The sequence below is a fragment of the Nesoenas mayeri genome, assembly GCF_963082525.1.
Source record: "Nesoenas mayeri genome assembly, chromosome: 18".
Lineage (NCBI taxonomy): Eukaryota > Metazoa > Chordata > Aves > Columbiformes > Columbidae > Nesoenas > Nesoenas mayeri.
Window position 1 is genome coordinate 11883391 of NC_137566.1, and position 72089 is coordinate 11955479.

The 72089-nt window shown below is 45.1% G+C and overlaps 1 protein-coding gene across 1 annotated transcript; it reads left to right on the plus strand.

Moving 5' to 3' along the window:
* Positions 1-21191: 21191 nt before the first annotated feature.
* LHX2 (LIM homeobox 2) lies at positions 21192-40588 on the plus strand (the record flags this gene model as incomplete). The annotated part of the gene is made up of 5 exons (XM_080356020.1): positions 21192-21419; positions 24089-24291; positions 25092-25474; positions 33489-33694; positions 40301-40588. 5 exons carry the CDS (start codon positions 21192-21194, stop codon positions 40586-40588), a joined length of 1308 nt encoding a protein of 435 aa, XP_080212146.1.
* Positions 40589-72089: the final 31501 nt, after the last annotated feature.

Here is a 72089-nt window from a genome sequence, read left to right on the forward strand (position 1 = left end):
CTCAGAATCTCTTATGATTAACAGAAAAAGGTTATTTGATTTTATGGGCAAACTAGCAAAATGTCTACCAGAACTGTCTGGTTTTTGTCTTTAACTGTGCAGTCATTTTTCTGTCAGAGTCAGCATCCTTTGTTGGCTGCTACACATACGTTGCAGTCGACACCATTTTTATACTGTCTCCTGTCTGCATCCTCCTCACATTCACTTTTATTCTCACCTGTTCGATCTTTGTGCCTGTATCTTGTAACACACCTCTTTTCTTATTTGAGCAATTCTTTCCATTATGAATCTCTTAAGCTTTTACCTTTACTTTCACCTCAGAGCACTGTCCAGCAGGTTTTGTCTTAAAGACCGATATTTCTGTATCAGCTTCAGCATGGCAGCTTTAAATTTTCTTCATAAGGAGACAATCACCTACCAAAGTAAAATTAAATTAGAACTGTATATGGCAATGCTTTTTCATAAGTGTATTTTTAAAATGAAGACATTTTCTTTATTGATACTTTATCTGACATTTTAAAAGTTTACACTCTTAAGTTTCTAAGCTTTCTATAGGTTGTCAAGTTCTTTTCTTACAGACAATTATTATACTCTATCTGAAAATGTTTGTTACACTCCATTTTAGCAGAAATGCCTCCCTATTTTTAGAGATGCATATTTTTCTTATATAGTTTACATGTCTCCGAGGATCAACATCCATTATTATTCAACTAGGACTGCTGGAACAGAACAGTTTTTTATAAAGAAGTGCTTACTATCAATACCCTAAAACATTACAGAATCACAGAATCACAGTGGGCCTACACTGCCTCTGCTGTTAGTTTTATCTGCCACGTACTGGAAAAAGCTCTTCCTGTTGTCCTTGACCCCTCTCACCAGGTTTAATTCTAAGGAGGCCTTAGCTTTCCTAGTTGCCTCCCTACACCCTCTGACAGCCTTATATTCTCCCCAAGTGGCCAGCCCCTCCTTCCATGATCTAGTTAGATGTGGTGAAGAAAGCTTCTGTGGATTAAATAAGTAACACAAATAAACCCAGAATTTCCAACAGAGGAAAGGCCTGGGGACAGCCCTGGATTTCAATCTCCAGATTTTCACCCAAGTAGCTTTAAAATGACAGTAGGTGGTTACATTAGCTTACCTACTTAGTGGTTTGCTTTACTCTGTGGTTTAGATGTCCCTCCTTGCATCTAGCAAAAACCTCTTGCTATGGCTTCTCAGAATGGCAGTGCCTTCGGAGTGAAAACACACTGCCTAGCTGCTTCTTGCTCTGAAGCTGTTGAAGACACTATTTCATCTGCCAATAATAAAGAAGCAACTGACCTAAGTTACTCTTCTCTGTTCACCTTGCTGTGATGGCAGAGTGCTGACTGTACCATTATTGCTCTATAAAGCGAACTCAGATTTATGAGGCAAAATCTATGATGGTGTGATTCCAGCTAGACAAAAAAAAAAAAGCCCAGTATGAAAATAGTTATTCATATCTGTGATAGCCTTTGTCACAGAAAAGATAACCCGCCTGTGCTGAAAAGAATAAGACCACTGATGTAAATCAGACTGCTACATTCAAGTCCCTCTAAGTTACTAATGAGCCTGGAAGAACAAGGATACTTAGGAGAAATCCAGAACAGCAAGATGTAAGTTGTTGGAGCAGAGGGAAGTACTTACTTCATCTGATAGTAAACTCTTGTACAGCAGACTGCCCAGCTTCAGCTGGTGAACTCAGCAGATAGCGTGAGAGAAAGAGGAGGACGGAAGGATGGAGGGAAGGAGGGAAGGAGGGAAGGAAGGAAGGAAGGAAGGAAGGAAGGAAGGAAGGAAGGAAGGGCTAATGAACAAAAGAATGAACTGACAAACAAATGAACAAGGAATTTACAAAATACAGTATTTCTAACTTGGTAATGTTTGTTATTTAAATCATTATTGTATACTTTGTTGTGCTCATTTTCGAAACAAGGTAACAAAATCTTGGTATGAAGTATTGGTGTAAGCTCTATGATTTTCCTCAGATTTTTCCCATCTCATAGCGTTGATGAGATCCTAATTTTTTTCAGGTTTGTCCATTTTGAGTTTTTAGTGGCAGTTACCACAACTTTTTATATAAAAATAAAACATGTTCTGAAACAGGGTTTAAGTATAATCACTGCAATCGCCATAAACAAAAAGACCACTAGCAGTGTCAGCTTCACTGCCCTTCTAAGGGGGAATCTGTTTATCCTTTCTGCCATAGCATGGGGTAACATGATAACTATTGATGGCCCACTACTTATTAAGATGTAATCAGGAAACGTTGTCATAAGCTATTATTTTTAAATTGTTATTAAGAACACATCAAATAGCACTTCTGTGATATAGGCTGGTTGTTTTAACAATGGGGAAGTATGTGTTTGTATAAAAATTGAACTACATGATGTTAAAATCAAGATTGAATTAATATTGCTATGTTGAAAATGGATCAAATATTCAAATTACTACAATCTTCGACAGCATAACAGTGACTAAATAAAAGGAGCCTGAGTCTTATGTAATTTATACTCATTTTATATTACTGTAATTCCGTATGATTGCTGAAGCATGACATTCTAACTTACCTTTCTGGCAACAGCTAGCGCTAGACAGCAGTAGCTATTCTGAACTTGCATATATAAAATGGAGTTGATGGCCCACACATTTCTTTTACTGATTTTCCTGCACTGATGTTCAGAAGACATCAGTAGTGCTACCCCTGGTTGACACAAGGGCAAGTTCCAGATCTGTCCGTTCTTGTTTGTACTCCCCTTTTGTCTGAGAATTTCACATAAGATGTGCCTCATGGCCAACACCTGGTTGGGGAAGAAGCCTGCTCACTTGATTAAGAATTTAGGGGTTCCTGGCTAACTTAGGGATTGTCTGCTTATTGTCATTGATTAGTAGCGGTTGCTTACCAGCCTCTTCTGTATTCAGTGGGGGAACTTTAAATAGTAAACTGCAGCAAACAGTATTGCAAGCCAGCAAATATGTTCCCTTTTTCTAAAACGGGGATAATGTCCTGCTGGAAATGCTCTTTTGAATCTAGTTCTGAGTCTTTTGTGGTGTTACTTAAAATTATATGATGGGGATATCACTATGCTCCCATACTTCTGCCTCTAAATGGAGCCATCATTAATTGATTTTATTTGTCCTAGTCTTACAGTTAATGAAGACTAGGTGGCATTTCATCAGTGCTAGAGCAATGCTCTTGGTCCTTGTTATTAATTCCCCTGTAAGTACATGCCTTTTTCTAGACTTTCCAGTTCTGCTAGGATGTTAAAAACATGTTTTGATACATATGTTAGTTGTTTTAATCTTAGAGCTGTAAAGAACTAAGTCAAGAAAATACTTTCTTAAGTTATACACAGGAGCTAGTTTATAAAGTAAGTAAAGTTGAACCACTAAGTAATAGTGACCACAATATAATTAACTTCAACATCCTCGGAGGAGAGATTGTACAAAAAAATGAGGAAGCTAGTTAAAAAGACCCTAAAGTCAAAAGCAAGGAAATTAAAATCCTTAGACTCAGCATGGAGGCTACTTGAGCAACCATAACAGTGTAACAGAAGGCACGCATAATCCTAAACAAAAAAGGAAGCTGACAAGCAAAAATGAGCCACAAGGCTACAGGAAGGTTCAAAAGTTAGTGTAGTCAAACATATATTTTTCTGAAGGTAGAATTTTAACTTGTGAAGTCAATAGGGATAAAATACAGTGGCTAAGATGCACAGTGGAGATTAGAAGGATGACAGAGGATTTGAGGAGCAGATAGCCTGACATGAAAACAAGATTTTCTCAAGTATTAAGCAGCAAGCCTGCAAGAGATGTTGTAAGTCCAGTGGGCTATTTGGTAGAAAAGTAAGAAAGCTAATGAGAATACAGAGACACTGAAATGGAGGTAAATGACTTTTTTTTTTGCATTAGCATTTCCACATAGAATTTCGGGAAAATAGATCTACCAAATTTCCTCCTCTTAGGTAATATAGAGGAGGTTTTGTCAAACACAGGAATTAAAAGATGTGTTGTAACAAATTCATAAATTAAATAAAAATGGGCTCCTAGGACCAGAAAGTAAATCAATAAATTCTAAGGAGATTTAAGAAAGAAATTTCTGAACTACCAAAAAGAATATACAATCTGATTAAAATCAGTATGTGTACTAAAGTAGAGAGTATCTATCCTCTAAAAGGTATGAGTGATAGTTCTGGAAATGTCAACACAGAGATCCATATATGTCAGTAATAAGAAACAGTTAAAATAAAATTGTGCATCACTTAGATTAGGATGATATTATAAGAATTAAGAAACCTGGCCTTCTGAAAGAACATGCTTCTCCAGCCCACCAGAATAGTGGCTTCCAACGTATATACAAAACTACTGAAATGTTTTACAATGTACTCTGTTTCCAACTAAAATCTGTCTCACTGACTCATGGTTTCTGGGGACAGGCCACTGGACCAGTTGAGCTGCTGCGGCATTTCCTGGTTTCCTGTGTTGCTGTAGAAGACACTGGTTTTCACAATTAAGAAGATTCCCGTTTAGACGTTAGTCAAATGTTGCCCATCTAGAGTGAAATGTTTTTCCTTCTTGGTTTCCCTGACCTTGTCCTTTCATGGTTCTTCTGTTGCATCTTTCATTATATTTTCACTTACTCTTTGTCCTCACATCACACCTCCAACTTTCTGAGAGTCTTTAGTGGAGTTATTTTTGCTGTCTTCTCCTCCTTGCCTCCCTACACCCTCTGACAACAGCCTTATATTCTCCCCAGCTGGCCAGCCCCTCCTTCCATGATCTAGAAACTCTCCTCTTCCGCTTGAGCATACCCAGCAGTTCCCTGTTGAACCACGCAGGTCTCCTGGCTCCCTTCCTTGACTTCCTGCATGTCGGGATGCTCTGATCTTGTGCCCGGTAGAAACAGTCCCTGAACACCAACCATCTTGGGCCGCTTTACCTTCAAGCAGCCTTGCCCATGGGATTTCCCCCAGCAATTGCCTGAAAAGGCCAAAGTTTGCCTTGCTGAAATCCAGGGTTGCAATTCTGCTTCAGTCTTTCCTCTTCTGCAGGCTGTCCACGCTCTTTTCTTGATCTCTGCATACATACTGCATGTCATTCAGTTTCATAACCATGTGTGATCAGTGCTTCTGTTTTGAACATATATTTTGCCTTAACAAAGTCCAGAACACCTTAAATATATATACACACAAAAAAAAAGGGTAGTTAAAATATTGAGCAAGCATAAAGTGATACATTGAGAAGTCTGAATATTGAAGTATTCTCGCTACAGAAAAGGTAAAGCACAAGTAAAGCAAAAGCAACCTTCTTGTTGGCCCCCCGGTGTGCTTTAGCTGTGACCTCAAGGAGCCACATCTAGATAGGAGAGGGAGTTCCCTTTCCAGGCCCATTCACTCGTAAGCTCCTCTGCAAAGTCTCCCAACATGGGGTCCAATTAGTGCCACTTGTATTGGTGAATTTTTTGAGAGACCTGCTTAAAGCAACTGGAATAAGATTCTCAGATTAACTTTACACAAGACACTATACAGCCCCAGAGCCCTGTATCATTTTCATTCAAGGTAGATTTTGATTGAGGTCAGTAAGAGTTTTTGACCAAGTAATGAAGGATCAGGTCCATCATTTTGTTAATTTTTTACCATTACCTGGCTCCTACCTTGCTAGCCACTTTTCAGTCCGTGTTTTTATTACCTTTTCTATAAATTAGAAATAGTAATATTTACTACTTCTGTTAACTGATTGTAGTTGTATCAGTAGAAAAGAGATAATATTTAATTTCTAGCATTACCCACCTGCCACTGAACTAGCAAAGCCCATATAAATCCTTCCAAATGAGTGCCTTGAGAAACGTTGAGTCTCAGCTTAAGAGCTGGGAAGATGTAGAATAGAAACCCAATATAGGGTCCATCAGCTAGATTTTTTTATTTTAAAAAAAAAAAGGTTAATTATCAATAGAAGTCAAATCACACTTGCATGAGGAAAACAGAAGGGAAAAAAACTTGCCTAGTAGTCATTCAACCCTGAATTCAGGTTGTGAAACCTTGTTGTCCAATTATCATTTTCTTTTGGTGTGACCCAAATCTGAGCTATGCACAGAGGAAGAGAAAGGAAGAAGAAGGCTGAGCTGAAGTTAGCCTTCTCAGGGGCACTGGCTTGTCTTACCTGTTTCTTATCCATAGATAATAAAAAGTAAAATAAAAAGTATGTGTAATTCTCTGATATGCTTGAACTAGAGCATATTAACTGTTACACTATCACTGTATCATTTGGACTGACTGCTGTTTAAAATACAGTAGGAAGCATTAGCATTGTAAAATGTTGCCTGGCTATGTTACGATTCCAAGAGCAAGGCAGACGTCCTTTGTGCCAATCAACATTTTAAGGGGAATTATATTGTTTAGTAAATGGTTAAGACAAAGGACAGATAACACTGTTCAAGAACATAATGATGTAGTTCAGTCTGACTAAACCTAACTAAGGACCACAGAATTGGGTCCACTGCTTGTATTTTATATCTGCGCGTAGCTGCCGTCTCGTATCAGATGAAAAGGTAGCACTCAAAACTATTTTAAGAAAAATTGCTCCTTGCCATGTAAATTCATGCTCACCAACAATTACTCACAAGTGCTCCATTGGGGACACTGAAATAATTGAGTAAACAATTTAAAAGCTGAAGTAGAAAGTGTTGATTGCTCTAGCTTTGCTCACCAGGCTGCTGCGGCACAGGACTCCTTGCCAGCCTAACAACATACCTGAAATAACTGGAGTTCCCATTGCGTCCGCTGTAGTAAGCTGGGAAGGTTGGAAGTGGTGAAGAGTGGAAAGACAATGAGTCTATGAACAGCTTCTACTGCTAATCCACACACTGTCCCCACTCTGTGGCTCTAGCAGAGGACTATAATTGCTACCTTGTACTAGTGTCAAACTTACTATTTGGTATACATTATTCAACACGTATTATTTAACACAATGCCAGCTTCATTGATCTGATATGAATCTAGTACTTCTACCAAATTTTAAAACCACATGCTTCATATCTCTGAATTTCTGGGGTTTATTTCCCTTTCCCCCCTTTTTCTAATCTGTGACCTGCTGGTTGCTGAACAAAACAAATAGTTTGTCACTGTTCCTGGCCTGGTGTTTACAGGAGCCACTCTATACCTGTGGCATTTGCCTCTTTGCTTCCTCAAGCTGCACTGTGTAGCTCCGGTTGGCCCTGGAAGTGGCACCCAGTGTCCTCGGTGTCCCTGGCTGTCCCCGCTCGGGCAGCACCGCGGGCTGCGCGGGGCTGCGTGCGCTGCCTGCAGGACCCTCGCCGACGGGGCTGGATTTAATGAGCGCGTCTTCACTGACAGATTCATTATTTGTGTTCGGTCGCTTCAAGTCAAAACTGATTAGTTACACTTACTGCAGCAAAGATTTAATGATTTTATTGTTTATCTTCAATTTATTTTGATTAACATCTCCGTTCTTTTCATTGCAAGTGCAATTAGGTGTAATATAACAGCGACTACTTTAATTTTGCTGAAATTAAGATGAATAAGTGACGGATTATGGCACTTTGTTTAACAAATAAATCATACTTAAGAGGTCTGTATTAGTAATAAATGAAAAAACAGACAATCTAATTAAAATGCATGGAGCTGATAGTTCAAGTTTCAAGAAATGCAATGAATTTTCATTTTAGAAATCAACTAGATTTAGGTGTAGTACTTGTTTATTGACAATAAGATGACAGAAAGACACATTATTTTGTAAATCATCGTAATTTCTTGTATTATGTTGGTAGAAGGAAGTACAAGCAGTGAAATGAAGGTGCACATTTAAATTTTTTAGGAGCTAGAATTATTTTGTCAGGAAATATTGCAATTAAGGTATGGCTAAAAAAGAGACTGAGGGGCTGAAATGAGGAAAAAACTCATTAGTTCAATTCTCACATGTTCAGACTTCAGCATTTTCTGCAACAGATGAATATTCTCCAAGTCTCAGCCACAATTTTCCTGGAAGTTGATAAGATTCAGTTCACTGCCACACAGCAAAAGCCTCCAGACACGTAAGATGGAAGAAAGAACTAACATGAAGAAAACTGAACTCAACAAACAGTGAGCAAATCAAGATTGCTCTATACAAGCATCCCCAAATCATGGGGCAAGTAGCAGGGCAGCAATCCTGGAGCCAGCGTACTGTGGGGGTCGGATGGGCTTAACTTCTGATTGAGGAAAACCAAGAGGAAAACGAACCCTTCAGAATCAGAAACTTTATCCCTCTGATGTTTAAAAGACCTTGTATTTGACAGGACAGCTTTGAAGATAAAGACCGAAGCACTCTCCAGCTACAGGCTGTTCAACACCCCACACTGCTATCTGCAATGCACTGCACTTCAGTTTTGCAGAGTTCAGTCACATTAGAAAGGAGATGGAGAGACATTTTTTAGTGTATTTTGCTATATTTTTGATACTGCCATATCTTGCCCAAGCTCTCTTTACAGAGCCTTGAAGAGCTTGTCTCCTACACATCTCCAGTGTCTTTCATTCCTTCCCACCACACTAGGTCAGAGCAGCCAGTTGCTCTTGGCTGGCCAACATGTAAATTCATTAATCAAAATGTACACTGACATCTGCGACCACACAGACAAGATCTCTCTAAACTAAGAGGTTGCACTGAAGATGAGAGAGGACGAGGAGGGACTTCTCCCTTTTTCTTAATGTGCAATATTATTTTTCTTGTCTGTGGGAGGATTTTAATTCCGTGGATTAAGGCTAGAGAGGGCTAAGAGAGAGCAATATATGCCCTGTTAAGACCTTATTTTGACTTTTTCCCCCTTTGTATTAGGGATAGGGGAGTGGGCAAGGAGGGAAGAGAGGAAGAAACGGAGAATGCTATTCTTAAGGTCACAAAACCTGCAAGAGAATACTTTGTTCTTCCTAAACTTTTAAGTGCTCTTCTTGTATTATCGCTTCTCTCTGTTTTGAAACATTGTTCAGATATTCAGCTGAAAGTCATTGTTAAAGGAAGTATTTATTATCATTTAGTAGCAATTCTGTGTTTTTCTATCTTAGGACTTTATCACTACACGCTCCTTAAAATACAAGAATTTCAATGGCAATGCAGATTTGTTCCAGCTAAGGATCTGCCTCATAGCTTTAAAAAGGACTTAAAAATTGTATTTTAACAAATGTGCGCAAAAAAAGATAATTGAAAAATAATTCCTGTCCTATGGGTGTAGTGGAAGAAAATTACTGAAGCCAATTTTACTAGTGTAAAATAAATAAAGGGAAGGAGGGAGTGAAGTGAGCAGCTTCTAAGGCCTACTTTCTTTGTCCCTGATTGTATTGATCAGATCTATTAATTACATTAAAACAGGGAGCTCTTCCTACTTGTGTAAATCAAAGAAATAAGTGAACGGAGGTCTTTTTCACCAGGCACTATATAAACTGGTTTACAAGTGCTTCTGTGTGTCACGATCCCCCTTCTAATATTAGTTTTCAGTATTTAATAAATAGATGGTAGGTAAAAGCAGAGCAAGAGGCAGGCAGAGCAGAGATGATGCTAATGACCAGCTGAAGGCTGAGGAGCAGCCCCGCGGAGCAGCCCCAGCATCAGCTGAGCGTCGCGCAGCAGCGGCAGCGGAGCCGGGGGAGGCTGAGCAGGGGCTGGCGAGCCCCAGACTGGCAGCATCATTGGCTTGAGCGGGCCGTGATTGATTTGTCACCAGAGGCCCATTTGACTGGGCGAAAAGCCCTTCTGATCTCAATCCCTCTCTGCTTCCTTACCTCTGCTGTCCCTTTTTCCTTCGCGGCATTTTGAGGCTGGCACAGCAGCTGGGCAAGGGGCTCAAGTTGGGGCTGACACAGAGCACAAGGGTTGAAGGTCACTGCCGCTGAAACTCTGTAAGGACTGCCAAGGGAGATCCAGCTCGTCGTACTTGTCACTTTCTATCTTGCCTTTAGGACTTCAGAGGTTTACAAAGCCCCAGATACACATCCACACAAACACACCAACACACCATTCCCCAAACAGAGACACACAACCAGAGCCTCTCTCTCCTTGCTTTTCCTCTGCCTCTCTCGCACACACTCGCGCACACACACACGCACTCTCTCTCTCCCCACCCCTTCCACCTTCCTGTTATCTGTGGCTGGGAGAAACCTCTAGATCTACAAATATTAATTACAAAGGACAACGAAAGGTAAGAAGGCGTCAATTATCCAAAGGTGTCGTGATGTTATTTCAAGTCAATTGCAAATGTGTGAGGGGGAAGATTTCGCCCCAGTGATTCCTGTCTGCTTGGCTGATGGGGACCGGAGCCGATTCCCTCCCAGAACTGCTGCAGCTATGCCTTAAACCACACACTTTCCAGCAGGAGCCATCAGCATGGGCCTTTCTGAATTCTCTCTTTATTTCATTCATTAAAAGCATTAGGCGAGTTGGAATTTGTATGAAAAGGATCCTATGGGAATACTGTCTCCAGGGTAGGTATTTTCATGACTTTCCACATCCTGGGGCTCTCTCTGTATCTCTTCTCTTTCTCTCTCTCTTCTGTTAGATGGAGCTTTAAAGGAGGCTGCCCTCGTCTTCCAACTGATCTGGGGAAAGGAAATGCTCTGAGCTGCATATATTGAGTGACAAAATATTTTATTTCTTTTATAAAGTGGCAGTTACTAAGAAATTGTGAGATCTTTCCTGCTTAATTTTGTTAATGGGCTTTGTTATTATCATTATTATTCCTAGCTGTTTTCAGGGTTTTCTCACACAAGAGCTTTTAATGACAATTGCCTTCATTATCCAAAAAGAAAGAGATAGCAGACTGGACAACAGCAAAATAATATTAACCAAACAAAGGCAGACTTTAAATTAAATGGGCTGTTGTGTTCCCATAAAAGCAGGACAATCTCAATACTCTAGCTCATTGCACTTGGCAAAAGAACGTGGCATCAGTTTTTTAACTTTAAAATAGTTTAATGAACACGAATGGAGAAATAATTTTTCTGTGTATTTAGCAGTCTATAAAGAAGAGAGAATGCTTTAACTTTGATCGCCACAATTAGTTCCCTGGGTATCTAGAGGGGAACAGGGCAGCCCTGGGAGCCTCAGTTCTTTAGATACAAAAGCATTTAGATCGCTTTAGAGCAGTTAATCCTGAGACTGGCTAGGGTCCCTTTTGTTTTCTAACTCCATTGTGGGTTTTGTTCAGTTTTTTCTATTCGCATGATTGACTGCCCAATGGATGCTAATTATCCAAATGTCGCTTCTGTCCTTTGAGTGACTTTCTATGTATTATGGGCAACTGTCATGCATTCTGTCATTCTATATCATATTACATGTATTATCATATGAAAATGGTACTCTGCATAAAGGAAGGTGTCTGAACCAGCAGATGCTGCAGATATTTAGAGGACTTGCCTAATTTGAATGGATTTTCTATAGAAAAAATGGTCAGAAAGCATATAGGGGAGACTCAGAAACTGGAAGTTTATCAGGTAATTATTTTTGTCCTTTTGCTGTTTACATGAGAGTGTACAAAGAATTAAGTGTCTCTGCTGCTGAAATCTGCAGCCACCTTCCTCCTCCCGAACCAGGCAACTCGTCTGTATTTATTAGAGTATGACAGCTTAAGCTAATTAAACTGATACCTGTCTAAAATAATAAGCCCAGAAAGTTAGAATAAACATTATGATCATAAGCAGAAAAGGCAGCTATACAAATGTAGCATCAATGTTCTAGCTTAATGATAATCTGAAATTCCTGTATGAAAAACATTGGACATGGTATCACAAACAATAATGAAGTTCTGCAGAGACATTTTCCACTGTAAATATTTTTTACTCAGATCTTTATCTCTTTACATGATATTAATAAGGCTGAGAGCTAATACAGCTGTGAACTTGCAGAATTTTTTATTTTATACATACATGAACAAGTATTTAAAAGGATATCAAGGGAAAAGCTTTTACTACAATTTTTCCACTAAAATAAACTTAACACACCTCAGTGTAATGTACATGCCAACACTTAACAGGAATGCAAGATTTATAACGACAGGGCTTTTTAGATTTGCACTCTGGGGTCCACTGGATCCATAGGCACATCCAGAGTTTCCTCTCCTAAATTGTCAGGATAGTGGTTTATATTTGCCATTGGTATGAACTACTGTGGATATATAAGGCTAAAATCCATGATCTCGAGCTTCATGAAATATATGTGCAATAAGTTTCCATTAATGGCAAAGCTAAATCATGGGAAATATGTACTTTATGAAACAACAAAAAGGTACCATAGAAAGACTTGCTCTGCTGCATCAAGGTGCTTTGAAATTTTACAATGATCAAATATACATGATCAAGCTGTTCTTGTTAGGGTACGCGGGGCTCAAAACGGTCAATGAGTATTGATCAGGCTGTTAAGTATTTGTTCAAGATTCTTTATATCCCCAAAGATTCAGGGAAATGAACAGTGAAAAATTGCATCGGAGTTCACCTTTGTTTGAGATTGATGTATCAAAACAGAGCATTCATTTGCCAAATCTATCGGAAAAACCTGTAGTAAATTATGACATAAGGACTCCAAGTATAGAGATTACTATTTCCTTTTTTTGAATTATCTTTGTAAAATTATAAGTTCTAATGAAAAAATAGAGAGAGTCTTTGTAGACCGTGCATAGTGAATTATTGATAAGAGCAGATTTACACAGCAAAAGCAGAGACACAATCATAGCTTATCAGTTGACCTTTACATTTTACCTTACGTTTTGCTCATGCCAAAATTTTTGTACCTGAAGTTGCAGTAACAGCAACGTGAGAGAATCCAGAGGGGAAAATGGAAATTCCTGCTACTCTTACAAAATCAAAAATTTTTCTGAGGTGCAGTTACTGGTTTTTGGTAACTGAATAATTATTACTTATTAATTATCTACTTTACTTGATTTCATTATGCTGTGCATTACATAAATTCACAAAATCTTTCCTGAACACAGAAATCTCTTCAGATAAACTGACTGCACATTAAAGAAAACTCCTGAACACAGAGAATTATTTCTGCAGATATTTGCCTCTAAGAACTGATAACATGTCTGTGTCTGAATCTACAAATAAACACACACACAGATGTTCATTCACACACACACAGCCACATATAGTCATCTATCTTATACATATTTATATAAACAAATTTACATACTGCATCTTTTGCAAATCTTAAAAGCAGCACTCCATATTTTCTGTCTCATTTTCAGATGTCAATTCCCTTACAATTACTGAATATTTTTCCAAATGCGAGTTACATTGAAAATAATCAGCCACACTTACAGAAAAAGTTTGCAAAGTATAAAATTGGAAAAATGTCTCTGATTGGCTGGAAATGCCCTTTCACCTTATTGTGTCTGACCTGCCACTTAATTAATCTGTTCTTGTCTGCGAGCGGACAGTGTTACGGATAAGAGCACAGTGAGCAAAGGCCGCGCTCTTGGAAAGTTGAGAGTGTATTCAGCTTTTTTTTATAAAATAATTTTGCTTAACTACATTTGTAAGATTTCATCACGCCTGTTTCAGTTTGCACCCTGTCCGATTTCTCCCTTTTGCAAACACTTCTGTGGAAGGTTCCGGCGCGTCCCCTGCTCCTGGCTGCCCTGCCCAGGCTGGCACTGCCCTGCCCAGGCTGGCACTGCCCTGCCCGGCTGCCATACCTGCTCTCTGCGCTGCGCATCGTTCCCAGAGCCATGCGCGGGGCATTCAGGTAGTCCAGAGAAGGGTTGAGAGTGACAAAATATTGACTGGATTGGGTATTCACTTATGAAGGATGACGTTAGTGCCACAAAAATCCCTGTGATGTACAGGGAATAGTTAATTAATTAAAGGACCTGCTAATTGCTACTTGAGGTACTGTGCAGAGATGATGAAGAGTGCTCGGTACAAGGTTAGGTTCTCAGTTTGGAGTGAACATTTTCATTTAAAAGATTTCTTTAAAGTACATCCTAATTTTTTTAATGCTTTTTCAGGTTACTGTATCTAGTTCAGACTCAAGTGTTCAATTGAGCTTCAATTAATTATAATATATAGTCAGGGTTCTTTAGCTGGGATAGATTGATGGAGAAGCTTTGTTTCATTTGGTGCAGGTGGCACTGTTTAATAAGCACGGGAGAGAGTGAATAATGTAGTGTTTGCAAAGAGAAATAAATGCAAAATAGAGAGGTGCAATTAGATCAGCCCAGCAAAATAAAGGATAAATATTAAATGGTCAGGTATCTTGCAAATATCAAATAAAATAGTAATAAGCATCTCATTGGAAACTGCCATTTTAATTTATGAATACTTAAAAGCACTGCTTTAAAATAAATCTAGTGAGCAAGCCTTCTGCCTTCGTTAGGCAGGCACGTTTCAACATGGGGAGAATGCCAGACTTCGAATTTTCAGACTCCTCATATTATTTTTCTTATAGTGAAGTATAAATAGGACTCTAAATTTAAAATACAAACACAAGAACTTAAAAAACTAATTTCTAGATTGTATTATAAAATACCTTAACCTTTGGCATTCTTTTCTTAAATTGGAGCTATGTTATATTGGAGAAAAATTACCCCATGGAAAATTAATCTGTGAAGACTTGTAAATCACTATCAATAATTGACTAGCAAGGGGCTGTATGCTTCTCGTGCATGCACTGAAGAGAAAATAAAGTTGCAGAAGACTACTGAAAAGAACAACACAATGGTAGATAAAAAAGCCCATGAGAACTGCACACACACAAAAATATAAACAAGTATGTACTCCTGAAAACAGCAAATAAGGAGAAAAGGAGAAATGTTTTTTAACTTAAGAAGTATCTGTAAGCTACTTAACAAAAGAATGTGAATGCATTAGGCATTTCAGCAACACTTCTGCATCTAAAAATTTCAGCTGTAGACAGATTTTCCACAGACGATTCCCCCCTACTGCTAACCTCTTAAATATACCTATAAAATACAAAATGTTCCCAATCACCTCCAATAAAGGAAGCTTCCTTACATTAAACGCATCTAATATTTGTGTTAGAAATCTGAAGTGCTTTCTGATGTGGTTAAATTCACAAAGAAATGTGGTTGTAGAACAGAAAGGAATGTATTGAGCACATCACTGAATATTTGCAGATGGATACAGAGCTGGGGAAGTTTACTTATAAAACATGGAATTAATCGGATTCTTAGCCTCTGATCATTCCAAAGAGGCACTACTATTGGGCTCTTTCTCTACAAACCTTATTTTTGTTCTGTAGCTGTGTTTACCCACTCCACGATACACCCAATCAGGGCAGGCAAACCTCCAGGATTGGCTGATCCTGAACTTGTAAAACGTTTACGAGGAGCGTTTGCCCGGCCATGCGGCCCCGGCTGCGCTGGCAGCGGAACGCGGACGCGGCTGCGCCCGCAGCGGGCGGCCCAGAGCCGGCCTCGCGCGCCGGCACAAAGGAGCTTCACCAGGAACACCGTTCCCACTCGGGGAAAAATATCTGTCCACTTCCACTACAAACATGTTCCTACAAAGAACCTCATTACGCTTGCTCACGTTCTAACCGTAGAGCAAAAAGATGAGTTGGTAGTAAATGGATTTTTACAATTACTAAGAAGCAACCACACTACTGGATGCAAAGAAAGACATTTTTGCAATCTCTGCCATATTCTGTGCATGAAGTTTACTCCATTGCAAGTAACTACCACTACACAATTCGTAAAAATTATTCTATTTAAATTATTTACTATGGTGGATGCTGAAGTCAACCAATGAGATCTAAACCTACCACCAAAAATCTATATTCCCCAAAAGAAAACTCCGAAGCTAACTTAAATATATAGCTACTGACCTTCAAAATCGTATTTTCTTTACCAAATCACTGTAATAAAAATGAACATTTTGTCATCACTTCAGGAAACTGTGCCAAACACCTTAAAACACATGTCACATGCCAACTTTACTTCATTTTTTCTCCTCAGGGAATAGATACATCTGGAATCATAATCACAGATAAAAACCTTGACAAAATTGCACATGAGCCCAGCCCTTCTCTCCAACACCTACCTTTTCATAACATTTAATACAATATTAATATCGGTTACTAAAAAGGCTTCCAACCTTTACATTTCTGACATAACATGTTCAAACCCATATTTCACACTTCTTGTTCTGTTTTAAGTTCAGTGGATTTAACAGGACTCTGGAGAGAAGATCATGTGGTTGAAGATTTCCCTCCCTCTTTGACACCCGTGGAGGCAGTTTTGGAATTGTTTAAATAGCTGTGGCTGTATAAACTGAAATACGTCGGATCGCGGGCATCTCATGTCTCGCTCACATCTATAGATCCGTGCTTGTATTTTTATCTGAAACCTATTGCTTGTACCAGTGACAATTTCAGCACAACATCTGGGCAAAACATTCTGAATATTTTCCTTTTAAACAGTATTATTTCTCTCTCCTGCGCATTCCTGGTTTACCAGACAAATACAATTAGCTGATATTATATAAGAATATTATTTGGTCTTTTTTATCTATGATTGACAGTTTTTCAAATCAAAGTAAAACACAATCTTAGTCGAGCATCTTCTTGAAAGTGCACTGTTTTAAGCTCGGTTTGCTTCGGAGGCAGCCGGAGATCTTATTCAATCGGGGTAAATGGTGAAATTATAGAGCAACCGATTCTGCACTCTCCCCAAAAAACTCGGCTTAGGTAATATTTAATAGCCAAGTCCTGGACTGATATTTTTACTGCATGCTTTTATAAAACATTCATCAGCTGGTATTGCAAAGAAATGGAATTTGAGAACTTTGCAAATTCTCATTTATTATTGTGTTTGTAATTAATACCATGCTGGAAGTACCTCAGGCAGCTCACTGTATGGCTTTGTTCATGTCAGAATGGTGAGAGCAGCCTCTTTTTGTTACATATTTAACAGCTTTGAAAGACATTTTTTTAAACAGCAAATGTACTAGACAGCTTTAAAGCAGAGGACATTAAATAGGTTGCCAATTATTCATTCAGCAGCTCTATGTGCATCAAAAAAATGCATACCACCAAATTTCCCTGAGACAAACCACTTAAATTTCCTGTGACTCACGCACCATTTTTGCGCTAACTGGCTAAGGATAGCAATCATTCAGGAAAAGAAACAGATACAAGATGCTTCTTGCCCTGGAATACTGAGGAAAAAAATTACAAACATGTTCATTTACAGTTAGGGGACAACGTTTGTGACAAGAAATCTCCTATTTTTAAACTGAGCAGTGTTTCTTAAAAAGATTATTTCATTATTCCCTTTCACTTTAAAATCGCCCACAGTGTCTAACGGGGTATACAAGAAGTGCAAGTGCTGTATGAATGGAGCAATGATTCCCTCGAATCATTTCAAGTCAGCCCATAGAGCAGCTGAACGTGGAGCAGGCGAGTCCGTCTGCGGCAGCGCAGGAGATGCAGAGCTGGGCTGAGCTCCTCTTGCTGACAAGAAGCAAACTGTCTCACGTTTTAGGAGAACAACATCATTGCCTATAAAAATGAAGAAGAGACAAAATAAATAAAACCAGTTAGTGTTGTAGTTAACTTGTAAATCAAGTAAATCTGTTGGTACAGTATTTTAGAAATAAATGATAACAGCATCACACCAAACACACATTTCTGAACATATAAGCGTTGTGATTTTGATTTAATGGTATATCAGCGTCAACTATTGCTTCCTTTGCTGGTACACACTTCCTGATGCCTACTGTGAAGGGTGCCCATATTTACAACTGAGTAAGATGATTAATTACACCTTGTCAATCACGGTGCATGAAGACATAACACCACAGCAGACAATGAAGAAGACGCCTGAAGCTACAATTACATTTTAATTCATAGTTTATTGTATGTTCCCATATATTGCAGTCTAATAACCGTAGGGGCATCGAAAACATATGAGATATCAATCACTATGCCCCCTGGTCTTTCACGTTTAGGTTATTCCACAGCCTTTAAATTACCATAACTAGTTACTTATTTTCTAAGCTTTCTTCTCTTCTCTCTTACCTTTTGCTTCCATGTATCTTTTATTCTTAGTACCTTTATCCAACAGCTCTAAGTATTTGACGGAAGTTTGTAGCTCACTTAAAATCTGTAACAGACAACCTGAAACCCAGCAATTAGCAAAGACAGCTTAGACTTGTGTTCCTTTGTTGAAGGAGGCGTTGAATCTTTTGTTCTGATTTAGTCACGGTAGCTGGGTGGAAGCTGGTACCTCATTATGTGGTTGGTCTGTTTGTCTGGTAGGTAGCAGATGGTACTGGAGATGACGTTACCAAGAGAGGCAGGGTAGAGAAACTCAAGACCTGTGATTTGTTCACCTGTCACCTATAACAAAATACAGGTTAAAAGACTTTATTATTAGCTGCACCATTTTTAAATGAAAAAACTCTTGTTTCAAATGAGTCCGTGTTTGAGTCTGAAGATTATTTTGTGATAGCGATTTTCTGTTGCTCATTATTCAAGAATATCCTGGATTTTATTCTGAACAATGTAAATGTCATTCATGTGTCAGTGTGTACATTAGCAGTTTTGTGTTTACATTCTGTTACTCTCCTTGTGTTTTGGTAGCAAGGGTTGGATGTCTTCTTGTGTTTGTATATCCATTAAGAAGATAATCAGAGATAGCCTGTGAACCAGAGGTCATGCCATACCTTTTTAACATGCTACTGGTGTTATTGGTTCCAACCACTTTGGCAATACTGTTACATAAAATAGTGTGTTTTAATTCCATTAAATACATAAATGTTTAAATAATCAGCAATGTCAGACAGAGTGTACGCATCCATGAGCTTTCTTAACTACAAAATGTACGTAATCAATTATGTGATAGGGAATTAAACTGGTATTAAAGCCTGTAAGGATAGTACAGTATGTAGCTGTAGATAAGGACACACACAGAGAATTGCTTGAGTACAACCCCACAGTGTTCCCCAGTGGGGTACGTGCTGTCCGGTGAGCAGTATTCCACACCTCTGCTACAGGAGGCAAATCTCCCATCGCAGACAGTACCTGAAACGTCTTGCAATTTAACTGAGGAAGGGAAAGTTTATTTCATCGAGACCAATACTATACAGCCCCACTAACCCTATTGCAGAATTCTAATTGAATTAAAACACCAACTGCCATTGTTTCCAAGGTCTGGTTTTAGGACAGTCTTTGGGTAGTTCCCACAGATGACAAATTATCTTGTATTCTGTCCGGCTTCTTGAGGGGTCCTGTGGCCATTTCATATGCATTTCTACCAGAGACACTTGGTTCTCTGTGACGTGCAAATGTCTTTAACTACTCAGAGCGCTCTCAACAGAAAGATTATAAAATCCTAGATTATTTTAAGAAGGGAACACATAAAACCAGCAAAGTTTGACAATCAACGGTGTCATCCCTATTTTAGCGAAGACAGCCCTAACTGTACTACATCCGTAAGAGGCAAATCACTGGGTCAGAAAATGACACCGAACGGTAACATGCGAAGTGATGTAATAATTTAGTCACGGATTAAGCAGCGAGTCTCATGATCTCAGATGTGCGTTCAGATTTACTTTCCATTGTGCTACCTTTTCTAATATAATTAGAAGTGTGATATTTGACATCTTAAATACTAATTAGTCCTTCTTTACTACCCACCTTCTGGATAAATATTTAGACATCACGAACAGTTTCACTTGTGTACAATTTGTCTTTTCCGGAGACTTCCTGAAGCTTCTCCTCAAGTTCAGAGACCTTCCTGGCCTGGGTTTCTTGCAGAGCACTTGGTTATCAGAGGAGCGAGAGGCCTCGCTCAGTGCAAGGCTTCACAGACTTGAGTGACACGGATGATTATACTGGAATGGCGAATATTTTTCATAGCGAGTGTTGTTGGGTGCACTCAATTAGCAATCCATGTTTGGGGTATCATGATCTGGGAGTGTAAACAAACTTTTGACCCCCTTCTCCCGCACTGGAGGCATTTCCCCGAGAGCCTCTGTGTTGCTCCGAGGCCGGGCCCGTCGCTGGCTGTCACCGGGCGCCAAGCGCAAACCCCCAACGGGCGGCGGTGCCGCCCCGGCCTTCAGCGCCCGCCTCAGGCACTCCCGAGGCCACGGAGCGCCCGCGCTGCGCCGGGGCCCAGGCCGCGGCAGCGCTCCGGTGCCCGGCCGGCCGGGGCGCGGGGGCCGGACCGGCGGGCTCGGTGGCGCCGGGCGCGCAGTGCGGGCGGGCAGGCCGGGCCGAGCCCCGCGCCGCCAGCCCCGAGCACATGCCGGCGGGCCCGGGCGCGGCGGCAGCCAATGGCGGCGGGGCAGGACATGATGTCAGAGGGGCTGTAGAAAAGGCGCGGAGCCTCGCGCGGCGCCCGGGCTGCAGTCGCGCCGCTCGCAGCACCGCTCGCAGCGCCGCTCGGCTCCGGGCGGCGGCTCCGGCCCCGCCGCTGCGCGTCCCCCCCGCCGCGCTGCCCCCCCGCCGCGCGGCCGCCCCGCCAGCAGCCGCCCCGGTCCCCGCCGCTTTAAGGAGAGAGGGAGGCCGCTGAGTGCCCGTCCCATCTGGTGCCCATCCAACTCTTCTTCCTTCCCCTTGGCTCTTTCTTTTCCCAATGAGCTCCAGCGGGCTGGGGGAGGAGCGGGGGAAGGAGCAAACTTTGCCCCTGAGCTGCTGCCGGTGCCAGCCCTCTGGACTGTGAGTGCGTACGGTGGGCATCCGCCCCATCCTCCTTGCAGCACCAGCCTTCTCTCCGCCTGCTGCAGCCTCCCTCTCCCTTGCTTTCCTCCTCTAAATTTCGCACAGTACGATGTAAGGGGCTTGTCGTTATTATTTTTTTAAATTTATTTCTCACCGAAGATGGTTTCATTTTTTATATTTCTATTACTTATTAATCCCTCCCAACGGTAAAGCTGCCCAGCCTTCAGCCAGCTGGGCCAGAGCATAACGCCTGGGACTGCACCTGGGGCAATGAGCCCGGCACTGAAGAAGCCTCCTAGAGGGATGTGCTGGGGCCGCGCAGCAGACTAGATCCAAGCCCCGAAGCTTACACCACCAGTTATCCCCTCTCTCTCATCCCTTCCGCCCGCCTTTTCTGCACCCCAGCCCCTCGAAACTTCGGATCAGTGCCTGCGCTGCGCTCCGACGATCTTTGCCGGGGTGAAAAGCCTGGAGCCGAAGGAGAGACGGGGCGGCCGTGCTAGATGCATGGGGGAGGGCTCCGGTTAATGCAAGTTCTGGGCTCCTGCAGGGACCCCAACAACTGTCAGCAGCAGCCGCCGCTCGGGGCATCCTCCTCTGCCTCCTCAGCGATGCTTTTCCACAGCCTGTCCGGCTCGGAGATGCACGGGGTCATCGACGAGATGGATCGAAGAACCAAAAGCGAAGCACCGGCCATCAGCTCGGCTATAGACAGGGGAGAGACCGAAACGGTAGGAGCGAAGGAATGGGGGATTCATTCAATCCCCTGAACATAACAAACCCCTCAAAGATACAGCTTTTCCCTTAAAATAACAGATCGGGGGGAAACGTATGCAAAATGCTAAATCAGAAGAAAATTAAGCATAAAGGCACCCCCAAAGATTAAATAAAACCGTGGGGAAAGGCATGAAACTGTTAATTATTAATAATATGCATAGTAATAGTAATGCTTGGGTGAAACGAACAGTACTGCTCTTGCGAGAAAACGGAAAGATAGACCAGCCTTTTGGTAGCGTCCAACAACTCCTTCCCTTCCCCCAGCCTGTCCGGCCTTCCAAAGTTTTTGGGAAGAGCAAAGTATGCTTTTGTACAGATAACATTGGCACAGCGAATTTTTTGTCTGCAGAATGGATACACAAACACCAAAGAATCCAATTCTGTGTTATTTTTCAGGTAGGATGTCTACAGTCAGGTGGAATTTATAGCATTTATTTTTTTTAAATGTGATTTACAAAAATATTTTTGGTATATGTGAACACTGGGTTTGCAAACATGGCAAACGGAACTAGAAGATACGTTTCAGAGAGGCGGATGGATGCAAATTTTTAGAACTTTCTCACTTTTTATCTTACATCTGCTGATGCGTAGCACTTTTATGTTAATACGTTTAGATAATAAAAAGACGCATCCTTCTAACGGGCGTTAAGCTAGCGAGGTGGAAGAGATTTCTGAAGTGTGCTAACTGACTCAACATTTTGTGTATACCACTTTTTTGTTACAAAATGATAATTCTGAAGTGAAATTATCCCGTACTCGGATTAAATGCTGTCTTGTAAGCTGATACAGGCATAGGCAAGAAACATATCTGTTTTCGGTTTTTAATACTTCATCAGTAAGTGTTATTTCTCTTAATGCTACGTAGAAATTTTCTTAAAGGTGACAGTGAGAGTGTTTAATCCTGAAATAGTGGCTGAAGAACACCCTTTATATTATAAAGCTGGAACGTGATTTCTAATCTAAACGGGTTTAGTTTTCTTTGGAAAAAGTTATTATTTCTCCGTGCAACTAAACAATAACAAATGACCTTTTTCTGGAATAAATATTGTGGCATGATACCTTTATATATCTATATATAATGTATATGCATACACATGTGTATGTAACAAATAGTGGGATAGAATACTGGATGGTTAGGTACCATTTCTGGAACTCAGAATATTTTCGTTACCGGAAAAGCAAAGCAGAAAAATCTTATTTCATTTAAAGTGAATTTACAAGAAACTACTTTGGTTATAAACGGATTCCTGATCGGAGTTCAGTTAGTGCCTGGAAGAAATAAGCTGTCGATGGACTGGTGTGGCAAACATGAAATGCAGTGCCCTCATTTTATTGATCTGTAGTTCTGATAGTGGGGATGGTGGAGCGCGAACAGCTCATGGCGATGGGATTTGGTGATTTCTGCAAGGACTGCATGAAAGCAGCCAGTCCAGCATGTGCTCAGAAAAATAGCTGTAGTTTCTTTCGATTCTTCCCTATTCTCTCTCTTTGCTTTTTGCTTTGCTCAAGGACTTAAGGCTCTAGAGGAGGTAAAAGTAAACAAACAACTTCTCCCCTCCGAATCAAAACGAACTGCGTGTTTGTCACAACTGTACAAAACCAATAATGCTTGTGTTTCCCTTGCACAAGAAGAGCCGTGCGGTGAGCTGCCGTGCGGAGCGGGCCCGGGCAGCGCGGACCCGCGGCGCGCTGCAGGCGCTGCACAACCCGCTCGCTCGGAGCCTCCTGCACCGCGATTTGCAGCTGGGGCTAAAATAAATCCGAGTGCTTCCACAGCTTCCGAGATTTTTCTGTCTTTATTTTTTTGGTAGTAGTTGACAGAATATATATTTATTTGTTTTTTGCAGGATTTCGATTGGATTGCGATTTGACACTAAACTATTAAATTATATAGGGGTTACATTTAGTTTTATTGCTTCCAAGTTTATCCCAGCATAATCTAAAGTGCTCTGTTGTTTTTTCCCCGCTTTCTTTCCGATACATTTCCCACTATTTCGTTTTCCTGATAAAACATTCTGCACGTCGGGTTTAGGAATGTATGTCTCCTCCACAGTTTTCTTTACTGATCCCTTTAGTGCTTTGGGTGGCAGCAGATTTGAATCCGTGTTGTTTGGAACCAGCTTGCAGGGAGAGCTGTGGCTGTAGCGCTGTGACTACTGGGGGGTTTGATCGTAATTCACTCGGAATTTTATAGCTGGGAAAATACACACATAGACACGCTCCACATAGACGCACTCACAGAGCATTAACTGTGCAGGCTCTCGGTATATCCATATTAATAAATCTGAAAATTAGCTATCTGCGATTTCCCTATTCTGTGATTATTGAACAGCATCTTTTCTTGTTCTGGGACTGGAAAGCGCCCCCTGAAAAATCCTGAGTCTTATCCGGACGCCTTCCACATAACCCAGGGTGTTTTTCTTCTTCTCTCGCCCTCCTCCTCCGGGAAGGTGGGATGCGGCGGGACCCCGGGGACCCCCCGCTCCTCTGCCCGCTCCGCTCTGCCGAGCCCGGCAAGGAGGAGGAGAAGGCGGCCCCGGCCGGGCAGGGGGAGGGGGGAGCCCAGCAGTGCACAAGAGTTTCTTCCTCTCGCTAACGGTCTGTAATTGTTTTCTCCCAGCAGACCATGCCTTCCATCAGCAGTGACCGGGCTGCCCTGTGCGCCGGCTGCGGGGGGAAAATCTCCGACCGTTATTACCTCCTGGCTGTGGATAAACAGTGGCATATGCGCTGCCTGAAGTGCTGTGAATGTAAACTCAACCTGGAGTCCGAGCTCACCTGCTTCAGCAAAGACGGCAGCATTTACTGCAAGGAGGATTACTACAGGTACAGCCTGCCTTCAGCCACCAGTCTGGGCTGGGGGGACCTGCTCGCGGCCCCCACGCTAAGCAAACCCCGTCCTGAATGGACTGCGGAGGGAATCCATGAGCACACGGTTCCCGTGGGACAGGCTGTGGGCTCCTGAAACCTCCCACTGGAGAGGGACAGTCCGGGTGGGGATGGGCCGCGTGTTTTCGGGCAGGGAGCATGGCCTGGGCACAGCTCACCCCGAGCCCGCTTGCGGCTGCTGGGGGCTTCAGCAGCCGGCCCCTCCCCAGGCGTCGTAGGCTGCGGAGGGAAATGAAACGGCCAAGGGGAGCTGAGCGTGTTTCCTGCCCTGAACAGATAGGGCACGGCACGGAGCGGCACCCTCACCCTCGGGAGGGGCTTGCCTTCCCCTCCAGTGTCCCTTCGGAGCGCTGAAGGGATGAGACTGAGCCCCGGGCACGCTGTCAGCTCAGCCCGCAGCGGGGCTGGTCCTCGCCCGGCCGCGGTGGCTCCTGCGCGGGCCCGGGCTGTAAATGGGTCCCAGAGCCACCTCCGGGGGCGCGGGGAGGTTTGCGGGACGGGGATCGGTGCGTTTTTCAGGTGGGGCAGGAACTGCGCTGCGAGGCGGGCAGCGCGATGGAGCCCCCGGGCTCCCGGCCCGTGATGCCCTCCGGGCCGGCGGGCAGCGCCCGGGGAGCGGAGCCGTTCCGCAAACATCCTGGCTTTGCGCCGCTGCCCCGGGCCCCGCAGCCGCTCTCCCGATGAAGGGGTGGGGGGATGCACCTCTCACCGTCTCTTCTGGCCATTCTGTTTTGCAGGAGGTTTTCGGTGCAGAGATGTGCGAGATGTCACCTGGGGATTTCTGCCTCCGAGATGGTCATGAGGGCCAGGGATTTGGTATATCACTTAAATTGCTTCACTTGCACCACTTGCAACAAGATGCTGACCACCGGCGATCACTTTGGCATGAAGGACAATCTGGTGTACTGCCGGCTCCATTTCGAGACTCTCATCCAGGGGGAGTACCAGGTGCATTTCAATCACGCGGATGTAGCCGCTGGGAAGGGCCCGGCACTGGGAGCGGGCTCTGCCAGCACTTTGGGACTGCCTTATTACAACGGCGTGGGGACTGTCCAGAAGGGGAGACCCAGGAAAAGGAAGAGCCCAGGGCCTGGGGCAGATCTGGCAGCCTACAACGCAGGTAAGAGACTCCCATCTTCCCCCAGAACGATTCAAAGGGTTTGTTTCTGTTCACTTCCAAAGGGGGATTTCCGTTTATTTTAGCTTAAACCGTTAATAATAGTTTAGCTGCAGCATAATTATTGAGATCAAGTGCTGTCAAACTGCAATTACAGAAGCTAATATGTTAGCATTTTTCACTTCAGCTGGAAATAAAATGTTTTGAAGCAAGGTCATCTGGTTAAGGAGGGGGAGAAGGGGGAGTGTAGCCTGAAATAAAATCTGGAAACCAGAGATTGTAAGTTAGCACTTCAGAGAGCTGTGAATTTTCTTTAGTAGCTACACTCAAGGGCTGCTGATGGGTGAATTATTCTGCCCTTGTCCTGAGCACTTGCACCTCAGAGTTTTGGAAGGAAAGAGAGGGCAAGGAAGTAAGAAAGTGGCTGTTTCCCAAGGAGCTGCTGGGGCTGCAGGGCTGGGGTGCGGGTGCCTGGGCAGGGGCTGCGGGCAGCAGGTGTCTGCAGGCGGCCTCGGCTCCGCTCGTACAGTGACAAGTTCGGCTGTAGTTTTGTTCACCAGATGAGACTCGGAGAAGAGTCGGGAAACTCGCAGCACCCCTGTTTTAACCACTCACCGCCCCGAGCCACAGCCCCTGCCCCTTAACCGACATGGGCAGGGAGAAGAAAGGGCGCAAAGCTGGCAGCAGCCCCCAGCCTGCACTCTGCAGAAATTCTCCCAGGCTCCCTGCATCGAGCGGCAAACTTTCTGATGTGTTTCCTCGTTTAACCTCCCAACCGCAGCACTGTGATTTTCCAGGCAAGGAAATTCCAGCAGTCTCCTGCTCCCCAGTCCCGGTGCTCCCCCTTCCCCTCTTCTTCGTCCATGTAACTGCCCGCCAGAACGGCTGTGATCACTGGGTATTCCAGCACTGCTCCTTGGAGCCAAGAGGAAAAAGTGTTTGAACAAAAGAAAATTCTTAGATCTTGATTTTATTAGAAGAATTCAAGGTGGAGGTGGGGTTTATTTCAGACCCGACTTCCCTAACCTGGGATCTCAGCCCTCCCATTAGACCCTGGAGACCAAAGTCGTTCACCTCTTTCCTTGTGCTGCTTCAGAATTGTCTGCGTTTCTCCACAGTTTCGAGCATGTTTCCCTTTTTAATCTGCGAAGTTTAGATATGTCCCACAGGGCCTATATTTGCCCTTAACATTTTTTGTGTGTTTTTCCGGAGAGGGCGTTAGGTAAAGGCCAAGTTCACTGCGGTTCGTTCCGACCCGCACCTCTGCGCCCGCGACTGTCCCGGCCGCGGCTCCGCGCTGCTGCGCTGGGCTCCGCGCTGCGCTGGGCTCCGCCTGCGCGGGGGAAGAGGCCGGGAAGGGGGAGGCCTGGAGGCAGCGCAGCGGCGGCGAGGGTGCAGCCGGTACTGGGCACCTTCCAGCACCGCCGGCTGCGGGTGCGGGGCAGGCGCTGGAGCCGGGAGGGTGAGTCTGCGGGGGGTTTGCGCCTAAAGACATAGCGACAAAATTGAGAGGTTTGCACTGAAAATGGCAGGGACAAAAGGCGCATCTCTAACTGGCAAACGCAGCTCAGGAACAAGATTCCCAGCGATTATTGGTTTAACTAATTGCTGAATAATTTGGAAATAGTGTAAAAATCAGTGGTTGTCCCAGTGGTGAAGGTCGATGAAAGGTATATGTAGTGTTTGCCCGAGGAACAGCTGAGCTTTAAAACATACATAAAATAAGCATCTTTCACGTTTAAAAACCTCTCATTTTCGGAGGGATTAGATTTTAATTGTCCTTCCGCTATCTCCCTGTGCAGGGCAGATGTTCAGATTCAAAGGACCTGTAAATCGAACCAGCCGCATCTGTCCTGGATGGGAGCACAGCCTGAGAAATCCTGCTGCTCCCTGACTTCCTAAATAAACCGTCTTTAATTCTCCTTTTAAAAATTCGTTTTCAAAATAATTGCCATCTGATTCTTTGGTCTTTTAAATTTTCGTTTAGATTCTGCAGCTGAAGCTTAAGAGATTTTCCTTGAGGAACCTTTAGCTTCTTTGTTCAAAGTATTTATCTACTTAACTATTTACTAAACCAATAATCGATTAATTTATACGATAATAAGTGCCATTGATCTTGGAAATCAGACCAGGTTGCCCGTTGATGTCAAATTTCACAAACTAGCAAATAATTGCACAGCCTTCGATTTTGCGCCTTTGAAGGGGAGACCTTTTAAGAGTGTGATAGTTTCTCTTTTTATTTGTAAGGGAGCTCCTTATTTCCTTCTCAGAAACGCACCAGAAATGCACAATATTGTCCTCTGAGGGGACCGGTTGCTGGTAATTTGTGTAGGATACTTGGTGCAGATAAACCTATACCCAGAGGCGGTGGGAAAAGGGGGACCCATAAACTTAGGGAGAGTTGAGACTGGAATTATTTCGTAAATTGCAGCAAATATTCCTCTGAAACACGAATTGGACTGACTTTTTTTTTTCCGACTTAAAGGAGAGTCTGTTTGCGCGGGGTGATGGGTTTAGATGTGGATGGAGCCTGACAAGTGGAAAGCAGCTTGGAAGGATGCTGAAACTTCAAAAAGCCTTTTTTTTTTTTTTTTAAAGAGTGTTCCTGTGATCATAATTTCTTCTTTCACTTGTTGGAATGGAGTTTGATGGGGTTTTTTTAGGTCAGTAAATCAATGGCTGAAAGCTTGCTGAACACAGAAGCACCTGTAAAGTATTCTGAATACTCCCTTTGTGAATTAGACCCCAAACCTCCCACAGCTTGCTATATTTTATTCAGTCGTATCTAGTCTGTCTTTAATATGAAGACACTAAAACATCCGCGAAAATGACAGAAGTGTTGAGCAAACTTTTGGCAGGACGAGCTGATAAAATACCCATAATCTGCGCAAACAGCGAAGATATTAAGAAATATTTCCCTCCTTTACTAGCAGGAAGATGTGTAGTGTTTCAGTAGGAAGGTGACTGCACACGGCCCGGGGTGGGGCTGGGGTGCTGGGGGTGCGGGGGCCTGTTTGCGGGGTGCGGGGGGCTGTTTGCGGGGTGCGGGAGTCGGCTGAAGCGCGGAGCCGCTCTCGGTCTGGTGCCCCCTCCCCGGCCCCGCTGCCCCGGCCGTGCGGAGCTCACCCGCCCAAAGGGATTTGGCAATGGTGTGGCTTCAACTCCCCCCGGAAAAATGGGAAAAGCCTGGAAAGTTTTGAAGAGCGAATTTCTCTTCCTCTCCTCGTTTCCCCTGGGACTAAAAGCTCAGAATAAGCTTTCCTGGGACTGCAGTTGCAGAACGAGTAAAAAGGAGTCGCAGCTGAAAAACGGATGTCTTGCAGCGATTTCCTAAGAAAAAACAGAGTAACAGAGTTCCCCCCCCCGCCCCGGTTCTCTCCCTCCTCCTCCTGTCCCCCCTCCGCCCTGGTCACCTTTCGGGTTCCCCCGGCCGCGGTGCATCTGGCCCCTCCCCGGGGGCAGGGGCTGGGGTCGGGGCTGGGGCAGGCGGAGGGGCCGGGGTCGGGGCAGGGCCAGGGAGCCGCCACTCTGCTCTTCCCAAAGGGCGAGCGGGTCCCGGGAGCGCTCCGTCCCTTCCCTCCGTCCCCGGGACGCTGCCGTGGCGCAGGGCCGGGGGTCCCTCGGGAAGAGCACGGGGAGGGAACCGATCGCGGCCCGGCCCTGCACCCGGCCCGGCGGGCAGCGAGGAGCCCGGCTGGGCTCGGCCGGGGCTGCCCGGGTTAATCGCGGCGCTCAGGGAATTACCGCACGCTCGCACCGGCTATTCAGCGCCATTCAGTTGGTTTAATTGAGGGGAAAAACCCTCCGCGGCTGGCTCCTCCCGCTCCGGCCCCTTTGTTCTCCCGCCCGCCGCAGCCCCGTTCCGGCCGCTCTCCCCCCGGAGGCACCGCGGCCGCGGGGGTTGCGCCCCGGCCCCGAGCAGCCCCGGGGGCAGCGGGACACGCAGCCCTGTTCTCCCAGGCGGCTGAGGAGGCCGGGGGAAAGAGGCCCCCTAATCCCAGCTCTCCTCTCGCATGGCTTTGTGGTGCTCAGCCTGGAAGACAGTCGCTCCTTAAGACAGGATTTATCTGCCTGTTCCTAGAAACACCTCTTGAAATTTCAAGGTTGAGGCAGTGCTTTTTGTGTCTGTTGCTCCAAAAGCTTGGCAGAAGTTCCCTCCTTTCAGTGCTGCCCGGCGCCTCGGAAGCAGCGAGGGGCACCTTGCCTGCTCCAAGTGCCGCAGCTTTGCCCCTTTTAATCCCAGTTGTGCTAAGGAGTTCAGGCATCTGCCTTCTCCAGGTGTTTTATTCCACCAGGGAGAAAGACTCTGTCTCTGTCCCTGTCCCGAGTGCCGTTCAGAGGGCTCTGTCTCACTTTTGTCCCCTTCAAGGATGTGGGTGCCACAAAGGCCTTTACACACTCCTGCCAAACAAGAGCTATGGCTGCACCCCTGCCTAGTCTAGTTAATCACAAGTTCCCTCTCCAGGCAGCAGAAGGTTAAAACACCCCCTTGACTCTTATTACAGAAAGAAAGGGGTGTATGTTCCTGAGCCACTGAATATGGAGAGCTGATGCATGCACCAAACATGTCTCTTGTTTCATCATTCTTTCAGAATCTGGATTAGTTTGCTTTCTTTTTGGGTAATTTAACATGTCAAACACAAGCTACTAACAAAAGTTCCCCCAATGGAAATTCTTTTTTCCCATCTTCTTCATGTGCCACGTACTTAACGACCTACTAAATACAAAGCACATGATTTGCCCCAAATCCCACTATGTGGGGGGATCTGGCGATCTGAGTGCGAAACAGTGCTCCCAAGTTTTCATCTTTAAATAGTATTTGTCACAAAGATAACAGCACATCCTCCTTTACACTCATGTTGCTGTACTATGCATTATTCTGCAGAGGATATTTTGGTCACCGATATGAAAATACACTGGTTTAATCTGAGTTTCTAGTGATGCTCTCTGTGGACATCACCATCTTGTGGCCAAGTGGCCGTGTGTACCGCGGTGCTCCGGTGGAGGCCGCAGGAGCCGGCCAGCGGTGGCTGGAGGGGGCTGGGGAGAGGCACCAGGGCCTTACAAGTGCTCCAGGCTCAAAAAAGATTGGGCACCACTTCAGAATTTGTTTTATCACAAAATAGGAATGAAACATTTGTTAATTTAAGGCTCCTCTACTTGACTGGAATTTCACCAGTTGTGTTTCTGAACTCCCAGCAGGAGCCCTAGATCCTGCAAGTGAATGGAAATCTTATGCACGGATAGTTCAACGATTCCTTTGGGAGATACACTGGGACACCACAAAGGAGCAGGGAAAACCAGAGGGTTGTGTGAGGAGCATGTACAGTGTTAGTCTTATGCCATGATGCCTTTTGCAGAAACTCCTCAGCTCTTAAAATCCCTACATGCTTACGCCCTTGGCCCATTCTGTGTATCTGGGCTTGCAATGCCCATGGACATTTCAAAGTCTGCGAGAGTTGCATATTATATATATTAGACCTAATATAAGAGAGTTTTGGAGGTGGTGCCAAGCACCACAACCAAATGTGAGAGGGGAATTGGCACTGACTAGCAACATTTGTGTTGTATCGGGTGGTGCCTGGGGGCACCAAAACCGCTTGTGCAAGACAGCGAACAGCAGACACCCCTGTGCACTTTCAAAATCGGTTCTGCAACTGTCTTCATAGAAAAGGACAATAGTTAGGCAGTCTCCAATGGTACATATTTACTGTCATTTTAATATTTTAATTTAGTACATGAGGAGGCAGAATCAGGAGAATCGTAAGTAAATTGTTCCTTGTCCAGTCAGGGCTTGTTGAAAGGCTGATGCCCTCGTTCCATTCTGGGAGGATTTCCTTGGATCCTGAATGTATTTCGTTCTCTATGGAACAGGTTCAAATCCAAGTGCTTGCAGCCCTGGGGTTTGCTTTGTTGCATATTAACACCCACAGCCCTCAGACGTGTTCTGATGCACTTCCTCCTGAGTCTCTGCCTCGTTATTTCGGGTGGGGTTTGAACGCATTTAAGATAACACACAGAGGTCTTTTCCATTACTAATATCTGAAAATCTGCAAGTAGATTTTAAAACCAAGTACTGCTCGGTTTTACATTTCCATAGCAGAATTTGCTATGAGCAATATAGTTTCAGTTATTCATCCCAGTGTTCTTGACATCAGGAGCTGTAGCTGTGAAGGAGACGGGAGCACATGGGATGACTCCAGTTTGGCAACGAGATTTCAGTTCTTAAACCAGAAAAGACGATTTTACTACATTCCATTCAGCTCCGTTAATACTGCGGTTTTACTGTCTCCTTTTATGCATCTTATACCTTCTAAATTCAGGTGCTTCCAGCCTTTCCACACCACAGGAAAACAAGGAAAAATGCTTCTTCATGCTAGAATTTGGCACAAGATGCTTGGATCTGGAAAGGATTTATACAAATGTACACACATGCTCGCACACACGCACACATACACACACGTTTATAACATGCAGTGCCAGTTTTTAAGCTGTTTTTTAGACTATAAGAGTACAGAAACACACAGGAAAGCTTGAGGCTTTGGACACTTTCTATGTATCTGTTACACAAACACTTTTGGTCTCGGATCTGCATTTTCACAGGCCTTGCTCTGTATGGTGCCATATCTTTTTAGAAGTTTTTGAAAAGCTGAAGTTTGCAAAGCAGCTACTGTACGTGCTTCCAAACTGCCATTGATAGCATCTGTATGTGTCTTGACGTATGAGGACGTATATTTTTAAAAAACATTTTTAATGCATGCCTTTCAGAATTTGTATGTTTTCAATAGGGCTGAAAACCTCTGATGGGTGACATGAGTTTAGACTATAAAGATACACATGGCTGTGAGAGGTACTCAGTTCTAATGAACCAGCAATAATGGCCAATTGAAAACAAATCTGTTTATGTCTTTAAGAAATTCACAAATAATTCTCATTTTAAAATACATTTTTCCCCTCGTTTTTGCATGCAACATAGAACAGAGGTACTAGTGATTTGTCATTACTTTTAACATAAACATTATCAGAAATTAAAAGGGACTTGTAGATATTGGAACTGAAAAAGTAAATTAAGTTTGTCGGAGTGAATTTTCAGTTACATCCCTGATTTTTTTAATGAATTTAACCCCAGTTCTTAATGTTATTTTAAAAGTTTTTCTATGGTTTACTGTATGCACAAATAAACCAGAAACTAGTTTTGCTCTATGAGATTATTTTGCTTGGCATTCAACATTTAATAGTACTTGATAATTACTATAATGTTCCTTGCTCCCAGAGCTCCTCCAGAGGCTTGATGGTTGATTTGTGCCAATGTATCAATCAGCGTCATTCAGTGATTTCCAAAGGATCTAACAGAATAGATTGTTCAAACTAGCATTTGCAAATACTTTATAAAAAAAGGAAATATAAACATATAAATAGTGAAAAAGATATTTTTCATTTGGCATGCCAGTGATACATTATATCAACAGTTTTATTTCTTTAACTAGTCCAATTATAGTAATAATTTGCTGTCTGGTACCCACAAACTTTATTTCTTTTATAGAGTTTCATTTAATGGTCTCTCTTGTACTCTATGGGATTTAGTTTGATGGAGGAAATAATTATAATTTTAACCGGTCTGTTCCATTGAGATTTGAGTGGCCTGTATTGTACGGCTCTCTTTGTAGGTTACAATGCAATTTGTAGTGATACAGAGCGCAGCAAAGCACTTTGCGGAGTTGAGGACAGTCCCTGTCCGAGAGCAGAACGTGGGGGGACAGCTGCGTGGAGATGGGGAGAGAAAAGGAAACAGAGCTGACATTTGAAAAGCCATAAAGAGGCAGGTGAGGGTCCTTGCAGGCTGGTTATTGTGAGGGAAAAATAGAAGATGCAGAAATGGAGGGGAAGGCAAGTAGGATTTGTACCAGTACAATACCCGCCATGGTATGTTATTTTAATTGCTGCACTCCGATGAACTGCAAACAATGTTGGTCACAGAGCAATAGATTTACACGCCTTTCCCTCTTGTTGCCTTAAGCTTTAAGCTGCAATGAAAACGATGGTGACCACCTGGATCGAGACCAGCAATACCCCAGCAATCAAAAAACAAAGCGCATGAGGACATCATTCAAACACCACCAGTTGCGGACAATGAAGTCGTACTTTGCTATTAACCACAATCCTGATGCCAAGGACTTGAAACAGCTAGCGCAGAAAACCGGCCTGACCAAAAGGGTTCTGCAGGTAAGAAGAGCAGTCTTTTCCTTGAAAAGTAAAGAAACCATCCATTTGAGATTTGAAATGCTGTGGATTTTGCTGATCTTCAGGCTTTTCTTAATCATTCCTCCCTTCTGTGAGACTTCAGTTACATCCTTGAGAGCATCAGAAAAGTGATTTCTTTTCAGTTTCCCAAAAGTAGATCACTTGGGTTCTCATTTTTTATGACAGTCGTGAAGATTGTGGCCCCGCTTGTTTTCCTGTAGTTAGTTAATTCTGGTGCGTATTTTAGCTTCCAATTTGCTGTAAGAAAAAGTGAATTATTTCAGTTAATGTGTTCACTGCAAATAGAGAGCTCTTAATTTAGAAATTACTGTCAATATTTGCCTTTAAAATAAATTAATCAGCAGTCAGGATGTATTTTGTCAGAACAAAGAGGATATAGTTTCTTTCATAATCGAAGTGGACATACATTTAATTTTTCAAAGATTATGTTTTTATTTGTAGTTTAGTAACTTAGAATGAGAGGAAATTGCATTTTAAAAGCACTTTTTCTCTGAAAGCTGGATTTTTCTTGCTTCGAGGACATGCACCCCATTTGAACTATTATGAGAAGCAAAGGAGAGAATATTAGTGGATTCAGCTACATTTTAATGTATAGTTCTCATTCAATAAGCCAATTTTAATGGGCACTTATCCAAATAAGTATACCTAGAGATACATTTGGGCATATAGGAGCCATAGCATTCCAGGATCTATTGCTGGAATTTTTAAACCAGGTCTTAACTGTAGTAAAATGGGTTTTTCCCTTCAGAGAGGCAGGCGGCACCGGGTCCTGCGGGCGCCTCCCGGGCAGCGCGGGCACATCCGCGGGCAAGGGGCAGGAACAGTGACAAAACCCAGGTTTGCTGGGGAGGTTCTGGACTTCCTAGCGTTCGTACTTAGCCGAAGAGGGAATAAAGGTTTTGTAGGTTTCCCAGTAAAAACTACTAATGAAAACCCGTACGTAATTACTGCTCTTTGCCACGTCCTCCATAGCTGGATTTTTTGGTTTTATGAGGCTGATTTGCAGGGGTGGAACAGATTCCTCCAAGATAACTCGTGCACATCCCAGTGCTTGCCATGGTGTCTCTCGTAGCAGCTCTCCTTTATCCACACACATGGGTGAAATAACTTTCTGCATTTGTCTACCCTTCTTTTGACACTTCTCCTTTATTTTACCCTCAGAGTTTAGACACTGCAGTAATAGCTATTCTGCCTGTTACAGTGTGCTCACACATGAAATACCTGAGAAATTTCACATAGTGCATTAAGAAATGAGTTCAGCATCTAGAAAGTGTCTTTCTCTTGATCATCTGTCTGCTCCCTCTCCTCACTCCAACTTTGTCCTGTGTCTCCTTTCACCGAATGGCTCTTTCCTTCCATTCTTTTCCAAGTTGTTGTCTCTTTTTCCTTCCATTTCAGGATGCATTTCCTTGGCCCCTCTGCGTCTCCATTGCACTTCAGTCCTTTCAGTTTCTCCATTGCTTCTGTTTGTGTCTGGGCTGCACTGCTGCATTGCATCTTGCACTTTTAAGGTGCTTAGTTGTTCCTTTTTTTATTTTTTTTTTTTTTTGGTGGCAGTCCCTTACAATTCCACTGAACTTATTTCATTGGTTTGGTAATTGGTGTTTCACTTGCTTTACTTTCATAGTTAAATACTCCTGCATGTCTGGGCTCCTTCAGCTGCAGAGGGGCGGGAGGTGATGGTGCTGGTGGGGTTTGCGCCCAGCGGATGGTGCTGGTGGAGGCACTTCAGGAAACTGACTCTGAGTGATGCTTTGTCTGGTGTCACCTGAGCTTTCCTGTCTGTTCTGAGCCCTCTCCACTCCCTACTCTTTTGGACTTTTTGTTTGAAAATTAATTTGGGCCATGAAAACGTTTTTAAAAAATATTTTAGAAGCTTTGTGCCCAATTGGTTCATCTCCAACCTGTGAGAAGTGATTTTTCAAGCACTGAAGTTCACCTACATGAGTTTCAGGGTTGCTCTTTGCTGGGGAAAACTCTTCCTGATGTTGGTTACTGAGACGGTGTCACTTGCTAATCCTCTTGAGAGGTTGACGTTCCGTCTGTGTCAGTTATTGAACACGAACTAATTCACTGACACTATTGAACTGAACAGGCATCGTTAGCACGAGTCTGTCGCACACCCGAAGGCGCCTGGGCTCCCACACGTCCCCGCACGCTCCCCATGTTGTTATCAGGCGTGTTTCTAAGTGGTTGTGTTTTCTGTGTGTTCAGATCTCAGTTCAGCTGATGGAGGGTTGTGGCTCTTTATATAGCATTAACAGAATATATTTGAATAGAAAATACCAGGCAGCAGATCAGGAGAATCAGATTCTCTTGTTCTGAAAGCAGAGTAGTTGCTGAACCCACGTAGCAGAGTTCCTAGAGATTCAGGAACAGCCATAGTGCCCGTACTGTATAGACAGTCCTACATAACACGGGATGCGGGTGCTTTCTTTGTAGATGAGCAGAGAATTTGACCATATTTTTAATGATCTGTGATGTTGGATTTGGAAGACCTGACTTTTCTCTTTGCTTTATATACATTTACTCATCAGCTACACATGGCCAGAAGTGGAATGTCATGGAAATGTAACATACTGCTTCATAAATTACATTTCCTTCAGTGGCTTTGTAATGCAGACTGTTCTCTGTAAGTAGCCATGATAGAAGCAGTTAGCCTATTTATATTTTTAACCCCTATTTTTATTATTTTCTTTCCCATTTAGTTTAATATTTGCAACTTAATTCGTATACCTCTTGTACTGCAGCCTGTTATTGTAAACTACCATTCCTAATTAAAGTGACCGACAAATTGTGCACTAACTACTTGGCATAAATGTTCCTCTTTTGAGAACTGATCTTTCTTTTTGTGAGTTTAGAAGGGAAGGTGTAGGCAGACAGCGCTAAGAAGAAGTACTTTGCTAGCTCTAGGTATGTGCCTGTTGTATCCCCAGGAGTCCGGAGCAGTTAATCCATGGCAAAAGCAGTTTAGGAACATAAAGCGGGTGTCCTGTACACTGCTCGTTCTTTCTTGAGCCACTCCCCAGTAAAGCTGCTGTGCAAACCCTACAGAGATCGCTGCGTCCACGCGGACTTGGCTAGCTCGGTTTCCAGCAGTCAGCAAGCGTGAACACTGTCACAGTCACGCGTGGGTACCTGCGCTATCTTTGGGTGAAGATTTGCTTTAGGATATCACACTGCAGACTCTTCACCGAGCCTGCGTTCATAAAATACCCCATAGTTCCCTTTTAACTGTGTGCTTACTAATTACAACAGGGTAATCAGAATGTGTGTGCAATGAGCGAACGTAGTTTGCTTTGTGGTGCAACATCTTTTATATCTTTGTTTCTCGCCAGTTAGTAAAATTCAGTAAACCTCACTGTCTCCAGGTAGCTGTGGGAATGAGCAAAACTGTGTTTAAAAACTTGCTTCTGGCACAAGCTATTCATAAAACTAACATATAACAGTTGTGACAATGGAGGTGTTACAAGCAAGAGTGTGAAGTTATCTAAGGTGATTAGATGATCTCATTCACCGCAGTATCCAAATCCCTTACAATACTTAGCGTATTTATTTTCAGTACCTCCCTGTCATATGGAGATGTTACTTTATTCCTGTTTTACTCAGTGCAGACAAAGAGTTAGCTGAGCAGATCACTGAAGAGCTGCTGTAATACTTGAAGTGCAGTAGCCATGACTCTGGCAGTCGCTGCGCCGTCCGGCACCCGGCCCCGCTAACCCGGCTGTGCCAGCATCCATGGTGGGGCTCGCAGCTGCTTTTCTCTTTCAGTGGGAGGTCTGGTCCATATTTTCATCTTTGATTCGAAATAGCTCAGCCTTACAATGATACAGTTGGACAGAAAAACAGTAAATACTTCCCCATTATTCCGTTTATCCCTCAGTACTGAAGACCAGATCCCTAATTGTGTAATTGATGTGAGAGAAGTCCTTCTGGAACAATTCTTTCGGTTGCATATGTTTGAGTTATTACTTCTGCACTTGGCTGAAGTGCCATTCCAGGTGCAGGGCCTGAGTGCCCTCTGAGCCTGGCCCCGCTGAGCCCAGCCCCGCTGTGGGGCAGCCCCACACACTCACAGGTACCAGCGGGGCGGCGCTGCCCCCCTGCAGCTCACACAACAGGAGCTTTAGTTCCTTCACTGCTCTTCAGCCCGAAATCTCTGCTGCATACTGTCACACCTTCAGTGCATGCCACAGGATCCCTATCGCCATAATTATGTTGTCCCTTTCTATCATCAAACAAGGCATTTTCAGAATTTCAATTAACAAATATTTACATATCTTTTCAGTAATAATAGGAATATTTATCACTGGACAATTTTAAAGCACTTTATAACCATTAACCTTAACAATATAGCAGCAAGGATGGAAGTGAAAGTAGTCATATAAGCTCTATTTTTAAATAATACCTACAAGATCATATAATATTTTCTATGTCTAACATGAATTATCACTACCAAAGAGAGAATGAACCATCTTATAGGTGCGGCTCCTGGAAGCAGCATGAATGGTCATTGGTGAGGGCAGCTGAGCACAGGTTTTCATATTTCATGGAAGATAAGGGCAACACATAAACACCAATAATCGTGCTCACTTGTCTTTACATATGACATGTTTCAAATCACAATCAGAAAAAATACTGAGCGCAGAGCAGAGACGCTGCTACTCAATGTGTCAGGCAAGAAGATCACATTCCTTTTTGCCTGGCTTTGGCCACATCGCTGCCCTTTAACAGGTTTATCACTATAATGGGCTGTGTTATAAAATCATGAGTGTATTTTTGCCGGTGCTAGTTTAGGAGAAGACTTTTGTTTTCTTGTCGTATATGAAACTCATAAATAGCCTTTAAGCTAACCGTTTTAGCAAAGGGAATGCCAGCATAAACTGTTTTAAAATCCTGAGCTTTCAGAAACAAGGGCCCGTAAGTGTGTGGTTTATGTATGGCCCACGAATGCAGCTCCTCTGGCCACTGCTACAGTTTGTGCCTGAGGATTATTTCTTGATGGAGAGAGGGTGAGAGAGAGGGTGCGCAGCCTAGCGACCTTTGGCTGGGGAGCATGCTTTCCAGAGAAGGAGTCAGAGCGTCAGTGCGGGAGCCTGGGGCTGGACCAGCCCCACAGGGGAACAAAACCAGGCAGAGGAAGCTCAGCTGAGACAAACTGATGAGTTCTGGGAGCGCAAAGAGAACGCCCTGCAGGACTGCTCCTGTGTACGGATCGCTCCTGTGATTGAAGCGGATCCTGAGGCAGGGGCCGTGCTGTTTCTGAGGCAGAGCCAGAATTGCTGTGCAGGTTGGTGTGGCCCCGTGAGCTCCACACCCTCGGTTTCCCTGTGCGTGCGATGGACACACTGTGCGGCCACGCAGATCCCTTCACTCGCCTAGTTCCTTTCTCCGGCAGACCCAGAGATGACAAGGCTCATTACATCTGGAATGGAAAGAATCAGCCCTGTTCCTTATAGCAGGTCAGTGTGAGGACTGCAGGGTCAGGATTGAGTCCATTGTAAAGCACGTAACAATGACAGAAGACCTGATAAATAAGCACAGTGAAATTTCAGCTGGTTTGTAGCAGTAGAAATACCTGTTATCAACATACACACATCATATTGGACACAGGATATTTAACGACAGTTTCAAATATAGTCAAAGTCAGATGCTGTACGTAGGTTTCATGCAAGTTTCACAAATACATTTTATTTTATGTAATTTCAAAGAAATCAGAAAAATACTTTATCTTTAAACAACACGTGCAGACAGTGGAGAGCATTATTAACCTGGACCTAAACACTGGCATTTAACTGAGAAGGATGAAGTCATGGCTTTAGCCTTTCACTCATAGGCAATAATCAAATAATGCAAGAAGTAGCAATCTTGGAAAAATTCCTGCATGTGGATATAATTTCTACTGAGATGACAGTTTTGAATGCAATGTAGATCCTTAATACCATCCAAGCCTCTGTTCCCAACATCATTCCAGTACTGAAAACATTTGAAAAAGCAGACTGGCGTAGGCCAAGGGAGCTGAAGCTTTTGAGAAAGAAGAGTGAGAGAAGAGTGAGCAAGAGGGACAATCCTTTAGAAAAGTGCCAGCGCTGCTGACACGGGGACGCGGGCGGCTCCCGGGACAGCACTCGCTCAGGGGGCTGTGGGGTCACCCGCGGCCCCGTGGGAGATGGACTTGAGATACGGGGGTGCTGAAACTCGGTATTTTATATTCGTCAGATGATGTCTGCCTCATCCAGACACGTGCTTCTGGGATTGAGGGCAATCGAGGATTCATGGGGCTGCCAAGTTTCTAAGCATCTTTATAGACAGCCTGCGCAGAAAGACCGAGTCCTTAGTCCCCTCCCATCCCAGGCAGACGGTTCGTACCGGATTGCAGGGGATGGAGACAGGAATGCTTTGCAGATGTGCAGAGGACGCTTCTCATGGCTGGGGCTACTTTTGTAACATGTTAGCGGTAAAAACATCTTCCACAATTCAAGTGTTGGTGAATTTGTGAGTATGCTTTTGCATTTTTGAAACAATGCAGCTGTTTAAATGCTACCCTGTTATATTAAACTATTTCAGGTTTGGTTTCAAAATGCTCGAGCCAAATTCAGACGGAACCTCTTACGTCAAGAAAACACAGGGGTGGATAAGACTTCAGACTCCACACTCCAAGCAGGGACCCCCTCAGGTCCTGCCTCAGAAATATCCAATGCCTCCATGAGCCCATCCAGCACTCCCACTACTTTAACGGACTTGACGAATCCCACCATGCCGACTGTGACGTCCGTCTTGACGGCAGTGCCCGGAAGTCTTGAGGTTCACGAATCTCGAAGTCCTTCACAGACTACTCTCACAAACCTTTTCTGATGACTCTTTCTTAATAATTTCTTTAAAAAAGAAATTATTCTTAGTTGAAATTCCAAGTGTATTTTAATAGAGGCTTTGAGCAACCGACTAACCACAATTAGGATCTCTCCTGAAAAACAGAAGGAAATGTAGTGTTCTGGTATTGCGGAGTATGGACTGAAGAATAACTTGGAAGATCTATTGCAACACAACATTTGTGTAACTGTACAGTTTTGTGGACTGAGCAAGGGAAACAGCAATTAATTTAAGTTGGCTAAAGCTTCTGTATTTTCAAAGACTGCCATGTGCCTTATGTACTGTTTTATCTACATACTTTGGATTCCATGTCCACTTCTCTCTTTTTCTCTCTGTATATTTATGACCAGGGCAAAAATGTTAAGAGTTTGTTACTTTGAATAGTCCTAAGCCTTTCATTGGTTGCTTTGTTGTTTTAGAATTTTAAGGTCAAAGACTGTTCGAATACCAGAATTTGTAAAATCTAACCAGTAATAAAACCACTTATGGAAACTACTTGGTAATGGCTGCAGTTACATTTAACACTAGTGTCACAATCAAGATAGGCTGATTGTATTTAAAGGGATTAGAAAACTGCACTTCGAGCACAGTATCTGCCTGGGATAAACTCTAAATACGATGCATATGTTCCTGCCGTTCCTGAAGTACGTACAGGCGAGAAAACCTTGCGCGGCCCAGCCTTCCCGACGTGGCACTGGCTGATCTCCCCCAGGAAAGACACAGAAGTATTTGGGGTTATTTTACAACACTGGAGGGCAAAATTGAGGCAAAAATATGTTTTATAAAGTCACAGCCTTACATTTTTTGTAATACTTTGAAGGAACCTAAAGCCAAGAAAGACTATAATATTACTGACACTAACAAACGTGGTTATTCCTTTAATGATCCTGGACCTTTCAGTACCATTGGATTCCTCCTCCCCAGAAATCCGTGCAGAATAGAACTCATTTTTTGAGTTTTTTTTCTATTGTTTTTATGATGCTTTTCTGTAATTAAAGAAATACCTCAAGAAAGTTTAAATATGTCTAAGAACAAGTACACACGATGCTGTTTGCCCAGTAGTTTTATAGATTTTGAGTGGTCTGTAAGATGCCTATGGTTGCTCCTTTTCAACCCCGCTCCTGTCAGTTCCTTTCAGTGGTATGTGGCCAGCTCTCTAAAACTAACCCGTCATCCCACTGGATCCAAATTGCTAAAAGATTATTCCAAAGAAACAGCAAGAGAGGTGCCAAGATTCACATCCTTCGCCCTCTCAGTGCATTGCGGATGATCTGGTAGGCCGGGCTCGTTGGGAACATGTTTTGGGTTTAAAAGTGCCACCTTTATGCAGCCTTCTCGGCTGCAAATCTGCCATTCTGTGCAAGCCAAATTCCTCCCGAGATCAGTGAGAGATCTCAGCGCACGAGGGCTGTGGGATAGGAACGCTGACATAATTAGGTCATTTATTAACCTTTTTTACACTTCAGGCTAAAAATCCCCACAGGTGAGTTATCTGAAAAGCAAGGTAGTCCTAAAATGATTGTAACTAGCTAAGGTCTGTGACAGGGATTATGTTCTGGCCACTAAAACCAATAGGCTGGCGTAGCTCACTGAGTTTATGCACAACAATGAAATATTTAAAAAGGTGATTTGGGTTGAATTAATAACTGTTACAGATTTGTCCAAGACATCTTTCCTCATAATATAAATGTCTAATAAGGAAACGGTGCTGGTTAGTGCACCGTGAAGGATGCACGTCCGTCTGTCAGACACCCAGACAGAGGTTCTGCTCTATGGGATGGTTTGTTCGTTGTCAATTACCTTGGAGATCTTTCTTTTACCTGCTTAGCTGGATCTTTTCTTAATTCAAAAGGCAATGTTGGTCCACTGTTAAACGGATACAGCCCGTAATTAAAAACCCTGTGTATTAACCTGTCAACAGTTTTAAAAAACGGAATTCTTAAGTGTTACAGCAAATGTAGCAGATAATAATTCAAATGGTTCTTTGGAATTGCTGTGCTATTATTTGTGACCCTGTATTTTAACTACCTGAATCTACGCGGATGGAAATACCTTTCAAATCGCGTCTCAATATTGCCTTTTCAAATAACTGGCGTTTGTGGTGGGGAAAACTCTCGTGTTAATCTCATCTGAAACCTATCAGAGACAATTAGAGAAATTGTCTGGTTTAACCAAATCAGGGATTTTGCATCTAAATAAGAGACAATATTCTATGTAGGGTCTTTCTGTAGGTGCATTAGGATTCACTCACCGGCTCCAATGGCCCATGTTGTCCCCATGACTGTTTCAATCCTGTGGTATTGTTCGCTTGTTTAGAGCTTGTTGGGTTTGAATGCTGTACATTTTTTTACTACTGCGATCCTAATGTGTCTTCACATAGTTGTACAGTTCCACATTTGATGTATTAGTCTGAAATTCTGTTAAAAACATGAACAAAAATGGAAATGATATTTCTTTGGAAGTGTATTTTTACTGTATATCTAATTTGAACTAGTTGAACATCTTTACATTTTGCATGATAGGTGTGTAGCTCATTTTTTAAATATGAAAGAGAGTTAAGAGCAACTTAGAATGAGAATATAATGAAGCCTATACAAAAATGGAAAATACATACCATGATTTGCTACTTTTCGAGTCAAGAAACTTTTTGAGATACATTTTACCTAGTTTATTTAAGGTAACGCAGATATTTTGAGTTCACACATGATACAGAATACAAAAGGGGATTACATGTGAGAAAACTGCCACGGCACCTTGGCACTCGCCAGCACACTGACTGCTCCTGCCACGCTACCAGGGAGGACGTTTGGTCTCAAGAATGCTGAATGAATAGGTTTTGATCTACGGCAGAGGGGGATGGCATCACCGTGAGTGATGTGTAATGACAACTTCACATTTATCGACACTATTCATAGCTACATTTCATAAAACTTAGTTTTCATTCAAATTATCTAAGTTTGGGAGAGAAGACTAAGGGTCATTATACTAATGAAGAAGCCGAATGCCTGCCTTGGAAGCAAGAGTCAATTTATCAAATATACTGTGCATGGAGAAAGTGCCTCCAGGATATTTTGGTTTCCCAACTATTTTTTCTTCCTAGTTGTTAAAAATCCACATATTTAGAGCACTTTTCTATAACTGATTGTTACTTTTTGGCTGTTGGAAGAGAAAGACTGAAGCTTAGGCATCAATAATAATAATAATAATAATAATAATAATAATAATAATAATAATCTTCATCTAAAGGAAAAGGAGAAAAAAAAAAGGAAATTAAAATATGAATCGGGCTTCACACTTAGGCACAATGACAGCAAAGACATCCACAAAACGGCCATGTGCACCTGCTTATGATCCTCACAGGGACTGTCGCTGGGGAGCAGCGGTTTGACCTGACGGCAGGTGGACGAGGGTTTGGTTGGTTTGCTCTGTGTTCCGTTGGGTTGCTTGATTGGCTTCATTGTGGGGGGCGCGTGTGTTTGTTTTTCCTTCAGAAGGCTGGGACTAACTACACAACTCTGTTGTTGTTTTCAAATGAAATTTGATTTAAGTTGCCGTTAGAAAGAGTCATAACACCAAACCAGGCTGCTTTTACAAGATCTGCATAAAAATATAATCCGTTTTAATCACACAGTTATATTGGAGGTGATGCCAAGTGTTAAAAGCAAGAATGTGCTTCTGGCAGGACTCCAGGTATTTCTGTTCTTTTTCTGCCCGTTGGTTGTGGCAGAGACCAAGGCAGGACTCCTGCCCCTTTCCCACGCCGACACCGCTTTGCCTGCACCCGGCACAGGGTCTGCCCAGAGGTTACTGAACGCTCTTTTGAGAAAGTGCTTTGAAGTCCTTGAGTGAACGGTGCCGAACTAGAGCAAAACGTGTGCGATTGCAAAGTGGAAGTTGTTACATTTCACGTGGGAAGCTGTGAGAAGCGAAGCTGCAGCAGATGACGGTGAGCATGTGTGTGTACCTCTAGTCTCACCTTCCAAGTCCCAGTCGCTGCTTGACAGAGCCACATGGAAGACAGGAGACCCTGATTTACATTACTTTGGAAAATGGAAACCAGAAACTATTGCACATCGATTTAGGGGTTTGCAAGATATGTGAGAACGCACAGATGAATCACATGCAACAAACACAGAGGGATTTATACTGGCTGGTACTGAAGGAAATCTTCCTTTTCCAGGAAGGAGACACTAGATGATGTTATTTGGTAAGTGCAGATGAGAAAGCACAGGCCTGTGAAGTAGGGATGTGGAAAACTAAACACCGTTAAAACAGGTAATGCCGAGAGCATGAGAAGTCTATCCGTTCTCCTTCCCTGAGAGACAGTGAAAGTCCTAGGAGCTTTACAGCAGAAAGAAGGTAAAGGTACATTTCTGTATAAAAATCATTGTCTGGGAAGAGCCCCGGGCCCAGAGGTCAGAGAGCAGGATTGCTGGGATGAGGAGAGGTGATGGTGTTAGAGGTGACGCCATCCCCTGTCACCCATAAGGCTTTTGGTTTGAGGAACAATTTCAGATTTGTGCTGTACGAGTCGGGGAGAAAACAACCTCCAGTGTGTGCAACAATGCTGAAACGTTCAATACTTAGCAACTGCGCAGCGTCCCAGCCCTTGCTGTTAATAGACGGTAAGAGATGCAAGAGCATGTTGGAGGGCTTACCGTTCTCTTTCCTGCTTCCAAGCTTTCTGTCAGAAATCTGAAGGAGCCAAAGCCAAGCACATGCTGCTTTTGTACGCAAATCTGCTCTTTGCTCCTGTAGGCTGGCTCTCTTCTTTAAATGTCTTTACTTAGCAGTAGATCTGTTGTTAGGTATGAATAACTGACAAGGAAAGGTGTCACTTACTGCACGAGGGCCGCACGTTTCCGGCTGCCTGAGTTTCCAGCCCTGCAAAGCCCGGAGTGGGAAACTGTAAGCCAAACCTCTTGTTTTACAGAGTTTAATTCTGGACATGTTTCTTATCTTGGTGCCGTACCTGACTGTTGAGAGTGACAAAAACAGACGCCATAAAATGCAGGAGAAATGCAGCTGGACTGAACCTCAAGTATTAACAAAGCATATTCCCTTGACATACACTAATCTTATACCTTCAAAGCCAGGAAAGATTCAGTTAAACTCACAATCGTTTTATAGTCTCTGTAGAACCATAGAAGCTTAGGGATCCTTTGTTATTCCTCATAAAGAGGGAAGTTATAGTGAATGTACCCTTCTTAAGTTGGGGGTTTTTAAATACTAACGTTTATTGCTCTGCAGTTTCTTTTTAATATGTGCATAGAGAACAAGAAAACACCTAGCAGCACACACGTATTTTCAGAAACAATAAAAGAGTCCACTGTTAATAACTGGTTACCTCTTCTGCCATTTGCATAGCTGATCATGGTTAATGATGCACTCAGCAGGGTTCATGCGGGAGGCCGGAGCCTTGTGGTTACGCAGGTGGTTCGTGTGGTGCTCGGCACCGCGGCGTGTCCGCACCTGTCATGGCTCTGGGAGAGCTCCCTTGTCTGGGCACACGCGAATCTGCCCCGTTTGGGTCCCTCACGCCCAGCCTGCCTGTCCCTACATTTCTGTTCTTTTGTGAAACAGACTGATGTGGCCCAGCTGCAGCAATTTCTTTGGATTAACACTAAACCTCCAGCTTTTCCAGCTGTGCTAAAGCACAACCCACAACCTTCCCCAGAGCTGTGGTTCTGCGCTTACAGCCCCCGTCCCACCAAGGCACAGGACCTGGAAGCCCGTGCTGAGATTCCATAACTGTTTCCGAGAACATTCAGATACAGTAAGAGCAAGAAGTAAATACGTAAGTAACATCAGAGCCTCTCTGCTTTACTCTCCTTGCTGCTTCTGGACACAGATCAGGACTAAGGGCACTGGTCTCCAGCACACGATTTGCGAATCTTTGCGGTGCCTCCCTGCTGAGTGGTGCTGAGCAGCCGGGGCAGGGCAGCACATCCAGAGACCTGGCAGGTTCCTCACCAAACCAAACCAGACAGGACCGTCAGTCCCACACTCCAGCCTGTGGTAAATTCAGCTGCACACAACAGCTTTTGAATAAAAATGCAGCTGTGCCTGTGTTTTCCACAAGGTATCTCTGCTGTTTGTGAGGGGGCACTAATGAAAAATTAGTTTAATTTTATGTGTTCTTGATGTGGCATCGTCAAAGCATTGCATTAAGTTGTCCCCAAATAAAGGTTTTCTGAATTAAAAAAAAATAGATAAAAGGATTACCGCTATGCTAGTTGTGTTTTGCAGAGCTCAGCTGTACAACTGTGTGTAGGAAACATGATATTTCACTTGCAAGCTGAGCCATGTGCATCTCTCAAGACATTAATGCAAAAGTGGGAGAAATCTAATCTTCATCTTCTAGAGACTGAAACACGGATACAACATGTCGTGCCCTGTCATCACCTGTTGCTGAGGGCTGAGATATCCCCAGTGCCGGGAGGAGGCTGCGGATGAGGAGTGCATCTTGATGACTGCAGAGGGGAGGTTCTCAGGAACTGTTGCAGATGCTCCTGGTTTATAGTGTATAAAACACACCTGAGCTGAGGCAGCGGGTCAGCAGAGGCAGCCTGAGGTGCGTGCACTGCAAACCTCTCCTTTCGAGCTCCTGACACATTTAGCAGCTGTCAGTCAAGGAGAGCTGCTCCTCTCCTCAGCAGACCTGTTCCTCACAACCTGTTCTTGCAAAGGCCTAAAATGTGGCTCTTTTTCAGCAGTGCCTTGTGCCTGTCCGAGCACCTCTTTTGGTTTCAGATTCCCCTTCTCATCCTCTGCACACCGCTGCCTTGCTCCCACCTGCGCCTCCCCAGCGCCCGCTCGCCTCTCTCCACAGCGTCTCCTTTGTTTCTTTCCCTTGTCTTTGCTCCCTGGGGGAAGCACCACCACCTTGTCCCAGGTCGTTCTCCCTAGGGCTTACTTACTCCGCTTATTATTGCAATCGTAGCCTTCCCTTGCCTCACCAGGGCCACTGCACCTCATCGTGTTCTTCACTGACAAAAACAAAGCCAGACACTACAGGGAGGCCTGAGAGTGACGAGCCCCAGCAGGCAGGTGACAACTCGCCAGCAGCAGAACAGAAACAGAGACACAAGCTGAGAAGGAGACAATGGGCAGCCAACCTTCTGCTGGAGATGTTAGGAAGTGGACTTGACAAATCAGTAGAAGATGCGTTTCTAGCAGCAGCTTTAGGGCTCCAGCGTGAAGTTCGGCTCTGAGGATCTCCTGACCCAGAGAGGCCAGAGGGACCCCCGCAGCCCCTGCACGCTGCTCCTGCACAGGGGCTGGAGAGCCTGTACACACGTAGTATATCCCGCATTTCTGGGGAGTGAGCACAGCCCAGCAGAAGAACCGAAAGGCTCGGAGAAGTGGGGGCTCAGCCAGTCTCATTTAATTACGAGTGTGGTGCCTGCTCTGCTCAGCCCCACCCACACGCCATTTCACGCCTGATTTCTTCCCTGATTTCTTTGGGGAAAGAGAGGGAATTCGAGTGCATGTAATTTGGGTTAACAAGACGCATTATATGCAGCCTCATTCTTGTAAAAACTTTCACAGGGAAATCACCCAGCCCACGGAGAGGAAAAGTTCTCTCCTTATTGTAATTTTTCCAAGGCTAATCAAACTCTCACCGCTATCCTATTGATCACACAGGTTTGATTTTCTACTGGTTGCCTAGTTAAGGTACAGTAGCTGTTGCTTGGCTTACTCCATGCTGTGAGTACAACAGAGATCAACCCTCCATTTCTATGCTCCTCTTTGTCCCTTTCCTAGATCCCTTTTCCTTCAAAGCTCACCTGCCTTTGGCTTTTGTGGTGCTCTACCTGCATTTCGCCTTCTCCTGTATCCATTGAGCAACAAAAGGTGAAAAGCTGGGTTTATGCAATTAAAATTGTCAGAATAAGGACAGGGAAAAGCAAAAATCCTGCACAGGTTTGAAAACAGGAGGCAAAGTTAGATATGAATGCAGCTTCACCCCAAAATATGGACAGAAAGGCTCTGTTCCAGTACCTGTGGGTGTTATTAGCATAAACTCCCTCCAGCTTGGCCCAGTAATTAGAAGGTATGAGCCCTTTGTGGCGGTGTGTGCCCAGAACTGCCCCTGAATGCACGCCATCTAATCCTGCCATTATTGCCAGATGCTTTATAGTCTCCAAAGCTCGTCTTCCTGCGGGAGGAAAAGCGTCCGTCTCCATTGCAAGGTGCAGGTCCCGTCCCTTTGGGGACAGCTGCTGTGGCAGCGCACAGCGAGGCGGCCGCGAGCACACACAGGAGAGCGCGCCGGAGCGCGGAGCGCGCTTTGCTTTGCCTTCCTCTGCAAGGGTTTCTTTGGATGTGTTTTGTGTCCCTTCAAGTCACTTGGGAGTTTAGGAGAGCCAGAGAGAATAGCTTTTTCTGTCATTATTTGATAACCAATACAGTTCCCTTTGACCCTCTCCCCTCTTCCCCAAAAAGAAAGACGAGCTCAGCATTGTGTTATTTTTCAAAGCCTTTACAAATTAAGACAGTAACATGGAAATCCTCGTTGGGTTTCAGTTCATACTTCCTCCCATGCTGGGCTGAAACGGGGATTCTTTTGTGATGGCTGCGCTGCTTATTTTTTTTAAACCTCCTGAATTTGGCACACTGCCCTACTTTATTTTCTTTCCATTCTCTAGTGCTGCTCCCATTGGGAGGCTCATTCGCTTCTAATGCACGGTGTTATCTTTTGCAAGTTGAACTCTAAATCCCCGTGTTGTTTTTCCTTGCTTGTTATTCAGGTGCAGGGAATGTTAATGATGTCTCTTTAGCTGGTGGATGCTCAGGCTATGTGGTTTTAATTATTTTTATTAATGTGTTTTCTAAAGTAAATTGCAGATAAATGTAGATTTTAACAGCAGCTTAGAGATGGCACATCTGTGAGACTTCACAGTCTTTCATTTGTGAGTGAAATGCACAATAACATCTTCCATAGCAAGAGGATGTTCACAGGTGGGACTGGGAGAAGCTTTGCTGAAGCAAAAGCTCCCAAACTATGAACTGGTGTGCTGAGGGCCAGGGAAGGGGAGCGGGAAGGGAGCAGGAGGTCTGCAAAATAACTCGTGTTCAGGGTCAGCGAGCACTGTGATTGCTCAGGGACCGCTGCCCACGCCAAGGAGGAAGTTTCCGTTAGCAGCACTCAACAGTCCCCACCCGTAGTGCTCGCTCGTCCTCAGATCAGAGGTCCAGAGATTTTATAAAGAAAAGATCCAAGTTCGCTACTCATCCCTTGTTCAAAATTCCCTGAAAACCTAAAAACTTCTCAGTGACTCAGGAAAATCAGGGACCGTTTATTTCACAGTAGGGCTTGCTCGCCAAGATCTGATTGTCCTCCTTGCCTCGGCTGCTGGTCCTGAGCCTGTGGCTTAAGCCCGTGGCGCCGGCAGACCTTGTTATGGCTGCGGCGCTGGCTGTTTGTGTTCAGCCAACTCAGCCTCCTGTGGGACCTGGTGCCTTGAGCAGTGTTGGGAGAGTGGAGCAGCCTCCAAGAGCCATTAGATGAGGAAACAGGACTAACACTATGCGAACACAGGATAACCGGAGGGTTGGGTCACTAAAGAATCACTGTGGATGCATTGTCTCTCCCAGGGCATGGCAGCCACCTGCGGCCCTGCCGTCCCCAGCCAGGGGCTCGAGAAGGGACCGAATGTGGCTGTAGGGGAGAGGGTGTCCGGAGCTGGCTGGAGGCACCACGTGCTCCCGCAGCCCCAGGTCTCTGTGCTCCCCCTGGCTGGTGGTACCGGTGATCCCGGCTGCTGGTACTGGTGATCCCGGCTGGTGGTACCGGTGATCCCGGCTGCTGGTACTGGTGATCCCGGCTGGTGGTACTGGTGATCCTGGCTGCTGGTACTGGTGATCCCGGGTGGACAGCAGAGGCAGCTGCCTCTGCACGGGCACACGGCAGAGCTGGCACCAGAGGCTCTGTGCAGGGCTCTGCGCTTGCGCAGGCTCTGTCCAAAACCCAGGGACTCCAGCCGGCACTCGGCCTTGTTCTTGGGACACACGGGAGGAGGCCAAAGGGACCTGCTGAGGCAGGTGCCAGCACAGCCCTGTGGTTTTGTGGTCCCTGGTGGTAAATCCCTGCCCGGGGTGGCAGCCCTGGGCTTGGGGCGCTGAGCTTGTATGGGGACAGACCTGCCTTCCCCAGAGCCGTGCCAGGGCTGAGGAGGGAGGAGAAACGTGGATTGGTATGGAGGAAGGCTGAATTTCTCTGAGCATTCTGGACTGAACTAGGATTAGAGGATTTAGTAGAGGAAAATACGTACTAGTGTCTGTAGTTTGTCTGTTTTTTATTGAACCAAGAGTCCCATGTGAGCCGTGCAGTAAGCAAGCAGTAAAATCATCCAACAATGCCGCGAAAACAGTTCTGTCTCTAAACACGGTGCCTCCCGGGCACTGGTTGTGTTCAGAATGACTTTCCCCATCCCAGGAGACAGTGTTACCTTTGACAACACGCAGCCATTGCCGAAAATAAGGAATTAAAGCTGGGTGGCACTTGAGTCATCATTGCTATGAGAGGACGTGAGGCTGGAAAACAAGCTGATGGGTTTTACATCGGCAAAATCTCCAGGCCCTTCTCCCTTTCCTGAGCCCTTGCCCTTCATTTCTATGCAAGAGACATTGTCGGTTTGGGGGATTCTTACCGGGAGCTTGTGAGAGAAATGTTGAAAAGGGATTTTTCCAGGTTGCCTTTTCCGCCTTCCTGCTGCAGTAGCTGCAGGTGGTGAAGCTGCTGTTTCGGCATTTCTTCTTCAAAAGCTGCATCACGTAATATCACTGAGATCACAGGGAGATGAGGAGAAAAATGGCCCTATAGGATTTTTGTTAAAAAAAGAACCATCTATGAAAGATGAAAGGTTAAATTGCTTTTAGAAACACAGCAGCGTTTAAACAGGTGAAGATCCTCGGAAATGGAGTTTGGATTCAATAAAGTAGCCATGCAGAAGGGCAGAAGAAGGCCTTTCTTTGGAGGGAAATGTCAAACTTTAGTGTTAATAAAATGTCTAGCAGTATAATAATAATGACAGCAATCAGGAGCCTTTATTTTTAAGCTGGCAGGGCTGGTTCATGCGTGTTTTTTCAAAGCTACCTGCAATTCAGGAAAGAACAAAAAAAGAATCAGGCATGCATTGACCGAAAAATATCACAGTGGAAGAGAAGAGAGCCAGAGCGGCCCAAGGCGCCGGGATGGTACTGGGGAGATAAAGAGTGCTGCTCCCAGGTGGCAGGACGTTTTCTGCCTCGGCCTGTTAGATATTGCCTCTTCGCAGCTGTGTTGTAAAGACATGGCAGGAGATTTACAATCCTAAAAGAACATACAATGAAAATGTCAAAAGGAAAAGGCAATTGCAAACAATAGTTTAGCTCTGGACTGGCCCCCTCTGCGCTCCCTCAGCAGCGATGTCTCACAAAGGCACCGAGCACACGGCGTTAGCTACTCTTGCATCTCTTGTATATTTGTTAGGTTTAATGTGCCAGAACTTGGTGGAACAAAATTTGTTCTCTACTTATGTAGATGCCACTGAAAACTTTCTGTGGAAAGAGGGGAAGAGTGGGAAACATCAGTCTTTTAGGGCAGACAGGGGCACCAGGGAGGCTAATATAGAACACATGAAGAGGTCTGATGGTGTATTATCTGTACACACACAACTGTGAAAAAAATCACGTGTCACTCAACCTTTTTCCCCACTGGTACTTCCAGTGCATTACTCACTATGCCTGTGTCACATCCGGGCTAATTCCTCCGTCTGCATCATTAGTCTTACTGTTTCTCTTTCATGGAAATACAATTCACCCCCCAAAATAGCCTCATGAACCTCTCTATCGGCATGTGCCTTTGTTTTGGGTTGTGACGTGTCCATGACAGTGCCAGTGGTTGCTAATATTTCAGTTCTCTAATTCCCCGAAAGAGCTTAGTTGTGGAAGGGAGAGGGGGCGAAGGCAGCAGCCACACAATCCATCCCCCTCCACCAGCCCCGCGGCGCCGGAGCCTGGGACAGAGCTGGAGCTGAGCACGGGGAGCGTGGCTGCAAAACGTCACTCCTGCCAGAGAGCCCTGGTGTGCGGCACGGCTGTTTGCGGTCATGTCAGCAACAGCATGGGACAGCGTGGGAGGGGTAGCGAGAGCAGATGCTTCTCAGAAATGCTTCTGACACGTGTTTGGCATGTGCGGAGCTTGCCAGCTCTGCAGCGCTCGGAGGCTCCGGAGCTGAATGCCAGAGCGCACATCTGGAAGGACGAGGCTGCTGCCTCGCAGGGAACTGACAGGCTGCAGGGACCTTTCTGCTGTGAACTCTCCTCTTTGCTTTGTGCAGCAGCTGCCTGGGTTAGCTGCAGCATTAATATTTCTAGCATTAATATTAACTTCAGCAATGTTCATACTGGAGACGATCTACTCTAACCCCAGGAGCCAAGTCGCTTGAACAGTGCTTGCAAGACGCCACAGGCACTCACTCCAGCATTTACTTTAAGAGATGACTCGACTGTAGGTTTGCGGCTCATGCTGGCCCAGAGTGTGTGTGGATGGGGAAGGTGACAGCTCCTGTCAGTCACTCGTGTTGTCATGAATTGGTGGGGGCCGCACGGGGTCCAGCCATACATGTCAGCCCTGTGAAAGAGCACTGGAGCAAGATGCAAAAATGCGAGGTCCTGCTAAGACAAAGTATCAGAGAGAAGTTGCTCCCTCGGCACGGGAGCCTGCGGGTCCTGCTCACACAGCGTGTCCCCGTCCCCAGCCCCGCTGCACCCCGGTGACAGCACCGCTTCTGCCAGCACGGAAATGGCCGGAGCTGAGACAGAGGGGACTGGCTCTCTCAACTAAATACCTTTGCTCAGAAAAGTGTGGGTTTGCATGACAGTGCTAATTCTGTCCCACAGAGCTGGAGGCTCCTGGGCATACTTTGGCCCAGTGCCCCAGAACACACAGCCCTTGTTGAGTTTTACAGCCAGTTAAGCTCTAAATATATTTCTGTGAGGAGCTGACTCACTAGTTTCTTCCACCTCTCTGGCTCTGCCTTTACCAACTTGCCTGATTTTGTCACATGCCTTTGGACTATTATTGTTTTTTCTTAAAGCCCAGCTGCGGGAGTCAAGGCAGTGTGGGGGGAATTACAGCTTGAGCTTGAGATACCAGGGGAAAAAAAGAAAGACCCCAGCTTTTAAGTTGTTGTTTAGTGCTTTGAGTTACACTTTTGGATGCTAGTGATTTAAATGACTGCAAATGTATCAGTTTTAAAAGTACCTATTTATGAAGTAAAAACCTCTGGGACGGTTTGAAGGGCGCAGGCAGCTCCATGGCCACGGTGTGCTCTCAAGCTGTAGAGAGGACACACGGCTGCCAATGGACGCACCTCGGGCAGAGAGCGTGTCTGCGGAGCCCATGTGGGTCCAGCTGGAAGCGTAACCTTAGATTTGCTTCTTCTCTCTCAGGAAACTGAGTAGGCAAACTCTGTGGTCTTTCATCGGTACTGAAACCTTTTGGTTGGTCAGGACTTCGGTAGAAGTTGGAAACTTTACCAGAAGTCTAATGAGGAAAGGAACTCTAGCAGAACAGTGAACTGATGTGCTTATTGTCTTACAACAGTTACGCATTTTGTGGTGTATCTTCACTGCTGCAATTTGTGTAGCAAAAGCACATCATTTCTCGCTGTATATCCAGCACGACGCTGAGCTGGCTGAGTGCTGTGGCTGTTGATTCATCAGCAGTACACTTGGGAGAGCTCTGGACTTATCTTTTGCCAGGGTAACATGTCTTTTTGACTAATTCTGATCCAGGATTTTCTTGGAAAAGAAAAATAACCCCGTGTCTGCCTAGAGCTGTATCATGCTGCACATCCAGTTATTTGTGTATGTGGGTCACAAATTCCTCTGCTTCCCAGTGTCCTCTTCTAGGCACACAGCAAAATACGTGGAATAAACTTACACCCCAAACTCGCAGGCTAGATTACTTTTTAGAAGAACATCAGACAACTTTCACCCTGAAATTTACATGGTGCTGAAATAAAAAGGAGAAGCAAATACAGAAGTGTTTATGGTTTCTTAACAAAGCATGCTATTGGTCTGGAATTTTCACTGATGTGCAGAGATACTTGCAACCAAATGTCACGACTTTGTTCACCAGACTTCAGCTCACTCTGTAAGGTTTCCTCCTTCTCTTTGGTTTTTGGCTGCTTCCCCATGACCCTTTTTGGAGCGACGTTGTGCCTGTGCCACAGGCGAGGTGTTACAGAACAGCTACTCCAAAACGTTCAGTGTTCACTATAGCAGCGTTTAGGAATGGCTGTAAAAATACAGCTGGACTGTAATGTAATGAAAAAACAGATGATGGTGGGAAGTGAAACTGCGTGGGTCCAACACTGCCAGCAGCAGCGAAGCACGCTCACCTGCTCACCGGCTACCTCAAGGGCCACAACGAAACGGGAGATTCTGCAGTTCCAGAGGTGCCCCCAGGTTGAAGAATGTCACACGTATTTAATATATAAAAGAAGCTAATATTTGGTATCCTTTAAGCAATGCACTTTTGTGCGACTAGAGTCATTGGGTTTGAAAAGTGAAGGTTTACCATGCCAACAGAAGGAATATTGGGGCTGTTGTCCTATCTCTGACCCGTTCCCTGTGGTCGGGCTGTTTCTGGCACGTCTCACGCCGGGTGCCGTGGGCCCAGGGACGCAGAGGAGGACGCTGTCCCCAGCGCTGACATCTGACTGCGGGTTAACGAGCCCCCGGCATCGTCAGCCTTACAGCCGCCCCGAACCGCCGCTCCGGCTCGGCTCCGGCGCTGCCGCTTCTCTTCCTCGCTCTCACGGCAGCTTCTCTGGGAACGCGGGAGGCTGAGGCAGATAATAGATACAAATCATGACCAAAGAAGAAATGACTGTCATTGCGAAGATGTATTTATTAATGATCTTCACCTAATTCTCTGGGAGTGATATTCTGCAAGACAGAATTGTGATTGATTTGCACCAAGTGGGAATATTTCCCTCCAGAAGTACGTAGCATTAAAAGGAGTGAAGAAACTGAATGTGTTTCCTCCAGTCAGGGAAATGACGGATCAGGGACAAGAGACAATACATTAGTAAACAATATAAAAAATGTACATTTTGTCATTTTGTATTCCTGAGTTATTCTAAATCTGTGAATAAATCGAGAGCTTAAAGTCTCTGGAGCTGTTTTGAAGTCTCTTGCTTTCTATAAATATTGCATTTGCCTCGAGTAAGAATTTCTGACATGTATTGAAAAAAATATACATTAGTAAAGCTTATAAAATAGATATTTGGAATGCTGTTATTGTTATTTTTTTATTAAAAATACAGCTTAATGGAACAATTGAGTTCTACTTCAAAGTGTCAAAATTATTTTTCACGCTTTCTCCCCACGTTCTTTGAACTTTCCGGCTGAAGCTCCACTGTTCCGCTTCCCGAGCTGTCCCTGTCGCAGCAGCCGCCGCTCACAGCGCGCTGCTCCCCGCTGCCCCCGCCGGCTCTGCTGGCGGCCGCCACGGGCGCGGGAGCCCACGTCCAGCGTGGTCTGTTGGGCTGGACGGACAGACAGCCTCACCCCTCTGGAGTAACCTGAGGGAACCTGCGGCTCCCTGGGGTGGGTTCCGGAAGGTTCCGGAGCTGCACAGGTGGGTTCCTGCTCCCCAGTCAGCAGCCGCCTTTCCCGCCACAGGCCCGGGGCAGCGCGCTGCAGCAGGCAGGGACCTTAGGAGCTGCTTTTGAGGCAAACGCTGGGTTTTCTGAGGTAACCGTGTTCTGAGAAACATTTCACAGAACTGTGCTGTTTCAGTGGGTGCTGGTCAAAGCTGGGGCACTGCTCAAGTGCAAGACGCTTTCAGTGAGACAATGGCCTCTGTTTTATCCTCAAAAGTGGAGGAAATCCTTGAATTTGCTTGTGCACAGTGACCCCTCACCCAGCTGGGGACCTGCTGGTGGGAACGGCGGGAACGCTGAGGAACCGGCCTTTGGCGCCCGCTGCCCTGACAGCAATGGCGGTTCTGACAGCAATGGCGGTTCTGACAGGAATGGCGGTTCTGACAGGAATGGCGGTTCTGACAGGAATGGCGGTTCTTTGTGGAGGGACAGGCAGCCAATGCCAGCGGAGGACTCTGCGGAGCAGGCGATCTCTTGTGGGCACCGTGTGAGGAAACATCCCCCAGACGACAGCACCAGGTAAGGCGGGAGAGCGGCAGGTTGGAGGTCTGGGGCATTTGGGGCTTGGAGCGGGTGGAGCCACCATTTGCTCCCCTCAGGAGGTGCTGGCAGGCCGCCGGGCGCTGGGTGGTGCTGTGCATGACACGAGGCAGGGGGCCTGGTTCCCTCTCTTGGATCCACTCTGTTACAAATGATGGTGATGTCTGTGCTGGCGGTTAGTTGGCTGGGTGCTGCGTCCCCACACAGAGCAAGCAAGGCCGCGGCGTCCTGGGCACCACTGAGGGCTTTTGGTAGGGAGATGCAAAGCGAGAGGCAGAGCCATGTACATGGTCTCCTGAAAAACGGGATGGCGGGTGCACGGTCCTTCCCAAAAAGTGAGGTTGGGACTGTTGTGTGTGTCACATCCGAGCACTGTGGAGGTCTGTGGCTGCAGAGACACAGACAACAGTGGGGAGTGCAGCTGTGAGACAGGGCAGGGCTTCCACAGTGGAGAAACCTTTACCTTCCGCTAGGGCTGACTGTGAAAATCTTGTGTAAAGAGTGCTGTAAAAATGAACATTCTTCTTTAATGCTGAGATGCTGGAGCTCCCTCACTCTTCTGCTGCCTCACGTCGTGAGGGGCTGATGGTGCTAGAGGTGTCTCAGCTCCCCAGAGTGCGCGGTGCCCTCCCGCCATGCAGCCCTGACGGGAGAATAAGGCTGCACACACAGGCTAGAAAAGCAGGTGGAAATGGTGAAGAAGCAGAGGATCTCTGTGGCAAAGGCAACACACATACAAAATCTGCACAGAGATTTTACTTCTCTCTTTCAAATGCTAAAGCCACCTGGTGTGGGACATGCCTGAGGGCAGTCCCGGCAGAGGGTCAGGGGATGCACAGCAGGTTAAAGAGAGAACTGGTAACTTGCCATTCCCCTGAAATCAGGACAACTGGACAGCCTTTGAGGAGACTTGATAAACATCATTTTGATCAGAGGACTCCAGTATGCTGGATATCCACTTATTTTCTGATACTTTGACACAACAAATTTGCACCGGAACGTTGGCAGGCATGAGGTTAGGTGCGGAGATGCTCTCTTTGCACGCTTATGTGAATTGCATCATGATGTTTCACTTAGTTTTTATCCACTGCCCACTTGAGTTAGTGACAAAGGATTTAAATACTGGGCATGTAAATGAAAGCAAGAGGTGCTATTGTTTTTCCAGATACCTGACAGCTCCTCTTACTCAACATAACACAGACTGAATTTGAAAGCAGAGGAACCAGGGCTGGGGTATTCCTGGCAGAATGATAGCTGACAGGCTCCTCACAGGCTCCAGAATCACAGTAATGTCTGACACGGAGGAACATGTGCTGGCAACCTTGCTTGAGCCACGCTTCCAGAGCTGTAAAGAAACTGGAGCGCTTCCAGGGGATGACAGAAAAGCTGCTGTTTCAGGGGAGAGCCAGAGGCCATGTCACTGTCATTCTTCTCCTCTGCTTGGCAATCCGCACAGACTCTTTGGAAGCGCACCTGAGAGCATTTATGAGACAGGAGAAGTAGCAAAAGTTAAAGTGCTGGCCCAGTACTGGCAAGAAACCTATTAATGCAACATTAATGGCTGCAAAGGAGCTCATGCCTAGCATGGGCTTGTTGCCATTCTACTGGGGACAGAGCAGTCCTGCTGGGGCACCGTCTGCATGACTTATTTATTTGTTCTTTGAGAATCTGGCTCTGGCGAATACTAGTGTCCCCTCCATGAGGTGCTGTGAGTACATATTGAGTGCTGCCAGTGGTACTGTGACAGATTTAAAGATCCTGCTTCGTAGCAATGATTCACAATGCTTTGCTTTGCTCAAGATGCATCTGGAAAGCTTCCCAGATTATACATCTGCCCCTTTGACACTGAAGCAGCAGTGCAAGTTGGAGGCCAGAAGGAACAGAAAACAGATTTAGTCTGGGCTGTTCTTTGGGGCAAGGATTGTCTGTCTCCATGCTTGGAAAGCACCTGGAGAGCTACACCAGCCCAGAACAATTCCTAGAGCAATTGCCGGGTGCCAACAAATTGCAAATGTAATTGTGGTACTGGAAAATGAATGATTTGTTATAAATCTGCGTGCCGTACCATCCCTGCATGCTGGGTAAATTGAGAGTTGTTCAATTGTCTTCCCAGTGACTGCTGCTGTTTGCCTTCTATCACCTCTAGTCCGGGCTGGAAAATACTACATTTTTTCGGGGACAGAGAAGGTATAAAGTCCCAGTGGACACCCATACTGGCTCTGCTTGTGCACTTCTTTGTCCCTCTGTGAGTCCTAAGCTCTAGAAGATTTTCCAGGTCTAGACTAAAATAAGGAAAAGTAAAGCAACCAAAGCACATTTTAGCCAGCACTTCCGTTGTTTTTTAAGTAAATATGGTTGAGGGCTGAGGGTCTCGTCTGAGCCTTGCTTCGTAGGAAGGTGAGACCAGAAAAGTTCCTTATTCTTCACTGTCCAGACTTTTGACACTGAGAAACCTGCCTCATATTAACTTTTACATTTCTCATCAAGATGCAACATACTTTAAATAGCATCTGCATGACTGGCTCTCCTTTTTTTTTTTTTTTATTCCTATGGAGGCTGATACACAAAGTACCTCAAGTGGCAGCTGTCACCCGGGAGGTGGCATTTTTCTTCACTGAGGCTGACAGCAGCTGTCCAGGAGAACTATGAATGGAATGAGAATGACATCATGTTTATTCAGGAATGACATTCCCAGCCATGGATCAGTGTCAGCAATATTTTGATAAGTTTTAGAATGAGAAAACATTTCTTGAAATGTTCCCTGATTTATCCTTTGTAAAATACACAACACAAAAAATAATTGAAGCGATTGCAGTGGGACAAAGCAGAACTTGCCTACCATATGTTTCAACGCACAATGTTTTATCGGTACTGGAGACAGTCTACAGGCACCGAGACACACAGCATCTTTAACTCTTGCAAGCCCAACAGGTTTGCTCAGCATGCTTTGCCTTCTCTTCCTCTGCTTCTCCTTGCCCAGTTTATAACTAAACAAGGGGGATTTCATAGCGGTCAGAGGCAAAAAGAGGCCATAAAGGAAGTCAGCCAGGCAGAGCAAAGTACATCTGGACTAGCTTTTAGGATACTGGGACAGAAATAGGAGCAACTTGGCTTGGTTCCTTACAATGCGACTAATGGGACTGGTTTCTTAAATATATGTGGATGGTTCAAAGTTATCACGCGATGACTGATGAGGCTTTTTGGGGCTGACCTGGATGAGATCTGTTCAGCTACTAGAAGCTGTTCATCCTGAAACCTAATGAAAAGTTTTAGAGTACCAAGCACACAGCTCAGTGGATTTGAACACCTGAGTCCCACAGGCCTGAAGATCTGTTTCCTAATGTTATTGCGTTACATCTTGTGACCTCTCTTACAACTTTCCTCCTTTACTGTAATGGTCACTCCTTCTGGTCTGTATTTTCATGCCTGGGCTCCTTAATTACATCTTTGCTAATATGCACACATACAGCTGTGGTCCTTTCTCAGATCCAGCCACCCAGGCTACTGTCCCCAAATGGATTTTAAGATCTTGTTGAAAAATGCTGGCAAGGCAACTCACATCGGGAGAGAGCCCAGGAGAAGGCCTTGGCCCGAACTGCAGCCCGAGCTGCCGCAGGCCTTGTTATTGCACTGTGACATTAGCTAAGAGCTGATTGGTATTGTTGTCAGTAGACTCCAAAATTAGTTCTGAGATACCTGCCTCTTCAGAGGTTCTGACTTCCCCTCTTGCGCCTCTGTCAGCCAGGCGCTGCTGCAAGTGCTGACAGGTCAGGGAGACAAATGTTTGTCTGAATTTTCATTCTGTCTGTAAAATGTGAAGATTTGTGTGTGTCTGTCTAGTCAGAGACATAAAGCAGAAGGACGTGTGTGGATGACCTCAGTGCAACTAATACTAGAGCTGAGCTGAAAAGAAACAAACCCAGTGTGTACCAGAGTCAGATGTGCAGCCTGGTGTTAACTTCGCAGCTTTAAATGTATTTGTTCAGTTGTGATCTCCTCCCCGTTCTCTCTCTCGCCTCCAGCCTTGGTTCTCTCATGGTATCAGATTCAACCGAGCTATATTTAATTTGAGTTCAACAGAAGGGCTTATTTAAATATAAACTTTGTGAGTGACAGCACATTGGCTCAATGTGCAAGAAGATGAATGTGTGGAAGCGGCTGGTGTCTGGAGCAGGGTGGGAGGAGGTCACAGCATGTCCTGTGCACACCCCGTGCACACCGCAGACGGGCACCTTACCCCCCCTGCCTGGTCTCTGGGCCGGTGGGGAGCTGCAAACACGTGAGCAGAGAGTGGAGAGTCTGTCTAGCCAAGAGACATCTCTGCCTGCTCTACCCCACACCCAGAGCCTTGTCCTCATAGGCAACAAGTTCTGGTAGTCTACTTGCAGTTTTATGCTGGTTTAGAGCACAGGTGTAATTTTTCCTGTTGCAGAGCACTTTAGGAGACCAGAACTGACTGCAAGGACGGTATTTTCACATCACGCGCCATGACCTCTCTCCCTTACACCTCTGGTCTCCGCAGAAGGGCTCTGCTGGAGCTCTCGCTGATGGGTAGTTTCACCCGGCTGCGGTGAGAATATGTGTCCCTGTTAATGCTGCTCAGGCTCTGTGTCCATGCCTGATGTTCTCTTGCATTCTGCGCTCTTGCAGCAGAGAATTTTCGGAGGTCACAATGAGAGGGCGACGGTGCTACAGAGACAGTCAGACCCATTTGTCTCCACTCCATAGGGCAGAACAGAGCTGCTGCAGTGTGTCCCTGGTCTGCAGCAGCAGAGCAGAGCCGGCTCTGTTCCCTGCCTGGAGCGTGCCCGCTGCGATTGTGGCTCACAGCGGGTCTGCAGCTCAGGGCTGGCAGGAAAAGCTGACGTGGAAGGGAGTGCTTGGCAGCCGCTGTGCTTTAGTGGCAGCGGGCTGGCACTGGGCAGCAGGTTGTGCTTAGCCCTCGCTCTAGATGATGGGAAGTGTTCAGCATAGGTTTTGCTCAAGTGAGAGCCCATAGAGTGCTGTAGACCTCAGCAGATCTCCGGAGCGGATCACCTAAACATTGACGTTGAGCTGAACTGGTCCACCCGCCAGCTCCTCCCCGCAGTTTGAGAAGCCGGGTGCTGTATGTTCAGCAGTGCAGCGTGGCTGTGCAGCTGCTCCCCAGCACTACAACAGTATGATGCTCCTGTAGCGAGTTGTGGTGATGGTTTGATAAGAGCTGCATCTGCTTCGGAGGCAGAAGGTTAGAGGATCTCAGCGGGAGCTGGTGCGAGCTGCTTCCCCTTCTTATTCTGATGCTTTGCGGGGTGTCAGTTGCTGCAGTCAGACTGGAAAGCAAACTATAAATAACCTAGCAAAGGAGGAAATGTTTCAGGAAAATGTTCCACTGCAGCCTGAACAGGATTATCAACCAACTGAACTGATTTTTGTCTTATATTTTCTATGTTGTTTCACACTTTTTTAAATATCAGATTTTTTTTTTTTTCCAAAAGGAGAAGTATTTTGATGCATCTTCATTTGCATTCACACATTAAATGCCTTTTTATGAGCTGAACTACACCATTATCATGAACTTGATTTTAGGTTTGGTTAAAGGAAGAGTTGAAATGCAGAATACTTTGCTATCCATGAATTGATGCACAGTATGTCCGAAATTCCTATTACACAGACACCTGTTCCTTTTCACATAGCAGAAAAAAAGCTATACAGAAATATACAGCGTTTAATTTACTTTTCTAGATTCAAATTTCTCATTCTTATCTGAGTTTATCTAGGACTTGTGGGTCCTAGATATGTTGAGGGATGACCCAGCTCTGGAGTACTAGAGGAATGTTCAGTTTAGGACTAGGCTAGGAAAACCTGTTAGAAACCAGCCCTGAAAGTGCAGCAGACAGCATGGTATCCGTAAGTGTTTGCCTTGCTATAGGTAGAAAAGGCAGCCTGATGTCCTTTGAATGTGTGGATAAATGAATCTGGAAAGGCACCTCAATGGTGTAGATTGGTTCCTGGGTATCTCCAAAACTGTCCTCCCAAGAAGGAATAAAAATATGCTTATTTCTCCATGCTGCTTTAATCCCAGAAATTCACAGCGAAAGTGACCATATCCCAAAATAACAGTATCCAAGTGCAGGTCCACGCTAACCAGCGTGTCCTAGGAGAGGTCTCGGCTGGTGGTCAGGGGACTTTTCCAGCTAGAAGACGTTGTGCATGCAGGCCCGGTGCTGCAGCCGCAGCCTGCGGACCTGTTGGAAAAGAGCAAAAGCAGCGGCTAAAGTTGTGGCTTTGTGATCGCCAGGTCTGCACAGTCAGATGACGTCTCTCTGAATGCTGAATGAGTCTTACATTAAATACAGAGGGAGCAACTGTTTCATCTGTGTGAGCTGTCCTACTCTGGAAAAAGCTTACTTGGTTGATCGCTTTACAACCATGTACTAAACATTCTAAACAATTTATGCATTTAAACTGTATGTTTTTCTCTCTCAAAACTTGCTACTCTGCAATGTTCCACAGATCTTGTTTATAACACATTCATCTAAAATTATCTCAGTGCACACAGCACCCTCCTATAGAACAGATGCTATGTAACCTGCAGTTCTGTTTTGATCTCAAATCGACGTGTTTAAGCTACTTGTGTGAATTATAAATTGAAACTAAACTAGAAAATGAAATTGTTGTGGTTTTTGCTCTGATGCTTCCACAGTTCAATAGTTCTATTCATTTCAGAGAGCCTTTCTGCTCTCGCACTTGCAGTTGGTATTAGGGGTTTAACTATTTTTGTATTTAAGGATCTTTTGGGTTATCTTAAAAAAAAATCTCTAAAAATTAACCTTTCCCAGCAACATTATTGAACTTTTCCTTATTTTTTGCATCACTTCTGAATTTAGATGAGATTTAGATACAAGAGGCAGTTCCCTTTGTAATTAGCCTACTTGTATGTCTTCAAGCATCTTGAAAGGATGGCTAAGTATCTCGGGAGATTAGCACTTGCATCCTGAGGCCTTTTCATATCTAAATCACTGGTTATCATCCTCATATAATTATTCACATTTATTTACTGTTTATATTACTGCAATTCCTAAAGGAAGCTCCCAGGTTGGGGCCCGATGCGCTAGGTTTTTGAGAACTGTGTTTTCTGTCTCCTCATCCCTCCTGCAATGAGTAAACGTGGCAGCTCCTAGTTATGATCCTGACATTGCCAGGGGCTCGTGCGTGCAGGTCTGTCGGAATGAGGGGGATGAAGGTGAGTTAGAAGGAGAGGTAACACCTGCAATCAATGGGAAAAATACAAAAGAAAGCGATGGTGTTGTGGTCAGAACTCCTAGCAAGGTGTAACAAACCCCAAGAACAAGAAGGCACCTGGCCAGAGCCTGCTACTGGCACACAGCAAACAGATGGTCAGCCAGCCTGAACAGCAAGGGTGTCAGCCCTGCCAGGGCTCCCTGATCCGCTGACGTGTGCGGCGAGGCCGTGCAAAGTGGGGGGGTCATCAGTCACTCGCAGAGGGGTACAGCTGCCTCCAGCACGCTGTGCAGACCTGCCCAGCCTCCACCTCGTGCTGGGAAGGGACTCAGAGAGTTGAGAGCAATGATAGATGCGGGCCTTTACTTTGTTGGCATGAGTTCATTCACAGCCTTGTTCTGAGGAGGCAGAGGGGCTTCATGAACGGCGGTGTGGCTGGTGCAACAGTGCTGAAAAGGCTGTGCAGAAAACTGCGTGTGCATCAGCATATAGAACTCAAGAAGGGCCGTGCCTGCCTGAGCAGAATGTGCATTTTTCTGGTGGCTGTTGTTTAATTAGGCTGTTGTTGATGCTGACGCTGTGTGCATTTTCTTTGCTCTATCTCCTTTCCTTCTTTATTATTTCCTACTTTGGTTTGATGTTGTTGGTATATAAAATTTAAAGAGCTCTAAATTTTTTTAAAGGCCCCTAAAGGGACCAGTGCTTTTTTTGTGTTAAAGTCATTACATGAACACCTGTGAACTGTTGAGTTTAATTGGGCTACAGCTGTTGGGGAGCGAGTGGGGATTTATTGGTTTGATTGGCTGTCTTCAGATTGTGCTGTATTGTCATGTATTGCCCTTCTAACTTGTCTCTTTAAACAGAAGCACATGTGCACATCAGTTAGTTGCAGGGACTAGGGTCTGAGGGATGGGGCTGTCAAAGGAGAGTGGACTGTGTGGCCATGTGAGGATACAAAGGCAGCCAGCGGAGCACACGGGACAGCTGTGTCAGCTGCGGAGCACCCGCCGCCACCGCCCGGCCAGCTCGGCAGCCCTTGCGGGGCATGCAGAGCTATGGAAACATTTCTGAGCAGCAACTGACTGTGCTGCGGGGTTCCTGGGTGGTGCTGGAGAGGAAAGGATATTTCCTAACATGAAAGCAGGGAACATCACATGTCTGCATGTTCAGCAGCAGAGGTCATGTAAAAACCATCTCTGCTAAGGAAGCAACCAGTGGGAAAGGCAACAATAAACTAGGACACCTCTTGATGAACAAGTCCTCTTGTTAAGAATCTGGACCTCATGTACAGCTAGCTAGTCACTTCAGCTCTGTGGGGCGTAAAAGCTCCATTTGTATAGCAGAGATAGGGAAGAACAATAAGAAACCTCCACGGCACCACTGACAGAGCTCAGTTGCGACTGAGTCCCACAGAGACAGCCTGTGTTTAGTTCCTTCTGCCCCACAGCGCCTGGGCTAGTGAAGAGCACTCTGTCCTGTTCCTGCGTGTGCCCAGGGTGGGGAGGCTAGCGCCAGGCCCCAGAGCCCAGCTCTGCTCCGGACCGCAGAGGAGGCAGCTGCCGGCATCCCCGTGCTGCATGAGCCTGGGGTGCTCGCCCAGTAGGGTGGCACCACCACCCGGGTGCTGGAGAACCTGCTCTCCCCGGCAGAGCCTGCCAGGCAGTGTCCGTGCCCGTGCGCTGCACGTGGAAGCGCTTCCCTTCCCAGGTAGAGAGTTTAATGAGCTGAGAAAGGATGCTCCTGCTCTCTCTGTACATCTCCTGTAAGCTGCACTTTTGTCCAGACTCTCGTGGGGCTCAGTAGGACCCCAGTTACCAGTGCATGCCTCCGCTCTATTGTTCTGAGTTATTTTACTGTATATCTCTGTGAAGGATATGGACAGAGATGTCTCTTTGCTGCGCCTCAGGGTAGGGGGGAGGGTAAGAAAATTCCTTTTGATTCTTTTTTTTTTTTTCCTGTTGTTTTCACACCATTAGGAAATAATTAACCTCCTTAGTGAAAGCATGTCTCCTTTTCACCTGAGCAGGAAAACCTTAAAATATACATACAATATTTTTAACACTAAGCTTAAATTATGCAGTTGCTGCATTTTGATGATAAATATGCAGATGAGAAGATTTCTGCCTCTTTTATCTTGTGGTTCTAACTCTGTCTAAAAACAGATTGTCGCAGTCACCCTAATTCTGAGAAAAACAGCCTTTTGTGCATTGAAAAGCCAAAACAAGCAAGTCTGATGATCAGATCTTCTCTTCCTAGCTGGCATATGTCTGCCATGCTAGTGAAGGAATCACTTATTTCTCGTGGTGATGGCAGTTGGTGCCATCAATTCCTGTCAGCTGGGGAAAGGGATGGGAAGCCAAATTCATACACTGGTGATTAATTCTGGAAGCTCACAAGAAGAAAGACACTGTGAATACCACTGGAAAGCTCTGAGATTGGCCGTCCTGCTGCAGTGCATACATATTCTGTCCAGGTGTGTTTAGATAATTCTTGTATCCCGCATCCTGGAGCTTTGAGTGGGGATCCCCCGGGATGGGCTCTTGGCTGTGGGTGGCCAGGCCAGGCCAGCACAAGATGGGTGGACCGCAGGTGTTGAGGAAGGCTGCAGAACTCAATCAGCAGCAGATCTCGGGCTGTGTTCACCTCTTTCAGTTTTGAAGGAGACACTTTCACTGGAGGCCACGGCAGCTCTGGGCAGCGTGAGGAGCGGTGCCTGCTGCTCTGGCTGTGGCAGGCAGGGCATTTGGGCCAGCGCCTGCTTTGCTCCCACCAGTTCTTCTCCCCCTTGTTTCTCTCTTACTCTCACATATAGATGCATACAATCATTTTGTCTCCAAAGCGTAATTGCCTGTTGCCCTGGCTGTTGCAGATAGGCTGCCACATTGACTGTTGTGCCCTTTACAGTGTTTGCTGAAAACGTGAGGTCAGGAAACAAAAATCCTATGGGAGTCAGGCCAGCCTCTCAGCCACACAGGGACAATAAAACCTTGTGCTTGCCTAGCAATCCAGAGCTTGTGTCTGCCAAGGAGCTCTTGAGCTTTGGTTAAAGATAATGAAAGATGACTCCAGAGTTCATCTCTTCAGGCAGAGGTTGGGAACAAGTTGCTACTGCATCTGGACATAAAATTGTGCCTACACTGTCCAAAGTCTGGGTAGCTAGGGTTTTCTGCTCACCTGCTTTCTGAAATAGCCATCATGAAAAGATCTGCTTTTTCTAAGCATTTGGAAGGTCACTGCCTCTGAAGTGCATGTTCCAAAACTCTGGAGTTCTGGATCACTACTGAGCATAGCAGTAAATACATGGAAACAGTTCCTGTTCAGACAGGTGCTGTGCTCTATGCTTTTTGGTCTTTCTGGACTTAGTAGCATCCTTTCTGGTGCTACTAATCACAACCAACAGCAAGTTCCCGTGTTTGTCGTGATCCATTTGCCTTTTGATGAGTGAACTCTGGTTACTGGCCGTCCTTGGCCTGGCCACTCAGCCGGGTGCTGAGCTGGGAGCTGGAAGCAGCTGCAGGGCTGCTGGGCCAGGGCTGAGTCTGACCCTCGCTGCACCGCGCTGAGCGCCGGCCATACCAGATAGTGCCTGCAAGAGCCAAACAGCCACATACATCCTCCACCTTCCCCAGCCAGGAAGTTCACTGCATGTCTCTGACAGATTGCAAATGAGGGTAGAAAATTTGGCAAAGCATAATTAACAATACTGAACAGATCTGGAGTTTAAGAGTCCTAGCTCCTAATCCCTTCTTTCGACCATAGTGTAGCCTAATGCATTTCTTTGGACATCTGTCAGATTAGTGCTGAAAACACTACTTCAAATCTTAAGTTTAATCAGTTGGTTGGTGGAGAAGCTACCAAATTTGGACATACCAGAATCTACGTGGAAGATGGCCTCCGGTGAAAGCTAATTGGCCTTGAATTACTTCTGTAGAAAAAAAGAAAACAACATGTAAACCAGCAGTTTCCAAGTGAACAGCATTAAATCAAAAAGAACTGTAAAAAGAAATAACACTGTCTGCAAGGATTGTGAAACTTTGTTGCCAGACAGTATAACTTCTCATTTGACCTGTACATATCCCACAGTCAAACATGAAGGGCTTTGGACTCTAATACCAGCTGTGGGAATGTGATCCCTTGGCTAGTTTGCAGCTGTTCAGCACTCTCTAAGATACGCTGGAATTCCTAAGTTCAGCTGAACTAGGCAGTGAAAATAAGTGTGAAGGGGTTTAATATTGATCTATGAAGATTATAGTGTTCATAGGCAAATAAACACTCTCATGTTATGTTTTCTTGCACAAAGGGCACAGCATAACATGCTTTTATTTTAGGCTGAGGAAAACCGTAGTGAGAAAGAACAGAAGGCAAGTCCCCATGACAGCACGGTGTGTGTGTCTGTGCATGTATGTCTGTCAGTCTTTGGCAAATGGTTGCAGACACTCTGAAAACAAAAGTAGTTGTTGAGCTCTGCACACAGGAGAGTTCTTACAATCACACAGATGGAAAATAACAGGCACTTGTGGCTTGGGCTGCATAATCCGTACAGACTCACACCTTAAGACATCTAAAAATATATTTTCTGATCTCCTCAGAAGACCCCCCCATTTTAGGCTGTTGGGTAATGAGGGTGAGTCAGCCACATTAGGGCTTCTATTCATCTTATTTCATTGTGCATAGCAGGCAATAGCTACTGGAATTGTACAGCCCATCTCTGCACTAACTCAATAGCACCGCTTATTTGTCCATCTCTTTTTAAAGCCTGTGCGAAAGTAAACCTGCTGGGGTCGTGCATTAGTTTTCTTTTCACTCCATAAGCTGTGCCTTTCCCAAGAAGTCCAGCACCTTGCTGCTAATCGGCTCATATATACAGTATAAAGTAGAACTGTAGGAGATGCTGTAGAGAATCTGCCATTAGTATTTCATGGTTTTCTAGTCTTTTCTTGATTAAAGAGTTCTGTCAGAAGAGCAATGGTCCTAGAGGCACCTTTCCTCATAGCCCTGTGAACGGTAATTCCTCTTCTTAGCACTCGGATCCGGTATAATATCTCCTTTTCTGTATGATGAGTCCCGCATGTTCGGCACATTACAAGTTCTGTTTGAATTGAATTGGTATTTCTGCAGCTGCACCATGTGATCATCAACATTAAAATGGTTGTTCTACGATTAATAGTTCTTTCTCTACCTTTTGGACTGTAGCTTCCTTTTCCAGGAGGGGCAGGAAATCACATCCTGTGCTTTACACTTGCAGCCTTGGCTCCTTCCCAAGGGAGAGCGGAATTGAGTGCTGCTGGTGCTGCAGCGTGGTGAGATTGTTCTGAGAAAAGGAAAATGTGCTGTCCCTCGGTGGCAGGGGGTGAGAGTCGCGGTGATCACAGGAGAAGTGGCATTTCAACTGAGCTCTGCTAACTTCAGTGCAGCAGTGTCTCCTGGAGCAGAGATGTTTCCTAAATTCCAGTGAGTGTGGAGCACAGCCAGCTGGGTCATGGCCAGGGGTATGGCTCTCACACGGCCTGTCCAGACAGACATACATGTGCATGTGCTGCAAATGCAGGTGCAGACAGTGCAGTGCTGCCCATCAACTGTGCTGTGCCTCTGCAGCGAGCTCACTGCAGGGACTGGCAGTGCACGGCTTCTGGATGGCTGGAGCTTGTTCAGAGCTGAGCGAATCTGCAGATAGTGGGACTGGCTGTCAGACTGGGCTATGTGTACACACCGGCACCCTTTTGACACTGAGCTTCACAACTATTCATGTCTCGTTGGCCTCCAAAGTTGAATCTGAGATCTGAAGAGGCTTCTCCTGGTATTCAGAACTCAAGAGATTGTGAATGTTTCTTCACTCTAACCATTGCTACTTGTCATGTTAGCGAGGCCCCACTGGCTCCTCCTTTAGTGGCACCAATATTCATTTAATTAGCTGTCCCCAGTATTGGGAACAGTCCACAGTGGGATGGAGGGGGAGCAGGAAATCCCGATGAACTCCAGGCTGTGCAGCAGGTCAGCAGAATAGCAGAGAGCTAACCTGGGTTCCCAGTGCTTTGACCAATGAGTGGCCCTGTCTGTCTCCAGCCTCAGTGGATGGTTTCAAAATTCTTTGCTGATTTTCCGTATCTAAATCTCTTTGACTTCTCGATTTTGACCTGCAGTAGCCCCACTGCAGCACACCCACCTAGCAGCGTCTTTGCTATGGAATGCTTTGAATGTGACACCGCCAGTGCTCACAGAGCTCAGCGCTCGCTAACGTGTGCCTTGAAAGCGGAAGAGCTGCAATGCTGCAAAACCTAAAAATCAGAGAGCTTAGTGGAAGACCATGTAAGGAACTTCTCTGAAAGGCTGTGTGCCCTCTGCAAAATAGAGCGGAGCACAGAGAACAATATGAATAACTGGGCTTTTGGATGCTGATGTGTGCTTTTAGTTTAACCTGATGAAATGCAACAGGATAGAGAGGAAATGAAAGAGTTTGTACAAAGTATAGGGGCAACATATGGCAGACTGGGGATGGGGAGACCTTGGAGAGCAGTTTGTGGCCACAAAGATACTCAGTCTGTTCTACAGCACAGCTGCTCAGAACAAAAGAGTCTGCCTGGCTCACTCGTGTGTTAGCTAATGCTGGTGACAGGAAGTTTGGACAATGTCTAAAATATTGCTCATTAAATGGGCAAGTGCAGTGCTCAGGTTCGAAACAGACTGATCAAATATGTTGGTCATAACGGACACGCTTATGAGATGTGTCAACAGTTTAAAGGAGTAGGTGCGAAAGCAGGAAAACAGCAGAACAGGAACAGCAAAAGGGAGCAATGTGTTGTTGCTTAAGGTCGCACAGTACCCGTCCAGGAGAAATGTGTCCAGCTTGTGTAAATCCCTGGAACTGGAAAAGGCAGAGCAGAGAGGGTTTATATGGGTAAGCCGTAAGAACGAACCTCTGAGTAGCTCAGTTTGGATTCTTGGAAAGTGGATCAATGAAAATATCTTTTTCTGGAGCTGACGGTCGCAGTTGCAAGGAGCAGATGATTTTTGTGTTTGATGAACAAGATACACCCTGACTTTGCTGATCCACAGATCTCATGAAGCTACTGTAATTCAGAACTGATGGTGCAAAATTTACTGGTAAGTTGTGTGAAAGTGTGATCTGGGAAAGGAGTTCTGCTGAATGGCTCTGCACATATACAAATAGGGATTAGTAAGATCCACTATATTTATATATTTATGCTGAATTTGCTGAGGGGCATGAAATAGTAGCATCAGGTGAGGCAAATATTTTCAATAATGCTTGCAGGATTGGGAGCTTATTCTTGCCTGTCATTCTTAAAGTAATTGTGGATGAAAGGAGTATTTGAGCCTGGGTACACAGCACGGGTGCTGCTTTGAATGCAGCAAACAACTCTGCTATTGGGGAAAATGAACTTGCGAAACTGATGTAAAAATGAAAATGGTTTTGATCAACTCTTTTTGAAGCAATACAAGGGAAGTTGACTGCCCAAGAGTCTGTCTTGCCCTGTACAGTACTATGGTAAAATCACTCATGATTTGTACATTTGGACACTAAATAAAAATGTTTCTCTTTCCTATTATTCTTGAAGTTAGGGATGTTTCCCCTTGTAGCTAAATTATAAGTATTGAGCTTTCTGTAAAATTGCCATCACATTGCTTCCCTTGTGTTTTTACAGATGCTCAGCAATTCTGAGCATCAGGTCTCTCTGGACACGGGGCAGGCAGCCGCCCTCAGCATCTTCGCTGAAATTTTGCCTGAGCGTGACCTCGCTTTCTGCAGAACCCGTGCACATAGCAGGGCCCATTGCTGTGACTTCAGCTCCTGGAAAGGACTCCTACTTAGAAAAATTATCAGCATGTAATGAGTGAGGACTGCTTTACCCAGACGGGCTTTGATCTTTGCTCAAGAACTGATTCAGGATAATAACAGGCTGACATAAAATATAAATGGCCACTTTGCAAGACAAAGATGATTGCTTGTGTAGAGCTTTGGCTACCATGCAATTCATTTCTTTTCATAGACATGCAGCTAATATGTAAGAGTCATTTGCAAGATATTTCTGATTTACATAGTG